At 32.7% G+C, this 72,089-nt stretch overlaps 1 pseudogene; it reads left to right on the top strand.

Moving 5' to 3' along the window:
* The first annotated feature begins 29,452 nt into the window (after window positions 1-29,452).
* LOC113185028 (cytochrome c pseudogene) lies at window positions 29,453-29,769 on the top strand (annotated as a pseudogene).
* Window positions 29,770-72,089: the final 42,320 nt, after the last annotated feature.

A 72,089-nucleotide genomic window follows, 5' to 3' on the forward strand; every position in this document is an offset into this window, starting at 1 on the left:
TGGATATGGAAGGAAATGAGGCAGCAAGGCCCCACGTCCCCGTCAATTTGCTCCTTCCACCTAGGATGTAATTTCCAATTGCTTGCTCTCTTTTCATCTTTTGTCGAAAAAAAACATGCACCCGCCTCTTTATTATGGCATTTCTTTCTTTCCTAGTCTGGGTTAGGAACCTCTACTCCATTTCAATACATATCAAATGATATTATGGTAAAACTGGTTATTTGACTTCTCTCTACTCTTGTTTTGTTTTTTGACCTGTGGATTGAACCCAGGGACACTATACCATTGAGCCACATCTCCAAGCCCTTCTTATTTTTATTTATTTATTTATTTTTTTCGTTTTGAGACAGGGTCTTGCTAAGTTGCTTACTCGCTAAGTTGCTGAAACTGGCCTGGAACTTGCAATCCTCCTGCCTCAGCCTCCTGAGTCACTGGGATTATAGGCGTGCACTACTATGCCTGGCTCATTGCAGTCTTTATTTTACATTACTGACATTCAAAGTCAGGTTAGTATGTAGCCAACAATAATCATATTATCTTGCATTCTGATGACATTATATAACATTTGTTGGAAAAGTCTTTTTTGTACAGATTTTTTTAAACGTAAATAAGTGTATATGTTCTGATTACCTTTTGTAATACTCCTTCCAATCCTACTTATTAGATTGCATGTTAATGATCAAGCTATTATTGTTTTTATTTGAGATAACAGTAAGAAAGCATAAAGAGAAAAACAATGTAACTCTCCTAGACTTAATAAGGTTGATGAAAACATATCAGTCAAAAACTTCACGTTATATCTGAGAAATCCAAAGAACCCTAAGTAAGACTGAGAACCCTACAAACCGTCTTCTGGATTAACATTCAACTTCAATCAAGTTCATCCATAACATAAATATTTTGTTCTTATCAGTTAATGGTCCAAGCATTTCTTCCAGTGAAACTGCACTAACCCCCCATTACTCCAGTGAGCATTGGATTTCTGTATTTCCTTAAATAAATTTCAGTTTAGAATGTAATTTTTGCTTGACAAGTATTCAAAGAAAAAAGAAACCTAATAATCATACATTCAAAAATTTGTGTGAATAAATGAATAATCAATGTGTCAATATTGCATAAGAGTTTAATATATTTGAAACATGAAAAAATGGCCACTTTACATCTAAGTTAAATCATATGTATCCATACTTAGCCAGAGGGAGGAGAGAATTAGACTAATGTCCAACTTAAAATGCTTGTACCAATTTCTAAAATATTAACCTATTGTAAGCTTAGAGAATGCCACTTGAAATATTTTGAACTCCATTGCAGTAAGAATTTGTTACATTGAGGTTTTTTTGTTTTTGTTTTTGTTTTTGTTTTTAGTATTGGAGTTTGAACCAAGAGGCACTTCACTATGGAGTTATACACACTTTATTTTTATTTATTTATTTATTTTAAGACAGGATCTTGCCAAGTTGCTGGGGCCTCACTAAATTGCTGAGGCTAGTCTCAAACAAGTGATCCTCCTGCTTCTGCCTCTGGAGTCAAGAGGATTAGATGTGTACACCATCAACCTGGCTATTGTGCTCTTGCTAATAAAATTTTAATATTTTTAAACATTTAAACTTAATCCAACAGATACAGGTATTTATCTTTTAACATAAAAGGAGAAATAAAGTACAAAACTTATTCAGTAAATTAAACAAAACTAAATTTGTACATAGCAAACTTAAAAAAGAACTGGCAAAACTGCACAAGTAAACCAAAACTCTAAAAAGCCAACAAAAAAAGATTGCCTGCAAAAGTAACTATTAGACTGAACATAAATCAGTAAATTAAAGCAAAAAGAAAACCAATGAAATAATGCCTTCAAAATGTTGAGAAAAAGTAAATATTAGCCTGAAGTTTTAAACTATTTAACCCATTATCAACACAAAGGTGAAAATTAACACAAACTGAGGAATGTTTTCCCTTGAGACTTGTACTTAAGGAACTTGTAAAGGATTATTGTAGGAAGAAATTAAACTCAGAAGAAAGAAATAGCAGCACTGCAGAACAGGATGTGAAAACTGGCTTACCTGAAACTGTCAGGTGCAAGGCATTACATCAGGGGATGTTAGGTACATTGTAGACAGTGAAGCTTGCTTGTCTGTTATATACTTTATTATTAGGTAGCATATGTATATTCTCAAATGAATGTTACTTTCCACAGATGAAAATAAATTGCTTTGATAAAGAAAAAAAGAAATCTAAATTTGTAGAAGAGTAGTATTCTAAGAAGCTCAAGAAACTAGAATAAATGAGTGATTGTGAAAAAAGAATAAAGCAAAGATGGAAAAATATTCCTACTGAATTTTAAATTTATGATAAATCTATCTACTATAATTCTGTAATCAAGACTGTGGTTGAATGGATGAGTGAAGGTATAGAAAGGTAAAAAAATAGTTCAGAAATAGATCTACAAATACAAGACAAAATTATATTTGGCAATGATGCAAAAGTAAAGGAGAAAGAAGTCTTTTCAATAAAAAATTTTAAAGCAATTACATATTTATAAATAAATTAAATAAAATAATTTCAAAGTAAACCTCAAACTGTTAATAAAAACCTCAAAATATTTCATATTTTCTATTTATAATTATCCTAGACCAAAATAAGGCAATGATGTTCAGCAGGTGTGTGTAGAAAAATAATGGTATATCTCAACAATGTAATACTACTCAGAAAATAAAATTAGCAAACTTTTGGTTCACATAACAACTTGGATGAATCTCAAGGGCATTATTCTGAATGTAATAAACCAGTCTTAAAGGGTTGCATGCTGTATGTATGACTCAACTTATGTGACATTTTTTTGGAGGGCCCACTGGGGAGTGAACCCAGGGGTAAATTACAACTGAGATACATCCCTAGTCCTTTATTTTTTGTTTTAAAGACTGATTCTCTTCTAAGTTGCAGAGGCTGCCCTCAAAGTTGTGATCTTCCTACCCTAGCCTCCACAATAACTGGAGTTAAGGGAGTGTGCCAATATGCCTGCCTTACATGACATTTTCTAAAAACAAACAAAAAATAATAATAATAAATAAAGCTATAGGGATGGAGAGCAGATAATCACCAGGGATTAGGGTGGACAGTGGGTGTACCTGTAAAGAGTCAGCTTGAAGTTTTTTGGGGAATGATAAAAATCTTCTCTTTCCTGTTTACAACTGTAGGTCCACAAATCTATACATGCAATAAAGTTCATAGAACTAAATGACAAAAGAAAAACTAAATTTTACTACAAGTTAAGTAAGTAAATAAATAGATAAATAAATATATAAAAGGATACACTAAGGAATCTTAGAAAGCATGAAATTTAATCTCTTGGTTCTACATATGATCAAACCAAGACGCACACAGCATATATCAGTTGCCTGAAATATAATAGTTTAGTAAAAGTAAAACTGTGATTCCCTTTAAATTCTGATGAATAGTTTGTGTTGGAACAAGTGTGAGTCTACCTGCCACAGGATCAAATTGTTTTCCATGTACCATGTTAATTTATGTAATGAAAACTAGTAGTCAATGCTCTATTAAATAATCATTGTAAAATATTTTCATAAATGGTATATTCTCAGAAAACATTCATGTTGTAAGGTAAATTAAAATTACCTTGAGTGACATTTTCTTTTAACTTGCACCACAACTATCACTGAAAAAAATACTGTCAAATTTTTCAGATATTTTCAAAGCAAGGAGTTGCAAAAATATGAGTATTTTTATGAAGTTCTGATTGATCAAAAATGTTAGAACAATGTAGGGAAAACAGAAGAATGATACAGTTGGAAATACCTCAACATCCCTAGAATTTGCCAAATGCTGAGTCAAAGATTCATGAAGGAAGAAATCATTTGCTTCCTGCCCTGCTCCTGATTTGAGTCATCTCCTGCTCACTCAGCCATTTCAAAAAAAGAATTGCAACAACTAGAGCCACAGAGCAGTTGGAAGTCACAGTTTATCTTTGAGTGGTTAAAAATCAATTGTAGTGTAAAAGAAACAAGGACAAACAGCACTGGCCTTAAATGGTTATAACAAATAAGAGTTTTAAAACGTAGTCAAGGAAAGGAAAAAAAAATACAAACAAGACAGAGAGAAAGGACTGTAACAATGCTGAAATCGATCCACAGGAAAAAAAATGAACAATGAAAACATTTATATACTTATAAACTTATTTACACAAGCACACAAATATGCACACAAGGAGAAAGTGTGAGAGAGATTTACATATACACATTCTTTTTTTTTTTGAGAAAGAGAGAGAGAATTTTTTTTTAATTTTTTTAGTTTTCAGTGGAGACAACATCTTTATTTTATTTTTATGTGGTGTTGAGGATCGAACCCAGGGCCCCGTGCATGCCAGGTGAGCAGGCTACCACTTGAGCCACATCCACAGCCCAACATACACACATTCTTACAGAGAAAGAGAGGAAGTGAGAGAGAAAGATCAAATATTCAAACAGGCCTCTCCAGTGAGGAGAAAGGAAAAAAGAGGTACTCTGTATATGAAGAAGAGCTCAAATTTAAGATAATATCAGATTTTAACAGAAAGCATATCTACTCTATTTCACCAAATTATTATTAAAAATTTTTAAAAATCAGCAAGTTAAATTAACCAATTAAGGATTGAAAAAGAGAGTATTAGGGTTCTCTAGAGGAAGAGAACCAACCATATATGTAAGTATGACTCACACTAGCTGGAGAGCCAGGGAAACCAGTAGCTAATCAATCCAAGAAGCTGGAAGCCTCAGAACAAGAGGGACCAATGATGTGGCCCTTGCTCAAGGCTAAAGGCCTGAGATCTCCCTGGAGAGTCACTGGAGTCCAGGTTAAAAGGCTGAGTGAGGAACCTGGAGCTTCATGGCCACAACTGATGGCAGCAGGAGAAAAACTCACTAGCTCAAGAAGAATAGAATGTGTGCCCTTGTGAACAGGAGAACTTCCCCCTTCTTGTTTTTGGTCCATTTGGTCCTTGAGGCTTGGATGATGCAGCCTACATTCAGGGCAGTCTATCCCTCTAGTCACTGACTCACATACCAATCACCTCTGGAAACACCCTTGCAGAGAAACCCTGCAGTGTGCTTTTCTAGTTTTTTTTTTTTTTCTTTTTTCTAGGCGTCTCTTAGTCTCATTGACAACCAAGATTAACCATCACAAAAAACAACTTGGAACTCTAATGCATTTGTCTACTAATCAAACAAAATTCAAGTTAAAAAAAAAAAAAAACAGCAATAGGTAGAAAACCTGTTACTCATTTGTAATTGTCAAAATAGTATTTACTAGCTATGTGTTTGCCCACAGATTAAAGTCTAGAAAACTAGGTGTGTTATTTCAAAGATTTTAGATTAAAAAAAATAGGAAATAAGCTAGAATATAAACTCTGTGAGCTTAGTGACATTTCTTATATTCTTTGATACAACTCACATATTCAAAATACTGCATGGCATATAATCTGTTGAATAAGGTTATATCATACAACAATGGAAAATACTAAATTAGGTATCAATGATCTTTTTGGTAATATATAGCATTAATTTCTCTTTATAAAAATAACGTAAAATAGCAGACAATATTTTTACTATTCCATAAATTATTCAAGAGTATATACTAAAGAGTTATTAAACCAGTGCCTATTTGAAGACAAAAATTTAGAACAATAAGCAGAAAACTGAAATCTATTTTCCTCATAAGCATTCTCAATCCATACAAAGATCTTAAAATTTGATGAAGTTCAGTGGTAGAAAAAGCATTTAAATAAAAGTCAACAGGAGTACAAAGAAATCCCTTCTCAATTATGTTAAATTTCATAGAACTTTCCTGTAAGAGTGAGTTAGTCAACTTGTACTGATCCTGTCATGGGCATACATAACAGCAATCAACACTTTGAAGAAATACACTGAATCTGAAGTAGAATAAAAATGAATGAGGAAGTGGGAGAGAGAAGAAAAAAAGAAAAAAAATAGGAGAGAAAGAAGAAGGTAGGGAGGAAGGAAGGATAAATTAAACTACATTTGACCTGTGATGCCTCCACACTGGAGTCCTTATATAATGAACTTCAACTGAGCGCATGAACTAATTGCAAGTCTAACACTGGAGAACACTTTTGTACTAAATAGATGAGTCTCAGCCAATCACAAAAGCTGAGCTGCAGTCAGTCACAGGCAGCCAACTGATAAGAGCATGTTCAAATGAGGCAAAGGTAGACCTATCATCAATCAAGCTGGTTCTGTACTGCATTCCATTTTCTGTCCATAAATGCTGCCTGACCACCTTATGGAGCAGAGCTCTCTAAACTTTTTCTGGTTCTGAGGGATGCCCAATTGGTGAATTATTCCCTGCTCAATTAAACTTTGCTAAATTTAATTTGTCTTGAGTTTTATTTTAATGAAAGAAAGGAATTCTCACCTTGATACATCACACGCAGATAAACTTCATGAAAGTAAAGGCAAAGAAATGTAGTTAATTTGCCAGAAAATAAAAAATATATATATTTTTTCATGGATTAACATACCGACATTAACAAATTGAGTACCTAGGTATGTAAAAATAATACTATGTTTTTACAAAATTGGAGTTGCAATGTTCAATGGTGAAAAATTGAAATATGATGGATACAAAGATGCCCCAATTTTTTTTTTTTTTTTGGTATCAGGAATTGAACCCAGGGATGATTAACCACTAAGCCACATCCAAAGCCCTTTTTAATATTTTTTTTTTATTTAGAGAAAGGATCTCCCCAAATTGCTCAGGGCCTCCCTAAATTTCTGAGGCTGGCTCTGAACTTGCCATCCTCCTGTCTCAGCCTCCCAAACTGCTGGGATTACCAGCGTGCACCCCTACTCCCAGCAAAGATACCCAATTTTATCATTTATGTGCAATATTTTACTGGACTTACAAGTGAACATATTAGGAAACTAGAAGAAAATAGCAGTGTAAAATTATGAAAACAAACTAAATAAAGCAGTTAAACTTTTGGATGATATTATTAAAACCCTGAAAGCTGAGAATAATATTATAGTTAATATATAATATCATTAATTAATCATTAATATTATTATAATTAATGGGATTATCTAATTTCTAGGTATAAAATAAGTACATCAAAATTTATATATCACCAACTAAAAATTAGGCAATAAAATTCAAAACAAGGTATTATTTGTACTGCTGTGGAAATATAAGTACAAGAAAACATATAGATCATCTACAAAATATATTTAAAATTTTAGTGAAACAGCAGAAAAACTGCTGAGATAAAAGTTTGAATTCAAGACTTAATAGGGATAACATACTCATATAGAAAATATAATCCCAATCCAAATCCCAAATATCATTTCTTCTTGCCTCCTCTCCTCCATCCCATCCTTTGTTCCTTCCTTCTTTCTTTGTGCTCACTCTTATCTCTGTCTTCCTACTTCTCTTTTTTGTAATCCACTAATTCTAAAATTTACTGGTGTGCTATTAAATTATGATAAAAAGCTCCTGATAAGTAAGTTAATGGCATATTTTTGCCCAATAAACAGAGAATAATGCATCATAAATAAAATATGGAAAGAAATAACAGATGTGAACTCCAAAATATTATATATCCACAAGGAAAATATTGTCTGTCCTAGGAATAATACAAGATACTCACATGAAATAATGAAGCTTCATCTCTATCACTACACTAAGACAGCAACACAAGGTCAGATATCTAAAAACTTGGGTTCAGAATCTAATCATGTCCCTAAATATTTATCAATATGTGTACGTGGATAGACATAGATACATATAAACACACAGATATATAAATTATTATAAATCAACAGGAATTACTCAATAGAATATAAACCAATCAATTAAACTATCACTTTACAGAAGTGAACATCCAAATATCTGAATAATAAAAGGAAGAATTGTGTTTTTTTAATCTCATTAATAATTAGTGAAATGCAAATAAAAATAACAGTGGAATACTATGTATGACACACTTAGTAGATTGGAAAAAAAATGTAGTTTGACTATAGCAACTCAAATATGGGACAATTCAGAGAAACGCAAGGGACCAGATAGATATACAATGCTGATCAGAAAATAATTTATTAACATTACCTGGAAGTCAGTGAGGAGGCATGGACGTGATTTGTGCCCAACCTGCAGTAGAGCTCTAGCACTCTGCTACCTTAAGGAGGTGGTCTTATTCCTGACCATTATATGTGGGTCAGTAACATTTACTCCTGGAGTCATTTTAGAAGACTAAATGAATCAATACTAAGTCCTTTGAACACTACCTGACTGATATAACAACCATTAAATAAATAAGCACTGTCCATGGAATCCTTAGTAGCCCTATTTATGACGCTGATTCATCGAGTTTCTAGTTGAAATTCAACCTTAGCCTACATGCTATAATTAGTGAAGAAAAACTACTAGAAACTATTTTATGTTCAAATGCATGACAGAGAATCTCAAGAGTTATCTTAAAAATTAAACTTTCATACCTGTGTTCCCATATGGTTCACAAAATATAATGTTGCTTTGTCATTCATTGTTTTCTACTTTATATTTGTGACTAGTCAAAAAGCTTGTGGATTTTTAAGCCCTTTAATGTTCTAACAATATTCTGGGAAAGATATCTGATCAATCTTGAAACTGCCAACGATTCCTCAAATAATGCCCTAAAAATATTAAGTCTTAAACATAGGGTGATGAACTACCTAAATGAAAAGATTAGGGTGAGTACTGTAAAAAAAAAAAAAAGATAATAAGATTGGGCTTTGAACTGATATTTTAAAGCATTAGCTAGGCCAAAAGAAAACAGGTCTTTCTTGTGTTTCTTTTTATTTTTTCAAAGTGATTATGCCAACATTTTAATGAAATCAACATAGGGGATTTGAATTTCTGCCATGGCAGTTAGACTGTGAACAGGATTCCAGAGAATTTTTAAAATATCTCATCACAGTCTTGTCTTCTAAACTGATATAAATTGGTGTTGTATCTTTATATAGGCTATGATATTATGGCCTATTTTTATCATTAATAGAAGGAAGAAGATACAGTTACAAGGTGTTTTGAATATGGAAGAATAACCGAAGTGGAGACTATCCTCTAGCTTAAATCAAACAGATTGGAGTTCCCTAAGTATTTTCACATTCATTTAAAAAATTCCTAACAGCCGTCTTTAAAGCAGTGTTGCACCTGCTAATGTCACACTGAATACCATATGCATATGCAAGCTCTCTCATTAGGGTTCTCTTCTAAAAATGGTGATATTCCACCCTAGAGATAGAAAATGCTAGGGAAAAAAATACACACCAAGAATAAGACATTTTCCTTATTTAAAAGCAGATGTGCTTTTCAAAGACAATTTCTTTCTCATCATGCCTATGGCTATGCAATTAAATAAGATCTGAGATGTGTTAATGGCAAGAGAGCATACACATTATAGGCATGAAAAATGTTTTAGATAACTAGTTAATCTTAGAGAAGTACAGCAATAGGCTTCCAGAGACTTTCTACAGAAAGCTAGAGAACGATCTCCCAGGACTTACCAATGAAGTCAAATTCTGAGAATACAACTAAAATATCAACCTGTAATGAAAAATTTTGATGATATAGAAGAAACATACACTATAAAACATTTGCACTTTGATACTGAGGATACCTAAGGAATTTTCATATACAATTAAAATAGTTTTACAAGCCACTATAATCAGCAAGCCAAGACAGTTCTTCTTTTGAAGTATCAACTCTTTAAAAACAGAATCAATAATTGATGTAAAAAATGTCAATTTGAAGATCTTATTGTGCACTGAGTAACGTGAACCCATTTCTAAGATCTGGGGTCTACAAGAGAAGCAGAAACTTCTTCAGAGGGGCTTTGCAATCTAGCAACAGAGAAAAAATGACCTAGAAATGGTTGTATTTTAAGGCTCAATCTTGTTAGTAGAAAAAAGTAGAAAAATACATCAGTAGGTAATCAAATTAGTTAAATATTACAAACAAAAGACAGGAAAGGGGAGAGAAAAATTGAAGCAGAGGCTATTTTAAAAAGTTTTTTTTTTTCTGGACCATATTATCCCAGTACCAGATATTTTATTTCCTTCAAAAATAGGCCTTAATTTTTATAGTTTGACACCATCCCTTTATACTGCCACCATTACCACCTTAACCAATTTGGTCTATGTCATTAAAATTATATTATACTTGTTATAATTAATATTTTTCCTATTACATGTTTATGACAATAAAAATGAATGCATTAAAGTTAAAATTTAAACTTAAAAAAACATGAGGGTACAAAGTGACTGTGGATTTGGAAGAAACTTACTAACAGAGAAATAAATAAATACATCAGTAAATTTGGGTGAAATACTAAATCACAATACCGAGTACCATCTCCTAAGTGAGCCAAGATTCCAAAGGATGCTAAAGGACCCACCAAAAAGAAATATGATGTGAAAGTAGGACAAGTGGTGGGTAGAAGAGCTGAAATTTACCTGGAAATAAATGATTCAATGAAAATACTATCACAAAGTCCTGGTCAAATGAAAATACTGAAATGCATCCTTATTATGTTTTCAGGGATTACATGTTATAAATATAGGAAGAACATCTATGCCCCACTTATTTGATATTACATTTTATATTGAATTATAATAATGTATATTAACTTTGAATTTTTTATTTTACTATCATGAAATAAATATTTCTTTATCTTTGACATTTATATAAACAAATTGTTTTATTCACTGTATAAGTTTAGATACCATGGGCATTTGTAAACCACTTGTGCATATTTTTTATTTTTACCAAGATTCAGATATTTAGTCCTCTTATTCATAATATGAATAAATTGTATTTATAGTAATGTAATTAACTTACTACTTTTATATTTTTCTGTCTTTTCTTTTGTCTCTTTAGATCTCTTCATTTTTCATTTTCTTCAAGTGATATAGAAAGCAAAATTTAAAAAGTAATTTTCTTTCTTTTTAGTAATCTCAAAAATTTCTGTAGATACATTACCATTTATATATTCCTAATTTTCATAATCTAGAATCTCCATTTGTGACCACTGAGGAACCCAGCACAACTAACTCACTATTAATTGCTGAAATAAAAACATCACATAAACTGACAAGTCTTCATTAGCTGTATGATGAAAATAATTTGTGTTTGGTATTCTTAATTCTCCTCCTTCCTCTACTTCAACTTCTTCTGTTTTTTTTTTTTGTTTGTCTGTTTGTTTTTTGGTTTATTATATATGGTTCCATAAAAGGCTTAGTCCATTAATTACAGAGTTTACAAAATCATGGCGAAAACACATACAAAAGAGTGAAACACTAAAGAACTCAGAATCTGATGTTCAAACATTGAAGAGTGTGTGGTTCTTCTTCAAAGGAAACAAAATCTTTTTTACACATATTTTAAATCATTTTTAATATAACTCAGAAATAAAATAGTGAACATTCTTTCTGTTTGTTTTTCCTTCTTTGATGATGTATAGCCAAACAGGAGGCCCCTGATAATAGTATTTGCCAATCATCTTTGCTATCCAGCAACTCCACCTCTCAATCTCTCTGCTGTGTTTGATCAAGCACCATTTTACCAGTCAGAACACTTACCTCATTTACTTTGGAACTGAAAGCATGGTTCCAAGTTCCACCCCTTATAGAAATCTTTTGTGTAGATCATTTTAGATTTTTTTACAGATTTATTTTAGGTTTCTGTATGAAACAATAGGAATAATAGATCACCAATTACAGTGCAGGTAGCAGACATGGAGGAAATGTCGTCTATTTCCAGAGAGAGTAGTGGTTTCAGCTCTTGGAGCAGTATTCAATAAAGTGGTAGCTGAAGTGCAGGAGTGGTGAAAGCACTGGACCTATTTTGTAGCAATACAGTAGTTTATCTCCTAGACAAGATGTTCAGTGCCTTTCAAAACACAAGTTAAAACTAACAATGATCAAATGAAAGTTAATTAATTTAGTTAAAATGTGAGAAGATTAACAATACAGAAAATTGTAACAAGTATAAAATACAAATTAAAAAAATATTTCAGGAATGAAATCATTTCAATTCTCCCAATACTATAAGTGAGTTAGTTTATAATATTAAAAGACAGAGATCATGTGATAGGTTAAACTAAATAAAGAAAAGAACAAACATAAGAAATTACTAGTAAATTGGTTTAAAATAGATTTGGAAGAAAGATAGTATCTTACTCCAATTTGTGTTTCTATAACAAAAGTCAACTGACTGGGTCACAGATCTGTCTTAGCAGTTCGGGGGGCTAGTAAGTTCAAGGTCAAGGGACCAGCATCTAGCTTTAGCTAGACATTGTGTCATCACATATTAAAAGGCAGAAATGCAAAAGAGCATGCAAAGGAGACAATCAGAGTGGCCCAAATTCTCTTTCATAAAAAACCCTTGTCAGTCACTCACTGATTGCTGCTGTGATGGCATTGATTCAGGTCCCACTGCTCAGCATGACTGCACTGAGGACTGAGCTCCTATCACATCAAGATTTTGTGAATTTGTTCAAACAATGCCAGATGGAAATACTATTTTTCTTTATAATGAACTTTATTAAGGTGACATTATTTTCAATCATTTTATCTCTCATCTGCCTACATTCATTTGAGTTTTGCAAGAAATACCGGACATGTCTTGCACAATCACTTAGCACTACCATTATCAATATAATGGAAGAGTTTTTATCCTGCTACATAAAAGTTATATCAAGATCTATGTATTCTGAATAGAAATGACACAGACTTTAGTTTAGAAAGTGCATTTTTTTTTGTCATGGGAGAAACAATGTCTCCTTTACTTATCCAGCTGTTTGAAATACAGAGGGGAAAGCCCTTGATAGCTCAAGAATAAAAAATAGATATGAGATACATGCATGTGCACTTGTATGGTGCCAGTAAAGTTATCAGATCTAGCATAGTAATCAAAAGAGCAAATTCAACTGTTTAACTTGTAATTAATCATTATCATTTTTTAAAGATCCATCTTAATTCTAGACTGGTCAGACATATTTTTTTTTCTTGATTTAATGCCTATGTTATTTCAAACTCTTCTCTAAGATATAATTGTTATCATTTAATTCTCACATTTTTCTACAGGTAGTTAATATACATACATATTTTATTTCACAGATAAGAAACTGGAGGCACACACAAAACATCTGTTCAAGAAAGTATACATAATGTAAACTTAAGATTTGAAATTGGATGTCTATGTCTCTTAATTGTCAACCTTACCATGGTTCCTCCAGGTATCATGTGAACCTGCCAAGAAATTCTTGGAGTCCTGAGTGATTGCATTAATATCTTTCTTTTACTCAGAATGTGAGAAAACTTAAATTTGGGAAATGAGAAGATCTCAATTTGAAACTTCTTATAATATCTAGCATTTCATTACTAATAAAAATCAGTGTAATATCATGTCTATCTTCTTCTCTTCCCACTGTATTATAGAAGCTATTTAATAAAAAAAATCAGGCCTCTTAGTTCCTTAAGCCATCTAAATCATTTGAGGGTTTCCTCTTCCAATACAGTGTCCTATCTTTTCAAATCTATGTTCTAATTTTCTCATAAATAACTATCCTGCCTTCCAAAATTTTGAGATTTTAAAAAACCAAGAAGCGAATTTTAAGTTTTATTTTACCTGGTCTATAAAAAATTACAGATTATTTTCACCCAGATTTTTGAACATGTAATGAGCCAAGAATTTTGAGCATTTACTTAACTATGGTGCAATTGGAAGTTTCAAGTTCATCCCTCCATTTTAATAACCATTTGTGCCTGTAGAAACTGGGTTTAGTGCCAGTAGATACTGGGTGCCTTGACAGTTCACTTCCAATGCCAGCTTTATAATTGTCGCTCAAAGGAATTAATTTATTACTGATTTTTTCTGAACATAGTGGGTTGCTTATGTCACATTTTTTCATACTATTAGTTTTTGTACCACTAGCTACAATGTTATTGAAAGATTACCATCTGTTGCTTCAGTGTGACCTCAAATGCTATATCATGTTTCATGTTTGCAAAAATAGAACATATATTAGTATAAGAGTACAAGAAATTTGTGAAAGTTTATCATGCATATATCAGATATGGTCAGAGTTAGACTTAAAATGCTGATCTAGAGAATATACTACTGCTGTTTACAAACAATTGAACTATCAATCCCAAGGACAAATTTGCCTTGCAACTCTGCCTCCAAAAATCCTGTAGCATCAAATCACCAAAAGCTTAAGCCTTTTCAGTGCTGCTTTCTCCATTTATAATTTATGAATTAAAATATTACTGGGCCCATTTGATCAGCAGCTCCTGGGTCACATGTTTCCAATTTTTATAAAGAATGGCGACTGGGAGAGTAAATTTCACCTTCTCCATCAGGAAAAAAAAAAAAAAGTTTATATCATGGGAATTTCTCTAAACCTAGGACGAATGTTCAAATGATTTCTTGTCTAAACAAAAACAATAATATTTTAAAATGTGTAAGTTTTCTCAGTCTTAATTATTTAAGAGAAAACATTAATTTTAATTTCTTATTTGTCTATCTACCTGTTTTCTCCATCCTTACTCTCACAGTTAGCTGATCCATATCTATTGATTCAGCAGGTTCCCTTACTTCTTTCAGTTAGGATATCAGTGGAGAGCCCTAATACGAGGTCACAGGAGACAGAAGAGTTGACATCTGGTCACTTCATCCACTGACAAAGATCACTTTGTGGTGACTGTTTTCCTATTGAAATCACAGCTAACATTGGGCAAGTTTTCTTTCCTCTGAGACCTGATTTAGGAATGGGACAGCTTTCCTGCTGCAAATCCATCTTTAGTGCAGTGCTCTACCTCATGCACATTCCTTCATAATTAGTCTTAGTTCAAGTAATCCTACTTAGTCCCAATTTTTGATATCCTGAGGTGAATCCATGTTCCTTTAGTGACCCTGAGAAATAAATTCTCCATCTTATAATCCCAGAAGTAAATATGACGTGCAGCATGTTTTATATTTATTATGTTCATATATTCAAATGTTTGTAGTATGTTGAGTGGGTTTTTATTTTTTTTTAACTGACAATTTGGAAAATTTCACTTTCACAATTGGAATATGTCATTTCAAAATGGCTCTTATTTTGTTCAATATCCCTAAAGTAATAAAAAAATAACCATGGGGGAAAATTTAAATTATAATGACTTGTAGAGATAGTAAAAGCAGGTGGATAAAGGAGGTTTGAAAGTTGAGTCATTAAACATCAAAAATGGTGACACTTTCTTTCTAGATTATCTTTTATGAGAACAAAATATTTAACATGAAATCTATACTCTTAGTAAATTTTAAGTATATAAGTAGTCATAGAAACAATATTATACATTAGATTTCTAGAGCTTATTCATCTTGAATTACTGAAACTTTATACACATTTATTAGCAAATTTCCATTACATCCTCGTCCAAAAACCTACAAACCACCATTCTGCTTTTTGGTTCTATAAGTCAGACTATTTTAGGTACCTCATTTATGTAGAATCAGGGAGTATTTGTACTTCCATGACTGGCTCATTTCACTTAGAATTAAATCCTCAATCATCATCCATGTCACAAGGTAGGATTTCCTTTTATTTTAAGGCTGATAGTGAGTGTGTGTGTGTGTGTGTGTGTGTGAGTGTTACCATTCAGGCATATTTAAGTTGTTCCCACATCTGCCTTTTGTGAGTGCTATCATGATTGTGAGGATGCTAGTATCTCTGTGGGATCCTTACTTCAGTTCTTTTGAATAAATATCCAGAAATATTATAGGATCATAAAGTAGTTTATATATAATTTCTTAAGAAAATTCCACTGTTTTTCATAGTGGCTGCACCATGTTTCAGTTCCACCAACAATATGCAAGGGTTCCAATTTCTACACATTCCTGCCAACACTTTTCTTTTGTTTTTATTGATTTGTTTTATGATAATAGTGATTTCTAGCAGGTATGAAGTGAGGTCTCATTGGAGATCAGTTTGTATTTATTACTAATGTTGAGAAATTTTTATTATACTAGCTCATTATTTAAAGGTTTCTTTTGGGAAATATCAATTAAAGGCCTTACTTCTTTTCAATCAGACTATTTTATCTGTTTCTTATTGATGTACATGAATTCTTCACATATTTTGGAAATTAACTCCTTGTCCAATACATGATTTGAAATATGTTGTCCTGTTCCCTATACTGCTTTTCAATTTGCTGTTTCCTTTGGTCAGCAGATACTTTTTAGTCTGATGTAGTCAACTTTCATATTTTTCCTTTTTTTCTAATTTTGCCTTTGGCCTTATACATGTCAATTCATTGTCAAGATCAATGCCATAAAAAATTTCATTCCAGTACATTTTAGATGTTACAGTTAAGTCCTATTCATTTTGAGTTTATTTTTGTAAATGGTATTGTTAGATAAGGGTTAAGTCTCATTCTTTTTCAAGTGAGCAATCAGTTTTCCCAGCTCCACTTACTGAATAGACTATTCTTTCCTTTTTGTATATTGTTTTGCACTCTTATCAATATGGCATTTGAGATGCAAGGTTGTTCCAATTTCAGAAAATCAATTAATGGGATGTACCACATTAAGAATGATCTTTTATTTAAAGATAAAAATCACATGACCACCTCAACAGATAAAATGCAACATCTTGTATGATAAAAACTCTCAACCAACCAGAAAACGAGGACAACAAAATAGAACTCACATATGAAAAGCCCATAGCTAACATCACACTTAACAGTGAAAATACAAACATTTTCTTTGGTGATCAGGAAAAAACCATTACAAAAAGACAAGTTATAAAATGTGCTGGTGAGAAAGTATACAAAAGGAAACATTTTACAGTTGGTGGGAATTTTAATTAGTACAAACCTTATAGAAAACTGTCCTGAGGTTTTTCAAAAAATAAAAATAGGTAAATAAAATTAACATATGACCCAATGACCTCACTTCTGGGTATTTACTCAAAGATTTGAGATCGTTTTGTCAAAAAAATGTCTGCACTTTCATGCTCATTAAAGCATTGTTCACAGTAGCCAAATTATGGAACAACCTAAGTATTCACTGATAGATAAATGAATAAAGAAAACCTCTCTCTCTCTCTCTCTCTCTCTCTCACACACACACACACACACACACACACACACACAGACACAGATTCTATTTATCCTGAAAAGAGAAATTTTTTCACTTGAAACAACATGGATGGAATTGGAGAACATTATACTACATGGAATTTACCAAGCACAGAAACACAAATATTGTGTGTGTTCTCACTATTATGTAGTATGTGAAACAAACTTAGGGAAACAGAAAGTAAAGTGGTCATAGAGGCTGAGTGAATGGGGGCTGGGGTAGGGAGATGATGGTCAAAGGATACAAAGCTTCAATTAGACAATAGGGATGCTCTCTTTAACTTTAAAATATCTCGCACAACATGAAACTAATAAAAAGCATACATTTTAAATTGCTAAGAGGGTAAATTTCAAAATGTTTTCATCACAAAAAAATGATAAATTTTGAGATGATAGATTTGGTAATCATCTTGATTTAATTATCTACATTGGATTCATAAATCATGACATCACTTTGTGTTCCATAAATATATCCAAGTAAAATCTGTGTATTTATGATTGTAAAAAGTAATAATTAAAATGCATTGTTGTGAAGAAGGAATGATGTAATAAACAACTTTACACCAGTAAATATGAATATGTCAATGAAATAGATCAATTCATCAAGAAGTACACTTCGGAAACATTTCTGAAACTAAACAAAAAAAAGAAAATAAAAATCGAAATTTTCTTTCATTCATTTAAAAATATATTAAGAAAAGTAATTCTTACAAAAGAAGTTCCAGCCCCTCCCACAAACCTAAAATTTGAATTTTACTAAATATTTAAGAAAAATAATTCACATTTTTCTAAACTCCTTCAAAGAATACAAAAAGGAAGGGTTTCACCTCACAAGATAAAAATAATCCTCATATTACCTGAAAAGATAATTACAAAACAATAAACTTATAGACAACTTCTAGAAGACATATTTGACATACACCTAATTTAGACTAGTAGTTCTTTTTTCTTGAAACCAGATTTTACTGAAAGCCATGTTTATATAATTCTACCAGCAATATCTTATTTTATAGAGTATTAATTAGCTCTGCCACATTAATTATAAATTCAGATTTAGAAGAGGAAAAGTGTTAATATATTTCTAGTCTTAGACCTAAAACAAATTTTATCAAGTATGTATTTTAGTTAATTCAAGATAATATGATGGAAAAAGCAATAATTGTTAAAAAATTGTTATTTTTTAAATAATAGACGGGTGAAACATTCTTTGAAATCTTCCAAAATGTAGAATAAAAATAAAATGTCATCTGCTAAGTCTACAAGAAAGTAAAGATTAAACTACCTGGTTTATTTAATCTATCATTGTCTCTGTTGGTTCTGGTTCATTCACCTTCTACTTCCTTCAAAAATTAAGAAAATATACTAATTTCTTGAAAGAATATTACTTATCCAGAATTCTTTCAGAATAGTCACTTTAACTGATGGCCATTATAGAAAACCCATCCATGCAATGTACTCACTAGAGTTTTAGAAGTTTAATCACATTTTTTTAAAGAAATAGTTTCTTGGGTATAAAACGAAATTAGATATTTATGTTGAACCATGACATACTTTTATTAAGCTAATTATGCTCTCTAATGAGAGCAATCTCTTTGAAACCATGATCTGAGAAACTTAGTGCTAGAGACTTACACAGAATAAAAGTTTTGCTAAGGCAAAAACTATGCATATGTAAAAATCATGTTTTAAATTTAGGATTAGTTTTGGTGAATCCAAGAAATGCTTTTCACCTTTTTTTTAATAATTTGTTCCCACAGATAAGATATATAATGCCATGAAGTTTTGTTGTTTTTTAATCTGCTAGAAAATATCTGACTTATTTTTTCAATCACAAAAATAGCAGTCTGCTACATCATCAGCGGTTAAACAAAGACACTGTGTTTTCATGACTGATCTTTACTCTTTATGTCAATTATTATCACATTATCATATTTACACGGCCATTAACTACAAAATGCTGAAATGCTAATAAAAGAGATAAACGTGAAAATTAAATGATGATAAAATAACTCATGTTGAATTTTTTTTTTACATTCAGTAACTGAACTATCTTTGGTAAATATCATCTTTTGCTTTTAATTATGTCTTAACAAGTAGTGATTATGATGTGTAACTCCTTTTGGAAAATAAATGACTTAAATTGACCTACTTTAATTTTATTCATTATCTCTAAGTGTTATTAAAACCTGTATTTGACATATGTGAATATTATTTGATCTTTTCAAACATATTCATTCTCAGTAAGAAAGCCCCAAGACATTTTCTTCCAGAATATTTTTTAAATATTCTGAGATTTTACTAGTTATGTGAAATGTGACAGCACTTTCAAGTCCTTTATTATGGTTTTCTTTTACAGCAAGAATCAATTATTCCACACATATTAGTGCCTGGTTTTTAACTCAATATTTAAGTAATTAGTATCTGTATCTATAAATTAATATATTTATATTCCTAATGTAGCTTTAATCATACAAAATGAGTAGAAACTGTCTTTGGGGTGCATCAATGTTAAAGGTAAAGACTGTTTATTTGATGTTAGAGCTCAATTGAACTTCAGTTTTGGAAAAGTGAAGGTAAATTTTTGACACTCTCCTAGCTGATTCTAATTTCTAGTTTTTCATAAAGAGGGTAACTAAAGAAACATTCATATTACCTTTCAAAGGAAAAATGTCTATTTTAGACAAATTGTACTTGTTTTCATATTTTTATACCCCGTAATTGCTGACAAAGATGTTCACATAATGACACCTAATCCACTAAAATTATTTGAACTTTAGTATAAGCCCTTTAACTTTGAATTAAATAATGTATTTGGCTGTGAACAATGTTTAAAGCACTGACAATTATTTTTATATCTCTCAGTATAGACAGATTCATGCACTTCTGATTATGTTATGATTGATATAGAGGTTAACATTTTTAAAAGAGTTTGATCTCTTAGCAAGATGAGGGAAGCATTTTTGCTATGCCTTGAGCTATCTATACTAGTTGAAAATCAAATGCTTTCCAATTTCAGGTCTATGAAACAGCTTTAGTGGAAATTAAAACTAATTGACATTGTGTTCTCTGTGATTGGCTTAATTGAGTATTACAACTGTGTTTCATAAGTCTAATTTATTTATTCCTGCGTTTTATTTTGTACCAATTTGATAGATTCTCCTACAAGTCTTATGTAAAAGAAAGTGTATATACTGATAATAGGAATCTCATGTCCAGACAAAATGAATGAGCATGGAAGAGAATGATTATTATGGTTGATATGTTAGATGTTCCCTCAAAGTTCATGTGAGACAATGCAAGAAGTTTTAGAGGTTAAACAATTGAATTATGAGAGTCTTAACCCAATGAGTATGCTAAATGAGTGACTATAGGCCAGTAGGGTGTGGCTGGAGGAGGTAGGTAATTGGGGTGTGCCTTTGAGATATATATTTTATCCCTGGTTCCAGGAGTCTGTTGCTTTTGCTTTCTCCCCCCCCCTCTATCTCTATCTCTATCTCTATCTCTATCTCTATCTCTATCTCTATCTCTATCTCTATCTCTATCTCATCTCTATCTCTCTCTCATTCTCTCTCTCTTTCCTGATGTGATTTCCTCAGCTTCTTTCCTAGGCCAACTCTTCCTCCTACCTTACCTCTAGCTCCAAGTGCTAGGAGTTCTACTTTATCTTCAGCCCCAAACAATAGAGCCAGACTTTTATGGATGGAGACCTCTGAAACTATGAGCCCCCAATCAACTTTTCCTCCTTAAAATTGTTCTTGCCAGCTCTTCTAGACACAGCAAGATAAAAACTGACTGAAACAGAAATTGCTATTGAGAAGTGAGTCATTGCTGCGACTAGCATGACCCTGTGTTTCAGAAGCTTTTGGAGCTTTTTTTTTTCTTTTTTTTATTGATTGTTCTAAATATTACAGAGCTCTTGATAAATCATCTTTCATACATTTGACTCTATTGGGTTTTTAACTCCCATTTCTACCCCAAATATAGATAGCAGAATCACATCTGTTACATACTCACATTTTTACATAATGGCATATTAGTGATTGTCTTAATCTGCTACCTTTCCTAACCCCTACTATCCCCCCTCCCCTCCCCTCCCACCTTCCCTCTCTGCCTCCTCAGCTGTTGTTCAATTCTCTCCCTTTTTTCCCCCCCTTCCCCTTGCCCATCATAACCTCTTATACTTTTGTGTATCATTGAAGGTCTCCTACCATTTGCAAATCCTTTCAGTTCTCTCTCCCTTTCTCTTTCCCCATTCGTCTTTGTTTACAGTTAGTCTTTTCCTCATGCTCTTCCGTCCTGTTTTGTTCTTAGTTGCTCTCTTTATATCAAAGGAGACATTTGGCATTTGTTTTTTAGGGCTTGGCTAGCTTCACTTAGCATAATCTGCTCTAATGCCATCCATTTCCCTGCAAATTCTATGATTTTGTCGTTTCTTATTGCTGCATAATACTCCATTGTATATAGATGCCACATTTTTTTTATCCATTCATCTATTGAAGGGCATCTGGGTTGGTTCCACAGTCTAGCTATTGTGAATTGTGCCGCTGTAATCATTGATGTGGCGGTATCCCTATAGTGCGCACTTTTAAGGTCCTCAGGGAATAGTCCGAGAAGGGCTATAGCTGGGTCAAATGGTGGATCCATTCCCAGCTTTCCCAGGAATCTCCATACTGCTTTCCAAATTGGCCTCACTATTTTGCAGTCCCTCCAACAGTGTACAAGTGTACCCTTTTCCCCACATCCTCGCCAACACTTATTGTTGTTTGACTTCATAATGGCTGCCAATCTTACTGGAGTGAGATGGTATCTTAGGGTGGTTTTGATTTGCATTTCTCTGATTGCTAATGATGGTGAGCATTTTTTCATGTACTTGTTGATTGATTGTATGTCCTCCTCTGAGAAATGTCTGTTCAGGTCCTTGGCCCATTTGTTGATTGGATTATTTGTTATCTTATTATTTAATTTTTTGAGTTCTTTGTACATTCTGGAAATTAGGGCTCTATCTGATGTGTGGGGGGTAAAAATTTGTTCCCAGGATGTAGGCTCTCTATTTACCTCTTTTATTGTTTCTCTTGCTGAGAAAAAACTTTTTAGTTTAAGTAAGTCCCATTTGTTTATTCTTGTTGTTAACTCATGGGCTATGGGAGTCCTATTAAGGAATTTGGAGCCCGACCCCACAATATGTAGATAGTAGCCAACTTTTTCTTCTATCAGACGCAGTGTCTCTGGTTTGATATCTAGCTCCTTGATCCATTTTGAGTTAACTTTTGTGGCTGGTGAGAGAAAGGGATTCAATTTCATTTTGTTGCATATGGATTTCCAATTTTCCCAGCACCATTTGTTGAAGATTCTATCCTTCCTCCATTGCATGATTTTAGCCCCTTTATCAAATATAAGATAGTTGTAACTTTGTGGATTAGTCTCTGTATCCTCTATTCTGTACCATTGGTCCACCCGCCTGTTTTGGTACCAGTACCATGCTGTTTTTGTTACTATTGCTTTGTAATACAGTTTGAACTCTGGTATCGCTATACCTCCAGATTCACACTTCCTGCTTAGAATTGCTTTTGCTATTCTGGGTCTTTTGTTTTTCCATATGAATTTCATGATTGCTTTATCTATTTCTACAAGAAATGCCCTTGGGATTTTGATTGGCATCCCATTAAACCTGTAGAGAACTTTGGGTAATATCGCCATTTTGATGATGTTAGTTTTGCCTATCCATGAACAGGGTACATTTTTCCATCTTCTGAGATCTTCTTCTATTTCTCTCTTTAGGGTTCTGTAGTTTTCATTGTATAAATCTTTCACCTCTTTTGTTAGGTTGATTCCCAAGTATCTTATTTTCTTTGGGGATATTGTGAATGGAGTGGTTTTCCTTATTTCCATTTCAGAGGTTTTGTTGCTGATATACAGGAATGCCTTTGATTTATGCATGTTGATTTTATAACCTGCCACTTTGCTGAATTCATTTATTAACTCTAGCAGCTTCTTTGTAGACCCTTTTGGGTCTGTTAAGTATATTATCATGTCATCCGCAAATAGCGATAATTTAACTTCTTGTTTTCCTATTTTTATGCCTTTAATTTCTTTTGTCTGTCTAATTGCTCTGGCGAGAACTTTGAGAACTAAATTGAATAGAAGTGGTGATAGAGGGCACCCCTGTCTTGTTCCAGATTTTAGGGGGAATGCCTTCAATTTTTCTCCATTTAGGATGATGCTAGCCTGAGGTTTAGCATATATAGCTTTTACAATGTTGAGGTAAGTTCCTGTTATCCCTAGTTTTTCTAGTGTTTTGAACATAAAGGGATGCTGTACTTTGTCAAATGCTTTTTCTGCATCTATCGAGATGATCATATGGTTCTTGTCTTTAAGTCTATTGATGTGGTGAATAGCATTTATTGATTTCCGTATATTGAACCATCCTTGCATCCCTGGGATGAATCCTACTTGGTCATGGTGCACAAGTTTTCTGATATGTTTTTGTATTCGATTCGCCAGAATTTTATTGAGAATTTTTGCATCCAAGTTCATTAGAGATATTGGTCTGTAGTTTTCTTTCCTTGAAGTATCTTTGTCTGGTTTTGGGATCAGAGTGATGTTGGCCTCATAGAATGAATTTGGAAGAGCTCCTTCTTTTTCTATTTCTTGAAATAGCTTGAAAAGTATTGGTATTAATTCTTCTTTGAAGGTTTTGTAGAACTCCGCTGTATACCCATCCAGTCCAGGGCTTTTCTTGGTTGGTAGTCTTTTGATGGCTTCTTCAATTTCTTCCTTTGTTATTGGTCTGTTTAAATTTTGTGTGTCTTCCTGTCTCAATCTGGGCAAATCATATGCCTTAAGAAATTTATCAATATCTTCACTATCTTCTATTTTATTGGAATATAGGGTTTCAAAATACTTTCTAATTATCTTCTGTATTTCTGTAGTGTCTGTTGTGATATTGCCTTTTTCATCCCGTATGCTAGTAATTTGAGTTCTCTCTCTTCTTCTTTTCGTTAGTATGGCTAAGGGCTTGTCTATCTTATTTATTTTTTCAAAGAACCAACTTTTAGTTTTATCTATTTTTTCAATGGTTGTTTTTGTTTCAATTTCGTTGATTTCTGCTCTAATTTTAATTATTTCTTGTCTTCTACTACATTTGCTGTTGTTTTGCTCTTCCTTTTCTAGGTTTTTGAGGCGTAGTGTGAGTTCATTTATTTGTTGGTTTTTTCTTTTTTTGAGAAAAGAACTCCAAGAAATGAATTTCCCTCTTAAAACTGCTTTCATTGTGTCCCATAGATTACGGTATGTTGTGTCTGTATTATCATTTGACTCTAAGAATTTTTTCATCTCCTCCTTTATGTCTTCTGTAACCCATTGATCATTCAATAACATATTGTTCATTTTCCATGTGATGTAGGGTTTTTCCTTCCTTCTTTTATCATTGATTTCCAATTTCATTCCATTATGGTCAGATATGGTGCATGGTATAATCTCCACACCTTTATATTTACTAAGAGTTGTCTTATGGCATAATATATGGTCTATCTTTGAGTAGGATCCATGTGCTTCTGAGAAGAACATGTATCCACTTGATGTTGGTTGATATATTCTATATATGTCGGTTAAGTCTAGGTTGTTGATTGTGCTGTTGAGTTCTATAGTTTCTTTATTCAATTTTTGTCTAGAGGATCTGTCTAATGGCGAGAGCAGTGTATTGAAATCACCCATAATTATTGTGTTGTGGTCTATTTGACTCTTGAACTTGAGGAGGGTTTGTTTTATGAACGTTGCAGCTCCATTGTTTGGTGCATACACATTGATAATTATTATGTCTTGTTGGTGGATGGTTCCTTTTAACAGTATATAGTGCCCTTCTTTATCTTTCTTGATTAACTTAGGTTTGAAGTTGATTTTATTCTATATGAGTATGGCCACTCCTGCTTGTTTCCGAGGGCCATGTGAGTGGTATGATTTATCCCAACCTTTTACCTTCAGCCTGTGTATGTCTTTTCCTATCATATGAGTCTCCTGAAGGCAGCATATTGTTGGATTTATTTTTTTGATCCAGGTTACTAGCCTATGTCTCTTGATTGGTGAGTTTAGGCCATTAACATTTAAGGTTACAATTGAGATATGATTTGTACTTCCAGTCATGCTTCTTTATTTATTTATTTTAGTTTGACTAATTTTACTTTTTGGTTATTTTCCTCCCCCTTTACTGAGCTACTTCCTGCTATTGGTTTTGTGCACTATTTTTCAACTCCTCTTCTTGTAGTATTTTGCTCAAAATACTTTGCAGTGCTGGTTTTCTTGCTGCAAATTCTTTTAGCTTTTGTTTATCATGAAAGATTTTAATTTCGTTGTCAAATCTGAAGCTCAATTTTGCTGGATACAGTATTCTTGGTTGGAATCCATTATTTTTCAGTGTTTGAAATACATTGTTCCAGGATCTTCTCGCTTTCAAAGTCTGTGATGAGAAATCCGTCTTTAACCTAATTGGTTTACCCCTGAATGTGATCTGCCTCTTTTCTCTCGTAGCTTTTAATATTCTCTCCTTGTTCTGTATGTTGGCTATCTTCATTATTATGTGTCTTGGAGTTGGTCTATTATGGTTTTGAATGCTTGGGGTCCTGTAGGCTTCCAGGATTTGGCAATCCATTCTATCTTTCATCTCTGGGAAGTTTTCTACAATTATTTCATTTAATATGCTGTCCATTCCTTTGGTTTGAATCTCTGTTCCGTCTTCTATCCCAATGACTCTCAAATTTGTTTTTTTTATGACGTCCCATATCTCTTGAATAGATTGCTCGTGGGTTTTAAGCATCTTTTCTGTGTTGACTATACTCTTTTCAAGTTGATAAACCTTGTCTTCATTATCTGATGTTCTGATTTCTACTTGATCAAGTCTATTTGTAATATTCTCATTTGAATTTTTAATTTGGTTTATAGTTTCCTGCAATTCTAGGATTATTGTTTGATTTTTTTTTTAAGATCTCTATCTCCTGGTAGAGCTCGTTCTTTGCCATTTGAATTTGTTTGTTTAATTCATTTTCAAAATATACTTTTATTTCTTGGACTTGCTGTCTCATGTCTTCTCTAATATTCCTTTCCATTTGAGTTAGGTATGCCTTGAGTTCTTTCCCTATCCCTGCTTCTGATGTTTCTATGTCCTCCTGTAGCATTAAGTTGTCTTGCATTGTTTGTACTCCTTTTTTCCCTTGTTTTCTCATGTTGTCCACGTTACTTCCCAGCTCTTTTTGATTGTCGGGTTTCTGCTCTCTTCTATAGCTTTGTTTTGGTTCTGTATTACTCTGATGTCTCTCCTTTGTGTTGTTAAACTATGCCTGCTAACTTGGATTCCACTGGGAAGGGTATTCTGACGTCCGAGTTCCAGTGATAACACTGCTCTGCTATGGCGGGCCCCAGGCTCCTTGCTAGGGTGTCCTAAAGGGGGGTGTGACTGGACTGCCTCTGTTTGATTTCGGTTCCCAGTCACAGCAGGCAGGCAGTCTCCAGCCGCCCAGTATCACAGGCCGCTGGCAGGTGATCGGTCATCTGCGGGCGGCGTTCTCCTACCGCCCAGTTACGCAGGCAGTGGGTGAACTGTCGCCAGCGGGCCTGCGGTTTCCAGCTGCCCACTGGCCAGGGTCTTGCCTCTAGTCTCCTGGTTTCTCCTGTTAGTCTTGATTTCTCCTGTTTTGTTGTTGCAATCTGTCAGAGAGTGGTGGTGGATACTTCAGCTTTCCCAGATGGTGGCCGCTGACTGCCTCGGTGGAGTGTCCGCTGTGGGGGATGGGACTGTACCGCTTCCTTCCCCTTCTGAAATCCCGTACTCAGCCCAAGGCTCACTGTGGGCTTGGCTGGTGGGATTCCACCTATTTGCAGTCCCTAATCTCCCTGCTTGCTAATGAATGGCTTCTCTGCAGCGCCACGCCTTCTGTAGCTGCGGGGCAGGCCGCACAAGTCAGTTGGCCTGGATCTCCAGGGTCCTGCTGCTGGCTGTTGGGATCCCCAGCACTCTATCACTTTGATTTTTTCTGCTTGCTCCTCCCCTAGCGCTGGCTAGCCAGGTTTCCTTTTGGCTGCTACTGGGAGGAGGGGTTGGAGGTCAGGTGTCTCTAGTTTCCCCCTAGTCTTTATGGAGGCTCAGCTTGATACTCCCTCTCCCGGCAAACCTAGGAGAGATTTTATGCAAATTCCCGATGTCTGGGGGGTGAGCTGATTGACACAAACCTGTTTTGATGTTGCACTCTGTGGGAGAGTGGCGGTGTATCCTGGCCAAAGGACAATGATATACATCAGAAACTTAGCTCTTCATGAAAATTGTAAGAGCATAATATAAAAAAATAAAAGAAGGCAAAATAACTGCTTTAACTGAGCTAAAATAAAACAATTGAAACAAATATAGTAACAATAGTTTGGGTTATCACTACAGAGAAGTATGAGAGGGATATCTGAGGAAAAGAATGAACATACTGGAAATACTCTAAAAGCAGGTACTCTATATGAACTTGTACAATCTCACCAACAACCTGAGCTGACAAGATGAACTGGGTTCAAAGGAGCTGATTGCAACATTAAACAAGAAAACAGTGAAGAAATCACAACACATGGCGAAGAGTTTCTCAGATGGAGGCAGGACTGCTCTGTGACCCCAAGGGTTCTCTTCCACTCTGGAAGGCAAGAGAGCGTCCACCCAGAATAACTTTATTTTTACAGGGGGACACACAAAGAAGCTTTGATGGAATGTTTTTCACCAAATAAGGCAGGGGATAAGGTTTCAAAGGGGGGTTGTCCATTACCATTGGGTAACGCCAAAGTCCAGGGCTAGAGCAAACTTCTCTGCCAAGAGAAGGTGGAGACCACTTGCTTCTCACAGCGCGTGGCATGAGATGTCACACCAAACACCTCCTGACTCAAGGTTGAGGGAGGATGCTCAGCTCATGGGCAGGGCAGTCTCCCACAGTGCAGTATGACTTGAAAATAGATCATTTTTATTTTAAAATGTATACTACCAACACTAGAGTAAATTCAAAACACTAAATGAATGTGTTGAGGTGACATAAAATAAAAAATATATCTTAAACAAGGAATGTTTATTTACTACTAGCAAGGACAGAAAATGAGGGCAGAATGAAATGCATTAATATGAAAAACAAAAAAGGTCACAAATATGGTAGGTATTAATTAAACAATATTAGTAATCATGTTAAATGTGAAAGTTCTGCATATGCCAGTTAAAAAGGCAAGGAGGATTAAGAAAGTGCATGCAATGATATGTTGTCAACAAGAAGTTCACTTTAAATTTAAAGACATGGATAGGTTAAAATGAAGCCTGGAAAAATAGAACATACAAACACTAATCAAAATGAAACTGAAATATCTGTATTTATCTTCCACAAACCAGACTTTAAGATAAGAAGGTTGACTGGGGATACAGAGGAGAGTTAAACAGAAAAAAAAAGATTGACAATTTTCCAAGAAAACATAAAAATTCTAAATGTATGCATCCAATAACAAAATGTCAAAATACATAAGAACTGAGCACCAAATCCATTATTATATTTCAAGATTTGAAAACCATTCTCTCAATAGTTTATAGACAAACAGGCAAAAACTGAAATGAAAACACCGTAAATCAAATGGATATAATTGCCATTTGATAATATATTCTTTAATAGCCATTTATAGAATACTCTAGCCAATATCAACAGAATGCACATTGGTTTCAAGATAAGACAAAGCATTTACCAAGCTAGACCACATTCTGAGCCATGAAACATGTCGTGTACAACTGTATGCTCATATATTTAGAAAATTGCATTAAATGAAACAGTTGGTTGAAAGACAAATTAACAAAGATTACATATGTAGAAAGGGATAATCGGAACAACCTTATGCCTATTAATAAAATTGAACTAACAGTTTTCCAACATAGAATGCACCAAGTCCAAATGCTTTCATTAATGAATTATATGAAATATCTAGGGAAGAAACAATACCAATTCTCCACACTATCTTCCAGAAAATAAATGTGCATGAAACACACAGCAACTTCACTTAAAAACAAAACTAAATAAAGGTATTATGAGAAAAATAACAGACCAACATCTATTATAAACAGCAATTCAAAAATTCTCAACAAAATATTAGCAAATCAAATCCAGCAATGTATAAAAAAAATTAGACTCAACAGAAATGGGACATCCGGCTTCTGAGCGGGAATCATCTTTGCGCTAGTGACGAAAGAACAAAAAGAATGGTGAGCACAAGGCATAGAAACTGCAGCAGAATTAAAAATGGGTAATGGTGAAAAAGGCAAGAAGATTTTTGTTCAGAAGTGTGCCCAGTGCCACACTGTGGAAAAGGGAGGCAAGCACAAGACTGGGCCAAGTCTCCATGGACTGTTTGGGCCCAAGACAGGACAGGTTGTTGGATTCTCTTATACAGATGCCAACAAGAACAAAGGCACCACCTGGGGAGAGGATACACTGATGGAGTACTTAGAGAGTCCCCAAAAGTACTTTCTGGCACAAAAATGATCTTCGCTGGCATTAAGAAGATGGGATAAAGGACAGACTTTCTAGCTTACCTCAAAAAAAGCACTAATGAGTAATAGGTACTGCCTTATTTATTACCAAACAGAAATGTCTCATGGCTTTTGTATGTGCACCATAATTTAGTTGATGTGATACAACAGAAATCAGATGATGAATGACTGACAAAATTATTTTTGTTGGACAATCCTGATTTAAGTAAAACTGACTTGTAGTTCATTTAATATTTTGGTTAGTACTCCCACTTCATTAAATTCTATCACTGTTTCCTCCTTTTCAAGTTATGGTTGGGCTTATTTAGTAAAGTTCAATATTTCACAAAAATGGTGAAGGACATCTCAAAACTGGTTTTATATTTAGATTTATATAACTGATTATGTGAGTATGTTTAGTTATGGGGGAAATACCTTCACTCTCTCATAACCGAGCATGATCCACATGTATTTTAATTTGTGGTCATTAGCCTACTAAAGGCAATGGTTACAGATAAGGAAGCAGTGTCTATATTTTTGTTGATCATGCCAATTTAATTAGAATTCCCTGTATCTAAACTACTGTTGTTTCGTTATGGAAAGGCCTTTTAATGTGGTTTCTGTATAATATTAAAGAATATATAAATCTTCTCACATTTTATAGTTGATCTATAAGTTCAGATGCTTTTAAATCAGCATAATACAATAATAAGTTGGACTTTTAATCTTTTTAATCTTTACTTTCTCAGACTAAGTTATAATTCAGGATTCTCTTTAAACAACTATTCAGAAATAATACTATGGAACATCTAGGTGGCTGGTAATGGTGCTTTTTGCCAACTTATTAAATGGAAATATTAAGGTAAAAGAGATATACCCATCAGTACAAATTTATAAAATATGTTACCAAAAGATATAAGATAATTAAAAACAAAGATCATGAAAAAAATTATACTCAAGAGTGGCATTTATTAAAGATACATAGAAAATTAAACATTCAACATAAGACAACAGGCTTAGGAAGAAAAAAAACATATGATCATTAATTAATGCAAAAAAGAACATTTGACAAAATATAACATTATTTGTGATTTTAAAATAAAGTCTCTCAATAAATTAATAACAGTGAGAAACGTTCTCGACTAGAAAAAGAAACATCCACACAAAAACCCTACTGCTATTTGTATTTCTTTATCCTAAGATCATGAACATGGCAAGCATGTACTTTCACCAGTATTTCACAACAAGTGGAATTCCTAGATAGCACATTAAAATAAGAAAAAATGTCTATAAAATGAGAAAAGAGAAATAATTATATATGGTAGTCTTTTTTTTAAAAAATCCTAGAAAGTGCACAAGAACTTTAGAATAACCAAATATAGTTCTCAGGATAGCAAGTAAAAGATACAAAGTTAATATCCAAAGCTCATTCCTCTCCTCTGTAAGTAATAATTATAATTTTAATTTGAAGCTTTTTTTAAAAAAAATCATAATAGCATAAAATAGCCAATATTTAGGTATGTGAAACAAAATATGTATAGAACTATGGCAGAAATCTATAAAACATTCAAAAGAAATCAAAGTAAACCTAAATATGTAGAAAGAGATTTCATGGTCATAGGTTGGAACACTTAATATTTTTAAGATATCAATTAATTCCTCCATGATCTTTAAATTCCCAGCCAAGATTCTAACAGGGAAGTTTGTATGTATCAACACTCTGATAAAAAATTTATATGAAAAGACAACAGATATAAAACAGACATATAATACCATGGAAGAAAAAATACAGTTAGAAGACTGCTACTCCAAATTCAAGAAATACTAAAGTTAACAATAATCTAGATAGAGTACTATACATGAAAAAATAGATACATATATGAACTAAATAGAATAAACACCTAGAAGGAAAGACCCATAAAAATAGAGCCACCTGACAAAGGAGCACAGGAAACACAATACAGAAAGGAAAGTCATTTCATCAAATGACTCTGGAATGATTACATATTTGTATGAGAGAGAAAGAGAGAGAGAGAGGGAAGGAAGGAAGAAAGAAAGAAAGGAGGGAAGGAAGAGGCAGAGAGAATGAGAACACTGAAGAAGACCTCACACCTTTTACAAAAAGTAAACTAAAGAAATAAACTCAAAGTTGTTCATAGACTTAAATGTAAAACTATAAAATTCTAGGAAAAAAAATCACAGTAGAAAATTTTCACGAACTTACTTTTGTTGATGATATGTGACAACAAAAGTATAATCTGTGAAATTAGGCATCATAAAATTGGGCTTCAGTAGAATTAATATTAAAATAAGAAGATTAAATATTTATCCTTTGTAGAGTACATGGAAAAGAAAAGGCAAGGCATTCTGAAAAAAAAATTTCAAACATCACTTTGTTTTCTGAGATCATTGTTGCAATTTACCACAAATGTGGTAAAACAAAAACAAAAACAAAAACAAAACCTAGAACATTATTGCACAGAACTCTAAAACACAAATAGTAAATATCAGTGCCTGGAATTCAAGAATTATATCACGTTTATATGAAGCAATCTTCTGAAGGAGGTGGAAACATGATGCTGACTGAAGTAATTGGAATTAAGTGAAGTTGGTGAGACTAAGGGAAAAGGAATTATACAGAAGCACTGCACTCTAGTGGATTATTTTTCTCTCCATGGGAATGCAAGTCTAAAATTGTACATGAATAGTAAATTTGAACTATTAAGTAAATGGATGGCAGACTGTGGGAGCTACATTTTTCACTCTTGAATTCAAAGGTTGCATACAAGTAAAGGGATAAAGCTTGAATAATCCATGTGGTAATGGGTTAGAGTTGGAGGCACTAATCTAAAGCTACATTTAGCCTATTTGGCTCAAATGGTTATATCTAGATAGATGATAGATAGATAGATAGATAGATGAGTTGGCATATATATGTATGATATATACATATATATATATTCATATATATATATATATATATATATATATATATATATATATATATATATATATCACATTGCTTTGTCAGGTGATAGGACATAGAAGCAATGACACCTTAGTAGCAATGAAACTAACATACATTTCACTTTCTACCAGCACTATATTAGGGTTGCAGTTTTTCATATCTTTACTAAAACATATTCTTTTCCATTAAAAACATGCTAACATGGCAGTGCTACACTCTGTGTTTAATTTTCTTTTGCCTAATAATCAATAATATTGCTACTCTTTGCAAGTGCTGTCTGCCATGAGTATATCTTTGGGAAAAATGTCTATTCTAATCCTTTGCCACTTTTGAAATTGAGCTATTTTTCTTTTCATTGATAAGGTGTAAGAGCACTTTATATACTCCGAATATTAGTTCCTTATCATATTTGTAATTTTTACATATTTTCTTATAATATATAGATTTTTTGCTTCCTTAATAATATTCTTTGATGCTTAAAAGTTTTCAATTATGATAATGTTCAATTTATTAAATTTTTCTCTTGTTGGTCATTTTTCTTGGTGTCATTTCAAGAAACGATTTCAAAGTCAAGTTTCATGATGATTAATTTCTGTATTTTCCCCCTAAGAATTTTATGGTATAAATTTTTAATTGAAATTATTGGATGGCTTTGAGTATATTTATCTATTTATTTATTTAGTGCAACTGGGGATTAAATCCAAAAGTTCTCTACCACTGCACTGCATCCCAAGCCCTTTTTATTTGTCATTTTGAGTCAGGGTGTCACTAAATTTTCCAGGCCAGCTTGAATTTATGATCCTCCTGCCTCAGCCTCCTGAACAGCTGAGATTGCAGGCACGTTCCATACTCATGGTTTGAGTTAATGTTCACAGGTGCTATAAACTGTGGGTCCGGCTTCATTTCATGTAGCTATTTGTTCCAGAAGCATTTGATGAAGGGACTATTCCATCATGTTGAAAATTAGATCATGGGTTGATTTCTGAACTCAAAATTATATTTCATTAGTCCATATTTCTATGTATAAATATGAGGTATCCTCCAAAAGCTCATGTATGAGACAATGTAAGAAAATTTAGAGGTGAAAGGATTGTATTATAAGATCCTTAATCCAAACAGATAATGAATCCACTGATATGGATTAACTGCGTAGTAACTGAAGGCAGGCAGAGCGTGGCTGGAGGAAGTAGGTCATTAGGGGATTGCCTTTGTGGCACATATATAATTATTATTATTTTGTAGTAAGCTTTAAAATTTAAAAAAAAATGTGAGTTACCCTAACACTTTATTCTTTTTTTTTCTCTCCAGGTATAATAGTTCCCTGGTAAACTCATGTGAATTTTAGAATCAGGCTGTGAATTTCTACACAGAAGTAAACTGATATTGTATTGGGAATTATGATGAATCCATAGATCAGTTTACAAAATGTTACCATTTCAACAACGTAATTCCTCACGTAAATAAACATGTTTTTCCATTTATTTTAATCTTTATTTTATGTTTTTCAAACATACTTGTAGTTTGCAAGTGTGAGGTGCTGCACATCGTTTGTCCTATTTCTTCAAAAAAATATATTCTTTTGACTTCATTTGAATGTAATTGTGGCCTTAGTTTTATCTTTGAATAGTTAGTGTACTGTGAGTATATAGACATACAATTTGACTATTGTGCTAAAATTATATTCTTCAACTTTGTTGAATTCATTTGTTATGATATTTTTAGGGGATGATATAAACCCATTTTTTAAACAAGAACTTGAACATATCACTTACATATAGAGAAAATACTAAATTTCCCTTTGTAATCTTGATATTTTTAACCATTCTTGCCAAATTGTCCTAGCTAGAACATCCAGTAGAATGTTGAATAGAAATTATAATAACACACATCATATGTGCTTTTTTCCTAGTTTTGGGGAAAACATTTAATCGTTCATCATTAAGCACAACCTAATTAATGAAATGAAATGTTACATTTAAAAGTATTGATTCAATACAAAAATAAATAAAGGAATATGAAAGGAACAAAACTCCATGAGGCATAGGGAAAAGAAAAATAACAGACCTAAATTCAAGTATATAAACAATAACATTGAATGTGAATAGATTAAATAATCCAATTCCATCAAAAGACAGAGCTACTTTGGGCTTAAACAACAAAATTCAATAATATGCTGTCCACAGGAGATACAACTTAGATTAAGCATACAAAAATACTGAAAGTAAAACAATAAAAAATATACCATGCAAACAGTGATAACACGAAAGCTGGAAGTGTTTATATAATTATCAGACAAAATAGACTTTGAAAGTATTACTAGAGATAAAGAGAGACATTTTATAAAAACAAAGAGATTAATAAATTAGGGAGACCTAGAAATTATGAACATTTATGTGCTTAATGTAAGAATACCGAATGCATGAAGGAAATACACCAGATTAATAATATAGATGGTGAAAATTAAACAATTATCTCCAAATGTGCAATAAAAGTATTTGAAAAAAATCACACATCTTTTCAAGAGCAAAACATGCAAAAAACTATGAGTATAAAGCAACTTATCCAACCTTGTGAAAGTTCCATATGATACACCTATAGCTAAAATCATACTTAATAAACTGGAGCATCCTGTAGTGCCTGAAAGTAAAGAAATGCTGAAACAACAACAACAAAAACACTATTATTTGGTTATGTAAAAAAAATGAGTAGTCAAGTAAAAGAACTCCCAATAATACCTCCGAAATAGGAACAATTTAAGAAAACAATAAATAAAATGATACTGAATTTTAACTGAAAACATAAACTGATTATTCCTTATCTGAAATGATTCTTGGGGACAGGAAATGTTTTGGATATCAAACATTTTTTAATTTTGAAATATTTTCATATACATAATGAGATATTTTGGGCATCAGACACAAAATTTATTTATGTTTTAAATATACCTTATATACTCTGAGGAAAGAAAAAGTAAAATGACAGACCTAAATACAAGTATATTAATAAATAATGTTGAATATAATTAGAAAAAAAATTCCAAGCCAATCAAAAGGGAAGATTCTTTATCCTTGTTGAAAATGATAATATTAATGATCCAACAATATGCCATCCACAGAGGATAGCATATCCACAGGGATTGAAGGGAATTTAATACAAGGTTCTTAGTGTGCTTGAATTTTGACTGAGACTGGTTACATGAGATCAGGTGAGGAAATTTTCCATCATGAAATTAAATAGGTATGCAAAACATTTTGAATTTTTGGATTAGGTGTGCATAACGCACACACACACACACACACACACACACACACATAGACATAGTTAGATTTACATGTTTAATATGTAAAATGTTATGAGAATGACATTGTATTACCTCTCTTGTCATTTTCCTCTCTAGAACACACAACTCAATCTAATCACCATAAAAACCATAAAATAAACACCAACTGACATTTTACCAAAATCCTGATCAATACTCAAAATTTTCAAGATCACAAATAATAAAATGATGTTTGAAAAATTGTCAGAGCCTAGCAGAGCCTGAGAAGGCATTACAATGGAAGGTAATGTAGTACTGTGAGTGAGATTCTGGAAAACAACATAAAAACTAAGGAAATCTTTTGTAAATAATTATGGATTAATATAGTTTCATTGAGTTGTGACTAATGTAGGAAATTAATTTTCCAATGATAACAATTTAATTGTGACTAATGTAATATATTAATAATAGGGTAATTATACTTGGAGGATAATGGAACTCTGCACTATATTCACTTTCTTTGCTAAAATTTAAAATATTCTAAATTTTTAAAAAAGATATTAAAAATAAAGTTGCTAACCACTTTGAGAAACAGAGATGGTGGGGATAGATGATGAGGAATATCAGCAGTATCTTGCAAGGCAAATACTTTTTGGAAAATTATTACCATTTCTTTAGGTAAAGAAGAATTAAACTTTTTAGGCAGGGATAGTTTGATGGTTTTTCCTGTCAAAGAAGACATAGTTAGATTTACATGTTTAATATTCCTGGCTTCATCTGAATCTGACCATATATCCTCAGTCTAATTTTAAAATCATATAGGTCCTTCCCTGTGCCATTTTCCTTTCCCCCTTATTTTTAGGACTTTTAACCAATCAAATAATTCACCACAGCCCAGCTGTATCTTGATACCTCTGGTCACTTCTCTTTCCTAATGAAGTAAAAAAAAAAAAAAAGTACTACTTATTGCTTGATCTACTGTGTGAATTTCTTCTCACAAATGTTCTTAATAGTACTCTAGAAAGTCCATCATATTGTAATAGTCCACTTCCAATTGTTAAAATATCTTTTACCTTTTAGCTTGTGTATCTCATTAGAATATGTAAGAGATGTTCCATGTCTTGATTATTGGACATAACTAGCATCATGCCACAAATAAAATGGACCAGTATGGCACTCTGTGGAATTTAATTAATAAATGGTCTTGTGGAACAGAGTTTGGCAGAGAGCAAGAAAGTTAATATAGCCTTGAAAGTATAATACATTCATTCAATCTAATTGATGAATAGTTTAAATGATAAGTTTATTGCACCATTGGCTGCATATCATGTGTCAACCTGCTCAGGGAAGCAGGAACATGGGGAAAGAAAAATGAATTGGGAAGGAAAGAGGGAGCCAAAGATGTGATGTTATTACAAAAATGTCATCCACAATTGTATGACAAGCTGATTTCTTGGTCTCACAAGGAGACTACAATTGCATTACATTTCTAAATGAAATAAAATTGGAGGAGAGAGCAACTTATCTGTGTGATTTTTGTTTTCAAATGGTCAAAATTTGCCTTTGAAGAACCACAGTCCTATATTTCTGAGTTTGGCATGTGTTTTAAATGGCTTATGCCTCTGGGGCTATAGGAAAAGAGGCCAACGTTTATCTTGGTCAAGAGTGAGTCAATGTACTTTCAGCTTAACCCACAAGGACTCTAAGGGACTAGGAGAAGCAGCTACTATGAATCTCTTGAAATTCTTTGTGTCTTGTGATAAGTTAGCAGCAGTGACTTTTCTCCATAACTGCAAGAGAATGGAGCTATTTCTAAGGCTGATCTGGCCAAAGACCAAGACAAGGATGTTCAGCTCTTGTGGGTCTTTAAATTAATATTGTACACCAATAAGTTTACTGATAGATTTTGGCTTCAAATTGCAAGATGAGAAATTAGCCTCCCATTTTTTTTCTCATGAGGTTTTTTCTGGTTTGATGAGAATAAATAACAACATCTCCACTTTTTTCAGGTCAGAAAACTGTAGGTCTTCTTGACTTGGACTACATGCCTAACTCAACACCAAGTCCTATGAATGTTTCTTAATGATTTCCAAAATGAATCTATTTTCCTCTACCTTCACTGTCATTACTCTAGACTGACTTCCATCATCACCAAGAACCTCCTGGCGGATCTATCCACTTTGATACTTTAACACACCATGTATGCTTTGTAAAAAAGGGAAAATCAATGGGTAATATTTAAGCATTCAAAACTTTATACCTCATCAGTAACTACTTACTTACAGATGTAATATTGTTTTATTTCAAAAGATATTAGTTGAAAAGATGGGTAAGGCTAGAGAATGTAATTTTATAAAGGAATGTAGGTAAAACATATCAAAAACATTTAACAATTTTACTTTCAATACTAGCCAATATTTTCATTACTAACCAATTGTGTCTGTTTCTTTAAAAGGACATGTCACTTTTTTTTACTTCAATATATTAAGAGCTTTGTTTTAATAATTTTTTTTAGGATTATGATATAAATGTCTGTGTATACCTGAAATTCAGATGTTGAAATGCGAATCCTCAAGGTGATGGTTTTAGGAGGAAGCACAATAGGGAGGTCCCAGTGGCAGAGCCCTCATTAATGGTATTAGTGCCCTTGTAAAAGCAGCCCAGGGGAGTGCCCTTGCCCTTTCCCATGTGAGCTTACAATGAGATGACTGCTATAGAAGAGGAAGCAAAATCTCATCAGTCATTTAATTTGTTGACACTTTGATCTTGGACTTTTTATCCTCCAGAACTGTGAAAAATAAATTTGTGGGGTTTTGTTTTGTTTTGTTTTGTTTTTTCGATATAGCAGCCCAGACTAACTAGGACCGATAATGTCTAATCTTAATGACCAAGTTTAGGTGGCACTCAGTTGTGAATGTAACATGTAACAATAGCAATTCATGTTAGTTAAAAAAAAGAATAAAAAAAAGTAAAAAGATGAGTGATAAAACGATAAAAATGAAACTGAAACAACAATAACAACAATTATTTGGAAGAAAATTCTATCTCCCAACCCAAAGGGCAGCCTTATAGGCAGAAAAATTATAACAAAAATAAGTTGGTTTATGTACATCCAATGGCTAAATACATTTTTAATTAAAGTGATAATTTTCTCCAAATACATGACAAATATTTTATCTGAAAGCATACTTGGTAACATTTAAAAAAGAAGGAAATGTATCTTATATGACAATATGGAATTGAAAATATTATTTTAGCTAGAATTTAATGCAGAACTAACATGGCAAGCATAAAGCACAATTGAAGCCAAATTCAAAAACCACAGAGCTATAGATTCAGTCACTGGGGGATTTGTGCTTGTGAACCTCTAAACAGAAATCCTTTATTATTCTGTTAAGGATTTCTATAAAATTCACATAGTGGTTCCTAAGATGGAGCAAAACTTTTTCCTATTTTGAATCTTCACTTTGCTTTTCCTCTTCAAGTTCTTTTTTTTTAAAAATTCCTTTATTTTCTTTTTAGAATTTACTAAGGAATTTATATAGCTGACCACTTGCATGTCTTTCTAAGGTATAATATTTTCTTCTAAATAATCTTTTGCCATTAGTACACATCAAAGATATGTTTACATTTTCTATTTCTCAGTTTCCTGTTTCTTTTTTTGACAAGGAGATTTTTTCTCTACCCCTCAATCCCCAAATAAATAGCCTACAATACTGGTTCATGGGGGGAAAATAATCTATGATATTTTATAGTAATTTAAAATTTCTTCAAATAGATTCTAAAGGTTTCCTCATCATTTTCAAAAAAAAATTTCAATTAGCAAAAATAATTTTTTATATTTTATATTGTAGCCTACAATATACAATATCATTCAATGTTTCATTTTTATTCCTCATAATACATCATTATTTACTGAATTTATTAATGAAGTTATTAATATACCCACAAGGAAGTGTGTTTTTTGTTTGTTTGTTTGTTTTTCTTGACTTTATGCCCAATAAAGCTACTTACTGGGTAACCTCTGGAATATAATAATCTGAACTAAGACACCTGATTTTTTTCTTATTTACCCTGTTGATGCTATTCTCTGGGACATCACTTATCTGCCATCTCAACCTGTTCAAACATAAAAATAATGATGATAACAATAAAAAGTACCAATACTGACATCTACTAAGTATAAGGACCATGTATGAGGAAAACTTGATATACATCATAAGTAGTTATTATTTTTAGTCTCCTTCTAGATCTTAGATTTATCCTCTTTTATCTAGGTTACCTCAGCCTGACCCACAAATAGAAAGTAGCATAAAGTAATAAAAGATAAATGATTCTCAGCTTCTCAACTCACCAGTAAGCAGATGGCAATTGTATTCAAATAAAATATGATTTTACACCTACAGTACACATGTCACCTACCTGAATAGTTGTCAGATGACAATGTAAAACATGCAATTTGTGTTTCATTATTTAAATTCAAAGTTTTTCTTTTTACTTCCATTTGTACTTTTTGACATAAATTGCACTAAATGCTATACTTATAAATGTACAATGTTTATTAGATTTTCATTTAATTTTTTACTAAAAACTAACTGATGAGCCAAACAAAACTGATTTTCATGGAGTCTTAAAATTCAGTCCTATTAGCAAGAGTTCAACTTTCTATTCAATGTTAGTAATGTACTTAAAATTTTCATATAGAACATACATGATCCAATGAATCAAACTGTTCATTTGCCAAAGGACATTTTGGGCTGTTGCAAATAAAGCTATCATATAATGTACAGGTTTTTGTATAAACATATTTTCATCTATTCAGGATAAATATCTTAAAGTATAATTTCTGAATTATGTGGTAAATGATTTTATGTTCAGTTTATTAAAAAGCTGTCAAATTGTTTTTGAGAATGACTGTGCCATTTTATATTACAACCAGAACTATGAGTAATTCCATTTATCCACACTATTACCAGCATTTAATATTATTATTATATTTTAAATTGAGTCACAGTAGTGGATTGGCAGTGATATTTCAGTGTAGCTTTAATTTACATTTATTTAATAGCTATATTGTTGAATATCTTTTTATGTGACCATTTTTTTGTGGGTAGGGGGTACCAGGAATTAAACCCAGGGGTACTTTACCATTGAGTCACATCCCAGTCCTTTTTAAAAAAAATATTTTTATTTTGAGACAGGTTCTCACTCAGTTGCATATGGTCTCACTAAATTACTGAGGCTGGCTTTGAACTTGCGATCCTCCTGCATTATGCTCTAAGCTGCTTGGATTCCAGGAATGTACCAGCACACCCAGCCCATTCTTACTATCTTTTACTGTGAAATGTTTATTTTACTCATTTTCTAATTAACCTATTTGCTCTTTTATCATTGAGTTATGAGAACTCTTTACATATTCCAGATACTAATTTGGTCAAATATTTGGTTTTCAAACATTTTTTCCTAGTCTTGCTATGGGGCAAGTCACTCAGAAAACATACCAAGTCCCAGTTTTGTCCAAATTGAAGAGACTTTAGTTAGCTGGCCTGCCAGCAACTGCCCATCACAGGACCCATAACTGTCTCTGCAAGGAACAGCCCTGAGCCTGAGCATTTTAGTATATTTAAAGGCAAAAAACACAGCAAGCAAGCAGGTGCAGAAGCTGAATTGGGCAGTTATCAAGACAATGCATTGGGTACATTGGTATTTCCCACCGGACATTCCAGGTTGGCATAGCAGCAAGCAAACAGAAGGGAAGTGCATCAAAATGACCCTAGTTCAGTGCAAGTTAGAGAATGGTTACTAATGTCTAGACAATCAATCTCTGATATTGCCCACGAAAAATGGAAACCAAAGAGAACAATTTTACATTATATAAGAATTGCTAAGTTTTTGTTGTTATTTTGTGTTGCCAAGTATGTTATGCTAGGTAACTATTAATGAGTATAGAGGTGGGTCTTTCCCCTGAGAGAAGCATTTCTTACATGATACAGAGTCTGTTTGGTCATTGCCCATATAACCTGGTTCATAACAATCAATAGTTTAATTTTACTACTGAATAGGATCTTTTGCAGAGCAAAAGTTTTAAATTTTATTTATGCTTGCATTTATTTATTTTTAATTGGCAAAATTATATATATTTATGTTATACAACATAATGTTTATATGCACTCACACACACATTGTGAAATGGCTAAATCAAGTAAATCAACATATGTGCTATCTCACAAACATCCTTTTTTCATGGTACATAAAATCTACTTTTAGCACGTTTTAAGTATGCAATATATTATGATTAACTATATTCAACATTCTTTACCAACCACCTCCACAATCTCCCCATGCTTCAGCCTCTAGTAAATGCTATTCTATTCTCTGCCTCTCTGAGTTCAACTTTTTTAAAAAATATTTTTTTAGTTGTCAATGGGTTTTTATTTTTACTTATGTATTTATGTATTTATTTATTTATTTATTTATTTATTTATTTATTTATATGAGGTGCTAGAATTAAACTCAATGCCTCACACATTCTAGGCAAGTGCTCAACCACTGTGCTACAACCACAGCCCTATGAGTTCAACTTTTATGGATTGGACACATAAATGAGATCATGCATTTTATGTTTTTGTGTGCCTGGCTTATGTCATATAACAAAGTCTTCTAGGTCTATCGATATTGCTGAAAACATCAGGATTTCTTTCTTGAACACTGTAAAATTTTCTGTTGTGTATATATATGATTTTTTTCATTAACCATGCATCCATTCATGGGTACTGAGATTAATTTGGGGGTACTGGGAATAACACTGTGATGCCTTCAAAGCCTATTAATATTGATTATATTGATCAATATTTGGATATTGAACCAGCTTTCATTATGGAATAAGCCCCAGCTGGTCATGCTAGGTAATTATTTTCATGTATTGCTGTCATCTTGATATTGACATCTAATTATTGTTTTCCTCATTTGGTTAAAAGACTTCCTGGTTCTTGACGTAATGAGTGATTCTCTAGTAAACTCCAGACATTTTCAAATTATGCTATTAGATACTAGATTTTTTAAAAATAAAATACTGTTTTACCAGGTTTTCTCTGCTCTAGTAGGGGAAGTGTTAGAGGATATAATCTTATTACTGCCAGGTGGAGGTAGCCTTCCAGGTTCCCTAGGTCTCTGTTGGCATAATCTTGGTGCAGAGTCCTTTCCATGCAGAGCTGGCATAAGAGATCTAACTTTTCAGAAGAACTCTACTGATAATGTATTGGGGCAAGGATTTTTATAGCTGGGTGATGGTTTAGACTCTGCACTAGGCTACTCAGGACTCCATCAAAGCTGAAAGTCGGGGAACCTCATTCCTACCTGTTTGCATGGAAGAACCAGGATCTCCCTACTTGTTCTCTGACAGCAACACAGTGGGAGCTTGTGGGTTCCTTGAAAGGTCATCTTGAGGAAGAAGATCTTGGACAGCATGGTTGTGGATGGGGTTATCGTTTATATTCTGTTGTGGTTGGCTGGAGCAGAGAAGTTGCTGTCTGAAATTTTTCTTTTTTTGCCGTGCTTTCCTGCTTCTTGTTCTTTGGTTAGAAAAATCAGTTTTTGTTGTTATTCTTTTTTGTGTGTGTGTAAGAAAACTTCTTCTGCTCCAAAACTAGGATATATGACACAACAAGGGAAACACCCAGACAACATCATGTTGTTCCCTTGTTCAGAAGTGTCCAGCTCATCTATCTTCTTCTATCTTCAGAGATTCTTCATGTTTGCTTTAAATACGGTTTTTGATTATAATCTGAGTTAAAAATGCAGAAAGTTATATGGCACTTTCTGTGATAATATCATTTTTAAAGTTTGTGTTTGGAAAGATGATCATAATTTAACCAGTGAAAATTTTCACAATTTTCTCTCTACTGATTTTCAGTTTTGATCTTTGATTCCAGCTATTCTCCCAAGGGCTTTCTTTCCTTTATTGAGTGAGACTATATGTGCCTCATAAGGTAGAATCAAGCACAAATGTTAATTTCATCCTCGGGGCAAGTTTATCACATTACCTAAACCCACTAAGGTTTTTTGACCTCTCAGAAACTCTTTAATTCCTTGGTAGCAGGATCACCATGAAGTTTGAAAGACCAAGTTAGAGAGAAACTTACTACTTTCCCAATTCGAAACATGCTTTCTTGTCAAACTAGCTCTCACAAACAGTGTGGCAAGAGGGAAAAATTATAGATGGTGACAGAGGTGACATATATTGGCACCAACTGGCTGAGAAGAAATCTTTTCCCCTAGCTTGCTTAAATTTATAGCTATATCAAAGTTAAATGCCTCCTTTGCATTTTAATTTGAAATTCTAGCAAGGGCTTGCTGTTTTCTGGGAATAAATATTTAAAATTTTAGTTAAGAAATTTATATGCAATAATTTTAAATATACCCATTTAGAATTCTTAAACCATATTTATAACCTGTTATTTTGAATAAACAGTTGGAGTTAAAATACACCCATTTAAGATAAAGTAATATAAAGACTTTATGAACTACATGTGAACCATTTTCAAAATGGATGGTTTGATTTGCGGGAAGAAAAAAAAACTAGGTTTAACTATGTCTTGTTAAATATTTTCTGTCTTTTTAATTTTTTTTTCTTAATTTTCCCTTTTTAATTTTTTTCTAAATATTTTCCTCACCTATTTCTCATTTTAATTCTCTTATTTAAAGTCCATTCCCTTTATTTTGAGAGCCTATAATGTAATGCAATGAGTAGAACTGTTTGAAAACTTACGAGGGTGCTCACTCTGAATTGGCTGGAAACTGGTCCAGCTGAATCAGGCAGAGGGTGTTAAAGATGTGTTAGGGATGATGGAAGTCCTTAGGTCAAGCATCAGAGACAGAAGGAAAGGATCCTTTCGCTCTCTTCTCTCACAGTATGGGCCTGTGAAAGGAACATACCTCTTGCTATTTTTAAAGTCTAAAGATGAAATTAAGGGCAAAAAAACTGAAATGTGTATATTGGATATAGCAAAAGAAATCTTTAGGGAGCCTGGTGAGAGTATTTTAAATTGAATGATGAGGGAGGAAGCCAGAATACAGGGTCAGTGAGTGTGCCATCTCTTTCTCTGTGAAATAATCTCTTCATTTATCTTGAAATACCACCCTTCTTCTCTTTATTCCCCACCTCACCTGGTGTAATACTAATATATCCTGAATCCTGGTGTTAGACAAAGAATTTTTCTTCCACCATTCAGGTTCCTGTATATTTATTTATCTATTTTTTTTTACATTTTTTTTTATGTTGACATCTTTCAGGGATCTGTCCTAGTCTAATTTTTTGACTCTACTTTTACTCCTCCTAAGAGTTCACTTTGGGGTAGTTTAAGTGAGTTGTCAACTATTTACATAAAAATTATTTATATTAAAAGAGATATTTAGACACTTCTAGGAAACATATGTCATGGTATTCACTCCTTAACCAAAAGAGTTTAGATCTAAGTTCCAAGAACTATACTTGGTACACTTCAATAAATGTATTGGAATAAAATGAATACCCAGAAAAGGAGACGGAAAAACTCTTCTGGAAGTGGGAGAAAATGTCCTTCTATAGAGCTTTTCATTAGGGCAGTTATTTCCTTTCTTAGAAAACCTGGATGGTAAATTCTTATTTACTCCAAGACCTCTAAGTGACAGAGAGCTAGTAATTGAAGACAAACTGTAAACAAGTGTTATCCCAAGTCAAAAAGACTGGAATATCCCCCTTATAATCCTCACCTTATCATCTTGCCTTAAGAAATAGAGCAAGAAGAAAATTCCTTTCATACAAATAATGTGAATTAAGAGAATCAAAGTATCCTTGTTCATTTACTCTGACTTATTATTTCTTTACTTAGTTCATTAAATAAATGCTCAACTATTTCCTCTAAGTTTCTTTGAAACAATCTATTTTCCTCATTATAGGAACTATCATTTTCTTAGTATACATAACATGATTTTATAAATAGATTATTTTTAGAGCAGTTTTAGGATCACAACAAAATTGAACAGAAAGAGCAAAAAGTTCACATCTATCCCTTGCTTCTGTACATGGACAGTCTCCCCAGATTGTCATTCCCCAATAAGTGGTGTATTTATTACAACTGATGAATCTACATTGACGTATCATTGCCATAGTTTACAGTAGCATTCATTCTTGATGTTGCCCAGTACATAGGTTTTGACAAATGTAAATAGCATGCATCTATCATTGCAGTATCAAACAGGAAAACCTGACTTCCCTAAAAATCTTCTGTGTTCTTCCTATTCAGCCATCTTTCCCTCCTAAGTTCTGGAAGCTACTGATTCTTTACTGTCTCCATAATTTTGGCTTTTCCACAATTACATATAGTTGGGATTAATAGTAAGTAAGTTTTATTCTGATTGTCCGCTTTCACTCAGAACTAAGATTTTAAATTCCTCCAGGTCTTTTTATGCCATGATAGTTCATTGTTTTTTCAGCACAGATTTATATTCTATTGTCTGTGTCCTACTATTTATCTCTTAACCTACTGAAAGACATCTTGGTTGCTCCAAATTTTGGCAATTACAGATAAAAATGTTATAAATACCCAAGTACAAGTTTTGTGTGGGTAACAGATTTTAACTATGGAGTCAGAATTTTCACTGTTATTGTATTATCATGGTGTTTCTAGTGTTGCTTTCTTGGTTTCACTCACCAACCATCAGCCAGGTATCTCTAAAATGTGAAATTTTATCATATGATGAACTGTATCTTTTCCTCAGGACAGAAATGAAGTCTCTCTGCATGGTTCAAATTATCTCCTAGTTCTGGTTACTGAATTTCTCTCTATTCTTATTTTTACCCAATTGTTTTATGCATGTTTGACTGAACTACTCACTCTGTGTCATCCCTGCTGTCTTCTGGCCAATTGTAAAATTTGTTTTAATTGTCTGTATTACTCTCATGATTATTATTAATTGCCACTTGCCTTTCAGGAATCAATATTGACAGCCATTTATCCAAAAAGACTTCCATAAATCTCTTTAAATAAGGGTTAAATGTTATTTATATATGTTTTAAAGCCTCATTCTTCCCCTAGCATAGTTTATATTATTCCATATTAAGTTTTCCCATTTCTATGGGTCTCCTTATTATGCTGTAAAATCTTTGAGTAAAGGAACAATTCTACCTTGTTCACTTAGTGCTTGGTATACAGTAGGCACTCAGTAAATATTTGTTGAAGAAAGTTTCCTGCTTCTCCCACAATTCAGTGAAAATAGATATTGGTGGTTGCCTGATAGTTTCCATTTCCATCAGTAAGGTCCTGCTCAATCTTCACACTACAATACTTCAATGTGCTTCAAAGGTTGACTAGATTCATCAGTGCTAGTACAATATATTTTCAACCTCTACAACTAAATTAACTTCCAAATATTTCTAGAATACTATATATTTTTTTTAAGATATATAGGTAGAATCGAAAGATGAATTTTAGACTCATTACAACTGCTTCTCTTCTTTAGTCTCATCTTCAGAATTAAGAGATCTTTAGATTAAAGCCATTTTCACATTCTGAAGGCAAACTCAGAAAGAATGTGTCTTTTCAAGGTAGTTTGGGAACATTTAATTCCACTGTTTACTGGTTTTAATAATAAAATGTTTACACCCACCAAATCATGATATTCCTACATCATGTCTTTCTTAATAAACAGAGTTTTTGGTCATCCTTAATTAATTACTCTTTATTTTTCAATTTCCAGCATTAAGCTAATGTATTAGTCTTGATTTGTTTAGTTGCAAGAGCAGAAATCCTACTAATAATCTTAAGCAAACATGGAATTTGTTGGTTAATGTAACAGGAAAATCAAGTGATAGCACTGATTCTACAAATGACAAAATAACAGTGGTTCCTTTCTTAGCCCCCCTCCCCCACTCCCCCCTCCCGTCAACTTGATTGCCTACTTTGACTTTTATCTTTTAAACTGTTTTTCAATATTTGGCTTTGTTTTTAGACATTTACACACATAAAACACCAAAATGAATTACAGGTCTTGCTGTTTTCTTACACCAGAAATAAGGGTCTTCTCTCTTTGCATCATTAAAGTAAATTATATAAAGGAATTCCTGTGCTTTATTGGTATTGCTAAGTGAACAGTCAGACAGAATTCTCAAGCTTTTCTCAGTGATTCAAGTAAAGTATTCTAACAGCTATATATTGTGTTTCATTAGGTATATATAATTAACATGAAAAATTTTCCAAATGGAAAAAATAAAATATGCTGAAAATAAGAAAAAAGTGAATTGAATGCTGCATTTACTTTCACCAAATACATATCTCACTAAATTTGGTGAAGGATTTTATGTTTAAATAAGGCACCTTTCTACTTCTTAAATAAACGTATTATATATCTATGCACTGAATTAATAAAAAATTAATTGCAGAATATTTACAGAATACTTGAGCAGATGCACCTAAAAACTGGTATTACAGAAATAATTTTATATTTCATGTATATCCATATGTAATGGCCATATTTACTCTTGTATTATTATTTTTTTTATATTTTGGTGATAACAACAACTAGTAGAACATAATAAAGCAGATTTGCATTGTAGTTTTCAAGATTCTCAACTAGGAAACATATTTTTAGAAAAAAAAATTTAAACAAATAGTTTGATTTTAATTGCTTTGAAAAGTTTTAGCTAAGCATTTCAATAATACCATTTCTGTCCTCATACATTCAGATTAGGAAGGATTCACCCTAGGTAGTTCTAAGAAGATGACACCTGAAAAATATTTCCATCCATTCTACCAGTCATTTCTCCCCCAAATCATCATACCAATGAATCAATAACTTCATAATAGAAAATATTCTTCGTTGTTTATTCATTTAATTTAAAAATCATCTCTAGAATTTCACATGGAGTAGAAAATATGCTGTAAACATACATTCTTCTATCTGTATTAATATCACAGCCTGCATAAAATACTCATTTTTATGCCTTTAATATTGATTAATTTATGCAATATATATTTCTCATCAGTCATTTCTAGGTTAGGAAACTGCAAAAGATGCCAGTTAAATACATGTCAGATTATTCTATTTCAATAACTCAGAGAGGCAAACTAAAGACATTCAATATTTTCAAAATGTTTTTGAATCTAGTCAACATATTATTCAATTCCATACCAACCAGGAAAAATGATGGGGCTTGCTTTCAATTCACTTCCTCCATTAAGTCAATCATTCAGACAACACAATATCATTAAAAGTGAGAAAACCCCAAACCCAAGCCATAAACCCAGGAAAAGCCTCAGGTGCTGACAGATTTTATATCAATTCTTATAAAACCTGATTGTGGCAATTATCTCTAACATCAAAGAGTCTTTTCAGAATTTTTTAAGACCAGAATTATGTCTCAAGACATGAAAACTCCCTTGATCCCATAATCCTTAAAAAGATGACAAGGTAAGGAACAATTGGGGGATTTTCATCCTCTATTACTCTCCTGAATAGAGAGTACAAGATTGCTTCCCAGGTTTTAGCTACGCACCTCGATGATATCATTCCTGCCCTCATACTCTAAGATTAGGAAGGATTCACCCTAGGTAGTTCTAAGAAGATAATACCTGAAAAATATTTCCGTTTATTCTACCAGTCACATCTCCCCAAAAATCATCATTCTAATGAATCAGTAACTTTTTAAAAGGAAATAAATAAAATGAATAAAAAGTCATTGGGTGATCTTGTCCACCCCATTAGGTTGATCTGCTTGTAGAAAATATTTAAATCTCTAATTTGCTCATTATGCTTCAATGCTCGTCTTACTTCCAGCCAAATTACCACAGCTCTCCTGCCATCTGGTCATCATTCAACTGTTGTTTTTCTGGTGTCAGGAAAATTTTAAACACGTCAAAAAAAAAAAAAAAGACCCTAAGGGATTTTGGAATGGCTAGTGTTTATGCTAAACTCATATTTCTTAGTAAAAAATAAATGAAATAAAGAAAGATTTGGAATGCTGACCACTATGATCCTTTTTGTCATGAAGATCTTTATAATTTTCATTTGCATTTTATTTAAGGATTATTTAAAAAATAATACCTATATTATGGATGTAGTTTCCTGAGTTAAAGCACTGGTAAAATACCCAATATTCAGTTATTTAATTATTCTTTTACTTAGTAACCCACTAAGTACTGCTTAACATGTTACAGAGTAAGGCAGCAGATATAAATATAGAGGAAAATAAATAAAGTTCTGCTTAAGAACTAGTGATGAACCTAGCACTGATTATGCCATTATGACAAAGTTATAGTAATAATACAGTGATAATTAAAGTCATCATGTCATAAGGAGAATACTTTTCATCTTTCCAAACTCAAAAGTGAATGTGCAGAAGAGCCCTGCTGACCTGTGCCTGTGCATGAACCCAGGCAGTTGCAAGACAGGCCTGCAACACCCCACCCCCCCCCCTTAAACCCAGGTGGAAACAGGACAGCCCCACCAACCTGCACAGAGTTTCTGTTGAGGCTCCCCATTTACCAATGCAAGCCCCTGCCACATCTGAACATTTGGAACAACATCTTGGAACATTGCAGCCATCACCATAGCCCTCCCCAAGGTAGTAACTCCCCCCCCCCGCCCCCGGACAAAGGACAGGGCCTAGAGGTGGCTCCTGCCACAGTACCACACACTACAGCACTGCATCTCTGAACAGGTTGCCTAAGGCCATCTCACAGCCAACCCTTTCAACCCCATCTCTGAAAGTGGTCGCCTTTATTTGGAACACCTCCATTGCCATTTGGGGTTACTTTGGCCACTGCCACCAGGGTCTTTAGTTGAGGCAGCTTCCCTCTTGAGACTCCAGAAGGGAGTCTCTGAAAGCTCAACACCAAGGTGAGACATCTGAAACCTGCAAGGAGACTATTAGATTATAGGTTAAAAACTGTAACATATTGAATCCACACCGCTAGAGGTGAAGACACACTAAACACATGAAAAGACAAGGGAAGAAAGTGCCTCAAACAAACCAAGATGTTACTATAATAGAATCCTTTTCAGCACAGTAGAAGAAATGTCAGAGAAGGAGTTCACAACATACATAATTAAAATGATCTGCAAATCAAAGAATGACATAGACAGCAAATACAGACAACAATTGATCACTCCAACAAAGAGATAAGAGAACAAATAGAGGTAGCAAAAGATTACCTCAAGAAAGAGATAGAGATTCTGAAAAATAAAAATAAAAACCCCAGAAATCCTTGAAATGAAGGAAACAGTAAACCAAATTAAAAATTCAATAGAAAGCATCACTACCAGACTAGATCACTTGGAAGACAGAACCTCAGACAATGAAGACACAAATATATAATCTTGAAAATAAAGTTGACCACACAGAAAAGATGGTAAGAAACCATGAACAGAACCTCAAAAAATTATGGGATAGCATGAAAAGATCAAATTTCAGACTTATTGGGATAGAGGAAGTAACAGAGATTCTAACCAAAGGAATGCACAATCTTTTTAAAGAAATGATATCAGAAATTTCCAAAACCTGAAGACTGGATTAGAAAGTCAAATACAAGAAAGAGACTTACAGGACACCAAATATACACAATTACAACCAATTCACACCAAGGCAAATATGATCAATAATTTAGACTTAACAGACATATATAGAATATTTCATCAATCAACAAGCAAACACACATTTTTTTCTCAGCAGCACATGGATCCTTATCTAAAATATTCCATATGTTATGCCACAAATCACCTTTTGCAGCTACAAAAAATAGAGTACTACCTTCATTCTATCAAATCATAAGGGAATGAAAGTAGAAATCAATGATAAAGTAAAAAAAAAAATAGAAGCTTCTCCAACACCTGGAGACTAAATAATACACTATTGAATGAAGCATGGATAACCGAAGACATCAGAGAGAAGATAAAAAAAAAAATTCTTAGAGGTAAATGAGAACTCGGATACAACATATCAAGATCTCTGAGACACTATGAAAGCAGTGCTAAAAGGAAAGTTAATTGCATTGAGCCTATTCTTTAAAAGAATAAAAAATTCAACCAATAAATGACCTGACATTACATCTCAAAGCACTAGAAAAAGAAGAACAAATCAACACCAAAAGTGAGAGAAAACAAGAAATAATTAAAATCAGTGCTGTAATTAATGAAATGGAAACAAACGAACGAAAAAAACAATTCAAAATATTGACAAAACAAAAAGCTGTTTTTTGAAAAAATAAATAAAATTGATAAACTCTTAGCCACCCTAATGAAAAGGAGAGAAAACTCAAATTATTAAATTCATGATGAAAAGGAAATATCATGACAGATACTATTGAAATACAGAAGATAATAAGAAATTATTTTGAAAATTTATACTCCAATAAAATAGTAAGTCTTGATGACCCCAACAAATTTCTACAGATGTATGATCTGCTCAAACTGAATCGGGAGGACATAAACAATTTAAACAGACCAATTTTAAGCAATGAAATAGAAGACACCATCAAAAGCCTGCCAACCAAGAAAAACCCTGGACCAGAGGGATTCTTAGCAGAGTTCTTCGAGGAAGAATTAATACCAATATTCCTCAAATTATTCCAAGAAATATAAAAGGAGAGAACCATTCCAAACTCATTCTATGAGGCTAGTATCACTCTAATACCTAAGCCAGACAAAGACACATTAAGGAAAGAAAACTTCTGACCAATATCCCTGATGAACACATATACAAAAATTTTCAATAAAATTCTGGCTAATTGCATGCAAAAATATATTAAAAAGATAGTGCACCATGATCAAGTAGGGTTTATCCCAGGTTCAAAATTGTTAGGGTCTGTAAACAAGTCAGGATGGCGCCTGGCATTTTGCCAGAGGAAGTGGTTTGTGAAGTAACGCCAGCGAGCCATTAAGTGTGGAGATTCCTTATTGGTTGACTGCTGTATCTAGTTTATGTTAATTAGATAAGCTGTGTGGAATATATAAATATCCCTCCTGTCCTACAATAAATGGCTCCCACTCCTGCTGTATCAATGTACACAAGTTGTTCGTCACCCCCCGGTTATTTTGCTGTAGCCAGACTGCGGCACAAAATACGTAAATCAATAAACATGATTCATTATACCAATAGACTTAAAAATCATATGATCATTTCAATAGAGACAGGAAAAGCATTTGACAAAATATAACACCCTTTTATGTTCAAAAACACTAGGAAAACTGGGGATAGTCAGAACATACCTCAACATTATGAAATGCTAAACCAAGGCCAACATCATTCTAAATGGAGAAACATTGGATGCATTCCCTCTAGGAACTGGAAGAAGACAGGGATGCCCTCTTTTACCACTCCTAATCAACATATTCCATGAAACTCTAGTCAGAGTAATTAGACAGATGAAAGAAATTAAAGGGAAATGAATAGGAAAAGAAAAACTCAAATTATCACTATTTGCTTTCAACATGATTGCATATTTAGGGGATCCAAAAAACCCCACCAGAAAACTTCTAGAATTAATAAATGAATTCAGTAATGTAGCATGATATAAAAATCAATACTAATACGTAAATGTATTTCTATACCTCAGTGCTAAAACTTCTGAGAGAGAAATTAGGAAAACTATTCCTTCACAATAGCCTCAAACAAACAAACAAAACAAAACAATACAACAAGAAACCTAGGGAATCGTCTAAAGAGATGAAAAAACCTATACAATGAAAACTACAGAACACTAAAGAAAAAAATTGAAGAAGGTCTTAGAAGATAAATAAAAAACCCTTTCATGTTCTTGGATAGGAAGAATTAATATTGTCAGAATGGACATACTACCAAAAGTATTATACAGATCTAATGCAATTCCAATTAAAATCTTAACAACATTCATAATAGAAATAGAAAAAGCAATAATAAAATTCATTTGGAAAAATAAGAGACCCAGAATAATAAAAGCAATCCTTAGCAAGAAAAGTTAAGCTAAAGGCATCACAATACCAGACATAAACTATACTACAAAACTATAGTAATAAAAATGGCATGCTATTGGCACCAAAATAGACTGTAGATCAATGGTATAGAATAGAAGATACAGAGACAAACCCACATACATACAGTTATCTCATATTAGACAAAGGTGCCAAACACATACATTGGAGAAAAAATAGCCCATTCAACAAATGGTGCTGGAAAAACTGGAAGTCCATATGCAGCAAAGTGAAATTAAATCACTATCTCTCACCATGCACAAAACTCAACTCAAAGTGAATCAAGGGCCTAGGAAGAAGGCCTAATAGAAGTAAGTATTCTGTGCATAACAGAAGTGGAAGTAAGCCTAAATATTCATCATATCAGCTTAGGTCCTGACTTTCTTAACCAGACACTTAAAGCAAAAGAAATAAAATCAAGAATGAATAAATGGAATGCATTCAAAATAAAAAGCTTCTTCTCAGTAAAAGAAACAATCTATGAGGTGAAGAGAGAGCCCACAGAGTGGGAGAACATCTTTACTATACACACATCAGAGAGAGCACTAATTTTCAGGATATATAAAGAACTCAAGAAACTTAAAACAAAACAAAGCAAAAAACCTCAATCAATAAATAGACTAAAAAACTGAACTAACACTTCTTCAAAGAAGATATACAATAGATCACCAAATATATGAAAAAATTTTCATTATTTCTAGTAATTAGAGAAATGCAAATTAAAACTACACTAAGATTTCATCTTACTGCAGTCAGAATGGCAATTATCATGAATACAAGCAATGATACTTGTTGGCCAGGATGCGGGAGGAAAAGGTACACTAATACATTACTGGTGGCACTGCAAATTGGGGCAACAACTCTGGAAGGGAGGGAGATTCCTTAGAAAACTTGGAATAGACCCAGCTATCCCATTCCTTGGTCTATACCCAAAGGACTTAAAAACTACATACTATAGTTTTGACTTGCATTCCCCTAATTACAAGAGATGATGAACATTTTTTTCATGTATTTGGTGATCAATTGTATATCTTCTTCCAAAAAGTGTCTGTTTAGTTCCTTAGTCCATTTATTGATTGGATATACTATAGTGATTCAGCCACATCAATATTTATTGCAGCTTAATTCACAATAACTGAACTGTGGAACCAAACCAGATGCCCTTCGACAGATGAATGGATAAACAAAATGTGGTGTATATACACAATGAAATATTACTGAGCATTAAAAGAGAATAAAATTATGGAATTTGCAGGTAAAGGGAGTTGGAGAATATCATACTAATTGGAGTAAACCAGTCACAAAAAAAAAAACAACAAAGGCTGAATATTGTCTCTGATAAGTGGATGCTGATCCCTATTGGGGGGAGGGGCATGGGAAGAATGGAGAAACTTGAATTGGGCAAATGGGAGGGGAGGATTGGAGGGGCATGGGATAATTAAGATAGTGGATTGAGATGGACATCATTATCCTAGGTACATTTTACCCTAGATTGCACAATTGATGCAACTCTACATTGTGTACAACCAGTGAAATGAAAAGTTGTACTCCATTTGTGTAAAATGAAATGAAATGCATTCTGCTGTCATGTATAACTAATTAGAAAAACTTTTAAACAATGTTAATATAAAAAAAAGTGAATGTGCTGGACCCCAGTCATCTAACATATGGGAACTCTGATTGAGACAAATTCAGTAATACAATATGGCTGATGGAGCTGACATTTCTGTATCCTGAAGATAGGGTCAATGATCTCAGTTGGGTCTTGCTTTCTACAAAGTGCCTACCTCTCTCCTAGCTTAGCTTTGCTTTATATAACACTGACTTAGCTGTGCCCTACAAAACTTCACATACCTGAATTATATGTACATATGGTTTTATAACCATTCCCTTCCTACCCTATGCCTGCTCTAAATTAATGAACTTTATTCAAGATCCACAGGGAAGATGAGATTTCCAATAAAAGCAAATAACTGGATGAAATTCTCAGAGTACTTTGAGTGTGAGCTGCAGGATGTAGATATGATTATGGAAGTACAATAGAAGTTAGCTGACAGATAAATATAAGGAATATAAATCTAAATAGACCCAGTGACCTGTATAAGAGCATGTATTTGACCAATAATACAGTAATGACGGGAAGTTTTTATTCAATGACTATCCTAACCTGTGTGATGGTTGACCAGCCTGTGGTCTCAATGCCTGTAATTTGATTTGCTATGCATAAGAAGAAATTATTGTTCCTACAATCTGTACCCTGCACCCAAATGGCATAGTATATGATACTATGTTTTCTGTTTAGTTATTCTTGTTCTACTTTTTTTTCTAAATTTTCCTATTATAATTTTTCTCTCTCTATCAACTTAGTAGCTCATAATTTATAGCCCAGAATGGGTATAATCTGTCTTCTATTTTTTTGGTTCAGTCATATCTATTGCTTCTTACCTCAAATACTCTAACTTTACCAAACTGCTTAGAATATATATATTTTTTTCTCTGAGATACTCTAATATATGTGTTTTGTGGACATAAAGCTCAAGGAATTAAGCTATTTTACTAATGTATAACTAAGAAGTGGAAGATGGGATAATTAAGATGGTGGATTATAAATAACCCTTGGAGACAGTAACATCTGAATAGTTTAGGAAAGACAAACTAGTAATCAAAAAGCAGCACAATCAGTAAAAGAGGTAAAAAATAGCCACAAGTGATATATTTTTTAAAAATATGTATTTAAAGATGTTGTAGTTTAAGTGATTGTTATGGTTGTCCCCCAAAAGCTCATGTGTAAAACAATGCAAGATTGGATTAAGGGAGCTTTAATACAATCAGTGAATTAATTCCCTTGTAAGGACTTCCTGAGTGGTGAGTGAAGGCAGATAGGGTGTGACTATAGAAGGTGGTTCTTTGGGGGTGTGCCTTTGGGGTATATATTCTGTATCTGATGAGTGGAGTCTCTCTCTCTCTGCTTTCTGATCATCATGTGAGCTGCTTCCCTCCTCTATAATCTTTTGCCATGATGTTCTGCCTCACCTTCAACCTGAGGGTTGGAACTAGCTGTCTATGGAATAAGACCTCTGAAACTATAAGCCCCCAAATGAAACTTCTCTTCCTTTAAAATTGTTCTTGTTAGGACTTTTGGTCACATCAGTGAAAAAGCTGATTAAAACAGTGACTAAAAATTGAATTGAACAAAAGTTAAAAATTACATAATGAAATTTACATTTAAATTGTTTTTATCATAAGCAAAGCAGTTTTAATTCAATGGCCATGGTAGAAATCACAAGGTAAATGGGTTAGAGAGAGAAGATAGTGATAATTTATTTTCTTTATGTAATCAAAGGAAATTTGTCTATTGGGTGGTAACAAAAAAAATCACATAAATGAACAATAGATGTATAATTTTAAGTGGAAATTCTTTAATATATTTATAAAGTGAAGAAAAAAATGGAAGAAATGGATAAATTGTATAGAAAGAGTAATAATGATCCTATAGTGTAGGTGTGTTAAGAATTAATATGCCTGGGGTTTACATATGCTATAATCACAGCTACTAGGGAGGCTGAGGGAGGAGCATCACAGGTTCAAAGCCAGTCTCAGAATTTAGGAAGGCCCTAAGCAACTTATAGACACCCTATTTCAAAATTTAAAAAAAAAAAAAACAAAAGAAAGAAGAAGAAGGGCTGGGGATTTGGCTCAATAATTAAGTGACGCTGGGTTCAATCCCAGTTAACAACAAAAACAATAACAACAAAAAAAAGGATTAATACAAAGGCTATTTGTCCTGACTATGTTACTCATGTGAGAATGCTGGGAAAAAACTGATATTTGCAAACAATAAAAGTTTATTAAAAATAGCAAATGCAGCCAAACTTCTTTTGTTATTGAATGCTGTTGATTAAGCAATTATAAGAACATAAGAGAATATATATTCTCTCATACCATGAAAAGTCATCTCAACCTGTGGCTGGCAAAGATATATTAATTGGCAGGAATTCAAGCAGGATATAACCTGAGTTAAGTCCCTAAAATATCTGTTCTATGGAAAACTCCCATAAATACCCAGTAAAAGGAATAAAGTATATATCTTTCTAGAAATTGAATCAGAGGACACTTTAGGCATTTTAACAAATATTTAAGTCTTATGTAACAATAGTTTTCAGACTACCTGTCCCTTCTTTCTTGCTCACTGATAGAATATACATTCTTCACATTAATTCCATAACTATGTTTTTAAAAATGCATATTTTACCATGTCATGTATTTCAGTTAAAAAAACACTACAAAATAACTTTTCTTTTATTCCCATTACTTCACATTAAAATTTAAGCTTCTTGGAATAGCATAAAAGATAACCTTCTTTTCTAATAACCTTATTCTAATAACATCTCTCATCAGAGCCCTGTAAGATCTACATGATGTTCAGTCATGCTAAAATGCTAACAGTTTCCAAAATACTATTACTCTTTCTTGATCTATCTATAATCACACTTTCCACAATGTTACCTAAAAATTCTAATTTTGTCTTCAGTATTCTCTTGCCCATGTCCTGCACCCCGTAGTGGAATTTGGGTTTCTTCTGTGTGAAGAGCGCTGCCTGTGAAATAAATGCTAAGAAAAAGAAAAAGGCATAGAAACCATAGGACACAGGAAGTAATTTTTGAAAAGGAGTGGGGTCGGGATGGCTCTTTGATTTTAAGGATCAAGCTTCCACATTGGAAAGAGTGAGAGAGCCTGTGTTTGCTTTATTTATATGGCGGAAAGAAGCATCAAAAATTTTCCATAAAATGTTCTTTGCCAAATAAGGTTGAAGGTGGGCTGTGCAGTTTCCCATGCATTATGCCCAACTTTGGAGCTATGAAAGCGGTCTCTCTAGCAGAGCAAGGACAGAGGTCATGTGCATTGAGCAATCCATTGAGTGGGAAGAGTCACAAAATAGTTTGCTGAATTTAAATCTCCCTGGCTCAATGTGAAGTGAAGATGCTCAAATAAGTTCAAACGATTCATGAATGGCAACCCACAGTATTCTGCTACAGTACATTACCTTCTAGGAAGATTTCTATTACCCAAAATGAACCTCTTAGATGCTGCAAGAATATGTTGTGCATACTTACAACATGGTTCGCTCATACTGTATTTCCATATTTGACAGTTTAACACTACAATAAGTTTGTTAATATATGAAGGAAAGTCTTCATAACAGCATTTAACAACTGTTAAATAAGTAGTTGAATTCAGAAAAAAATGTTGACAACAGATATTATACATGAGTATAAACTTGAGTAGATGATACTAGAGCTCCTAGTATTCCAAGACCAGGGGACTTTTGTGTGTGTGTGTCCTCATCATCTGGATTCTATCTTATTACATCGTAAGTTACATTAACTTAATCATGATACTCATGGTTTCTTCCATCTTATAAAACATAGGGAATAATTGTAAATATATATGTTTACCACATTACATGGAAAATTTGTGGTTATGTTTATAATCATTGTTTTAACATATCTTGTAATTCTTTTATCTTTGATACTTTTGGGTCTATTACTAATAATGATTATTTTTCCTATATTACATTTTATATTTTCCTGGGTTTTTTTGATAAACTTTGGTTAGATGCTAGGAACTGTCATTATTATCTTTCTGAATACTAAATTTCATTGAATCCAAAATTTATTTAAATACTTTAATGTTTATTATCAGACAGCTGAATTGTTGAACAGTTTGTTTTTTCTTTTGGGATGTAGCTTTAAACTTTTTGTATTGCTGTATGGATTTTCCTTTTTTTCTAATTTTTTTTAAATTTGTTCTTTTTAGTTATACATGAAAATAGATTTTGACATATCATACATACTTGGATAACTTGTGCTTGTACATGTGGTGGAGTTACACTTGTTGTGTATTCCTATATGAACTTAAAAAAGTTATGTCTGATTCATTCTACTGTCTTTCCCATTTTCATCTCCCCTCACTCTCCTCATTCCTTCCTGTCCAATCTAGTAAACTTCCACTCCTCCCTCCTCTCACTTCACCTATTGTGAGTCAGTATCTGCATATCAGAGAGAACATTCAGCATTTGCTTTCTTGGGATTGGCTTATTTCAGCTAGCATGATAACCTCCAGCTCCATCAATTTACCAATAAATGACATAATTTTATTCTGCTTTATGGCTGAGTAATACTTCATTGTGTATGAGTGCCAGGGACCAAAAGGGAGTTCTCCTTCAAAGAATAGCCTGACAGTGCCAGGGACCAAAAGGGAGTTCTCCTTCAAAGAATAGCCTGACAGTTACAAGAAACAGCCCCCTAGGAGACATCTCACCTGGGAGACACCCTGCAGCCATCCATCTCCCTGAGACATCCTGCGGCCATCTGTCTTCCTGAAACATCCTGCGCTATCTCACCTTGTGAAGACTTCTAGCAACTGCCGATAAGAGAGCTCCCCCCATCCCCAGCCCATAAATACCCCTGTGTGAACAATAAAAGTTTGCAGCTTGATCAGAACTTTTGTCTTGCTGTCACCCTTCATGTCTCTTGTCCCTTCATTCCTCCCCATCTAGGTTCGCTGCCCACGTTGATGTGTCCTGCCGGTCGGGACATATGAGTACCACGTTTTCTTTATTCATTCATCTATTGAAGGGCACCTAGGTTTGTTCCATAGCTTAGCTATTATGAATTGAGCTGCTATGAACATTGATGTGACCGTGTTCCTATAGTATTCTGATTTTAAGTATATGCTTAGAAGTGGGATAACCTGCTCGAATGGCGGTTCCACTTAAAGTTTTCTGAGGAATCTGCATACTGATTGGTTCCACCAATTTGTAGTCCCACCAGCAATGTATGAGTGTACCTTTTTCCCTACATCCTCACCAACATTTATTGTTACTTGTATTCTTGATGTAGTGAGATAAAATATCAGTGTAGCTTTAATTTGCATTTCTCTAATTGCTAGTGATGTGAACATTTTTTTTTTTTGTATATTTGTTGACCATCCTTATTTCTTCTTCTGTGAAATATCTGTTCAGTTTCTTTGCCTATTTATTGATTGGGTGGTGGTGGTGGTTGTTGTTGTTGTTGTTATTATTATTATTATTATTATTATTATTATTTGGTGTTAAGTTATTTGAGATCTTTATATATCTTGGAGATTAATGCTGTATCTGAGATTCAGGTGACAAAGATTTTTCTTCTATTCTGTATGCTCTCTCTTCATGTTATATTGTGTCCTTTGCTGAGAAGAAGCTTTTTAGTTTGATACAATCTCATTATTAATTCTTGATTTTACTCCTTGTACTTTAGGAGTCTCATTGAGGAATTTAGTTCCTAATCTGATATGATGGAGATTTGGACCTACTTTTTTTTTCTTATTAGGTGTAGGGTCTCTGGTCTAATGCCTCAGTCATGATCCATTTAGAGTTGAGTTTTTGCATGGTGAGACATAAGGTTTCAATACCAATCGACTACATATGGATTTCTAGTTTTCCCAGCACCACCAAAGAGGCCATCTTTTCACCAATGGATATTTTAGGCACCTTTTTCTAGAATACAATAACTGTATTTATGTGGGTTTGTCTCTGTGTCATCTATTATGTGCCACTGATGTTCATGTCTGTTTTGGTGCCAATACTATGCCATTTTTGTATTATAATATAATTTAAGGTCTGGTATTCTATTGCCTCCTGTTTCACTTTCTTTATAAGGATTGCTTTGGTTACTATGAGTCTCTTATTTTTCCATATGAATTTCAGGACTGCTTTGTCTATTTCTATGAAGAATGTCATCAGAATATTTCTAGGAATTGCATTAAATCTGTATAGTTCATTTGGTAGTATAGCCACTTTGGTAATATTAATTCTGCCTAGTCAAGGACATGGGATATCTTTCCATCATCTGAGATCTTCTTCAGTTTCTTTCTTCACTATGTGTAGCTTATATTATAGAAGTCTTTTACTTATAAGTCTTTTACTTCTTTTAGACTTATACCCAAATATTTTCTTTTCTTTGAGGCAATTGTGAATGGGATAGTTTTCCTAATTTCTTTTTCAGTTGATTTATCACTGATGTATAGGAGCACAATTGATTTGTTGGTTTTAATTTTATATCCTGCTACTTTCCTTAATTCATTTATGAGTTCTAAAAGTTTTAGATCCTGTGGAGTTTTTTGGATCCTGTAATTATAGAATCATATCATCAGCACATAGTGATAGTTTGAGTTCTTCTTTTTTTATTTGTATCTCTTTCTTTCTCCAACCTGTCAGTCTGTCTTTTAACTGATGAGTTTAGACCTTTTACATTCAAAGTTATCATTAAGATATGAATTTTATTCTCTGTCATTTTGGTTTATTTTTGGTTTGCAATTTGAATTAGTTTCTCCTTTGATTGACTATTTCTTTAGTGTAGTTCCTCCCTTTGCTGGTTTTCACTTTTATTTTTTATTTGTTCTTCATAAAATATTGAATATGTTTTATAGTACAAGATTACTAGTTCTAAATTCTTTTAACTTTTCTTTATCATGAGAGGATTTTATTTCATTTCAGTTCTGAAACTTAATTTTGCTAGCTGTACTATTCTTGGATGGCATCTATTTTCTTTCAGAGCTTGGTATATATTATTCCAAGACCTCCTAGCTTTTAGGGTATTGGTTAAGAAATCAGCTGTCATCCGGATGGGTTTCCCCTTAAATATTATGTGTTGGTTTTCAATGGAAGGCTTTAAAATTCTATCATTATTCTGTATGCTAGCCATTTTCATAATTATGTGCCTTGGTGTGGGTTTGTTGTAATTTTGTAAATTTGGGGGTCATGTAATCCTCCTGTATTTGATTTTTCATTTTATTCTTTAGGCTTGAAAATGTTGTGGTATTGTTTCATTGAAAAGATTGTGCATTGGTTTGTTTGTATATCCAAGCCTTCATCTATCCCAATAAATCTTAAACTTGGTCTTTTCAGGTTATCTCATATTTCTTGGAAGTTCTGTTCATGGCTTTTAACATCTTTTCTCCAAGGTCAACTTTGTTTTCAACATTATGTATCTTGTCTTCATTGCCTAAAACCATCTATTCCAAGTGATCTAGTCCATTGGTGATGCTTTCAATTAAATTTTTAATTTGGTTTATTGATTTCTTCATTTTGAGAATGTCTGCTTGTTTATTTTTCAGAACCTCTAACTCTTATTAAAGTGATCTTTTGCTGCCTGAATTTTCACTCTGATTTCACTACTTCTACTATTTTTTACTTTGCGGATCAGTTTAACAATGTAAGTTCTAAACTCTTTCTCTGATATTTCTTTCACTGTGGTGTTAATAAATTATCTTATCAGAGTATCTTGGTTTGTTTGAAAGAGATTTGTTCCCTTGCTTTTTTTTATGTTTTTTTTTTTTTGTCTACCTATCAATCATTATGCATCTGAGGCCATAGAGTTTCTGTGGACATATACTGTCCATGAAGGTTTTTAGTACCTCACTTGCTGAGACGCTTTCTTTCCACTTTCTTAGTTTCATGCTACACAGCAGCCAGGAAAGCGACCTTCTCTATTCCTCTATCTTGAAAAACTGCTCAATTTTAAACCTTATTAATATGATTTGTAAAAAATTTTAATATGATCTTCACTGGGCACTCTGCATTTTAGAATGTTTTTATGCTCTCAATTATAAGAACATAAAAATATTTCTGGCCTGGGATGAACAAGATTTTTCCACCTAGTTTTTGTAAATCCTTCCCTGATCTCAGTAGCATCAGAATAATAAAGAAGATCATTTTGGTATTCTTTGCACTCACTTTGGCTTGCAATATCTTTCAGGCTGTAAACTTGGACAGTAATAGAACATTCCTCATATGTTTATTCCTTCTAGTGATCACTGTTCTGTGGTGCTTGCATCCCAATGGCTGTACATTATTGTGGCAATGAAAGATATCAAAACAAATTTAGAAAGTTCTGTAGTCTGCAAACAACTTGACAAACTACCATTCCTCAAGTCAAAATTCTTAAGATAATCCAGCAAAAAGGATGCATTATATTCAAAGTGGCAAAAGTAACATTGACAACTTGCTTTTAATAACAATAATAGAAGCCAGAGTTGATGGAAAATAATATATTCAATGTATTTAAAGATAAGCACCACAAAATGGCATTTCAAGTGAAAACGTATTTAATAGTAATAGGGAAACAAAAGATATATTGAGATGAGAGAGAGAAAGAGAGAGAGAGAAAGCTCAGATCAAGAGAAAAGCTAAAAGATCTTTTAGTCAGAGATAAAGGAATCTAAAAAAATTCTGTAAATACAACAAATAATGAAAATCAACTGGAAGTGTAACCGCATGGGTAAATATCAAGGACTATTAAATATACTAAAGAAAAATAATTAAAACACAGAGAGGATTAAAGTAAATATAAAATTGGAAGATAATTTAAAGGCATGGATAAATTAATTTAGAGTATAAAAGTTCCAGAAATTTCTAAAATATAATACAAACAGAATTGCATTAAATGTTAAAAGCCTAAAGAAACATAATATCTAGAATAATAGTAAAATATGATAAAAAATGACAAATGTCATGGCAACAGAAAGAGAATGATAAAACTCAAAATGCTAAAATTAAAGAAAGCCAGAAAGAAATTAAAATAAAAGTCAGAAGAGTTGCAACAAATAAAAAAATTATAGGAAGATGATAAATTTCAAGTAAAATAAAATAGAATAAGGCAATTTAAGAAAAAAAAATCTTACTAAATATAAAGATCAAATGCTACTAGGTTTTTTATAATTATTTTATTACCATTGTAAAATGAAAGACAAAAAATATTGAAAAAGAAAATGATAAGAAATGTTCATACAATTACATACCAAGTAAAGGAATATAACATAAACACATTTGACAAAACGTTAGGTTGACTTTAAAGATAAAAGCATTACTACCAATTAAGAGGAAAATGCATTATGGAAAAAACTGCTAATCCACCAAAAAAATATAAAAATTTTTGAAAAATCTTAGAATTTTTATAGTATAGCCTCAGTTTATAAAGTTAATTCCTAAAAGAGAAAATAGGCTAATTTATAATTAAATATAGCTGTACAACAATATATTTCTGTCAGCAAATAGTTAAAAATATTAATGATTTCAGTACCTCAATTTAAAAAGTTGGTGTATGGGGAAACTATCAAATTAAAAGGCAAATATATATCTTATGAAATATAAGACAAATATTTGCCAAATATTTTATTTGCAGAATGCAAGCACAACATTTTAAAGACTAAAATCCTCAAAATCAAATATGACTTTATTAATATTTACTGCTTGCATTAAATTTAAACTAGAAGTTAACAAGTAAAAAAAAGAAAAATGTCCTAAATACCTAGATGTTAAAGAAATAAACTAAATAATTTATACATCAAAGAGAAATTAAAATGGAACTCAAGATATTTTGAACTAAATATGGAAACATGATGGTGTATAAACATTTATCAGGTAAAACAATGATACTGCTTTAAAAATTCATAGCTTCAAAAACTTTAGAAAATGTTTTAAGAAATTAAAAAACAAATTTAAAATTGTATTCAAAATAAAATTAAGTATCTTCCCAAAGTTTAGAAATGGAATAACATTCTAAACAAAAAAAGAGGATGGAAATAACAAGTATATTCTACTAAGGAATTATGAAAGATATAACAGATAAAATCAATAGAAATACTTCTTAAAGCTAATAAACCTGAGCAAATTCTTCTCAAAGAAAAAGAGATAAAGAAATATGAGGGAGGGCTGGGGATGTGGCTCAAGCGGTAATGCCCTCGCCTAGCATGCGCAGGGCAGGGCGCTGGGTTTGATCCTCAGCACCACATAAAAAAAAATAAATAAATAAAGATATTGTGTCCACCTAAAACTAAAAAATAAATATTTTAAAAAAATAGAGAAACAAATACAAATCCTAGACATTGAAAGTAATAAAAAAAATCATGAATATTTGATGAATTTGAAAATTTAGATAGCATTTAAAAAATTCTGGGTAAAACAACTAAGAATTCTAACAAAAGAAGATATGTACATTTTCCTATAAAAGAATATTAAAGAAAATTAATGATAAAAGTATAATTTTTATTTCTGTAATTTGCAGACCCAATCAACTCTTAAATACGTAATGAAGAAATTACACCAATATAAGATAAATTCTTCTAGAGAATAGACAAAGAAGAAACACTTGGAAACTCATTTATAAAAGCATGATGATCTTGATACCAAAACCTGGTAAAGACATTAGGGAAAAAAAATTTAATATAACCACAATATTAGCACATCCATCTAATAACTTACAAAATAGATAACATACTATGACCAAGTTGAGTTTATTTCAGGAATGCAAGTTTGACTTAACAATTGAGAAACAGTATAATTTTCCACATTAACTATAAAGACAAATTAATATGTCCAGATTATCTAATGTGCTACTGAAAATACAATTAAAATATTATCATCTTTAATAAATATTTATAGCAAAAGAGAGATTAAAATCTCATTAATCAGATCTATTTTATCTATAAAGTTCTGTAACATTGTACTTAATGGTAAAATATAAATTTTTATATGAAGTCAAGAAAGTTCATGTATGCTAATTGTAACTATTTCAACACTTTTTGGAGGACCCCTTGGATTATTAGCCAACATAAAATGAATAAATAAACAAAGAAAAATTAGATAAAGGATAGATAGGCAGGTAGATAGATAAATGATAAAAGAGTTTTAAGAAGAAAATTTTGAAAAAGATATCAGAGTGTAACAAAGTACATATATCCAAGTATTATAACCATTTACATACTCAAATATTTAAACATTTATAAGGGAAAAATTTTAAATTAGAAAAGTGTGAACATCTCAAGTCTTACTTAATCATTTATAAATGGGTGGAATAATTGCCTCACCTTGTAATAAAAAGGAAAATAAATATCAGATATTCAATTAAATAAAAATGAGATATTTAATTTAAAAAGATAACATAAATGATATGTGGAAATTTTAATTAAATATTTTCAAGTGGCTATTTTTGTAAAGAGGTAATGACTTCTGCCTTACCAATGACAATGAGAAGTATAAATAGCCTAAACCCAAAAGAAGTGAACCTATTTGTGTACAATACTTGTGATATCTAAAAAAATGATTTTATTAAATGATAATTAGAGATATTATAAACAAAATTTAGAAATATGTATACACATTATAGATGTGGACATAAATAAGTCTTAAAATATCCACCAGCAGTGCTATTTTTTATTTTTCATTAACTCCTATATCAACTTCTGCATTTTCCAGCTGTTCTTTAATGAATGTATATTACTTCTACATGATTAAAAGTAATCTAAGCAGTCTGTTCATGAATTCTGAAAATTCAACTCTTTCTAAACACTTGTGACCAAACACCATTCCTTCTAAGACACATCCAAGCCACAGCCACTCCCAGAAACAGTACTCTTCAATCTTTTGTTTTTATTCTGTAAGTTTATTTTTGCATGTATAAATAACACAGCTATGCTCCTTGAAACTTTGTAATCTTGGATGTTTTGAAATAATACCCAATGAATACAGAATCAAATGACATTACTACATCTCTATATATAAAGTACATGCATAGTTTATCTGTGTCTTCTCAATATTAAAAAAGTCACTATTTTTATCAATATGTAGAATTTACCTAGACCATTAACTATTTTTTTTTTCAGACACAGGGTATTATCACATATGTATTGAGTTTTTCTGAAATCAAAAATCAGCCTTGAATTTTTCATGTATTTCCTAAGTGTCTCTGATTAAATTCTTGCTAATATGCTTAGAGAATTATAGAACCAAACTTAATACTCTATCACATCAGGTAATTTATCCCTTTCCTTTTATTTTTCTCTTTCTTTTTGTTTTCCCTACCTCCCTACCATCATTGTTGCCATTTATTTCACCTGGTGGTCTCAAATCTCCTGTTTTTTTTTTTTTTTCAGAAAAACAAATATCCCTTCCTTTGTTTAAATTTTCAAAGGGTAATTGCCTGGCTGCATAAGACAAGAAAGGGACATTTGTGATTTTCATGTCCATCTAAGATTGCCATGTTTTCAGTGTTTTTCATCCTGTGCTTCATGCTTACCAAGGGAGACAGTGTGCATTGACTACTTAATCTCATCACAGTCTCCTGCCAGGCTTCTCTGTTAATGAATCTACACAAACTAGATAAGTGTGGCTTAGAAAAAATGAAGAGATATAGAGACCATTTTTCTGCCCCCCCCTTTTTTTTAGCAATTTCTATTAACAAGTTAAGTTATGGAAAAGGAAGAGTTCTGTGAAGCAACATTTCATTATCTACTCTCCAAATTCTTAAGAAGCAGGATAGCACTTTTCTTCTACAAGAGGAAGCAGGGTAGCAGGGTTATAAATACCAAATATGGGTACATTCTTTAACCCCTAACTCCTGAGCCACTGTTCAGGTAATTTGCTAAGGGTTTCTTTTCTGTATTTCTCTGATAGTCTTTCTAGAAGGTTGATCCAGAATCTGATCTACCAGTCCATCTAGTAATTGTGTAAGAAATTAATTTTCTGTACTAAGTCCTTTCTTGCATAAAATGCCTCATTCTCTGAGTGGATCCTTACTTGTTCTACTTACCTATCTACCTTCAAGAGAATTTTAAACCTCCAGTCTTTAACTGTTTAGAGATCCATGAAATAAATCTTCATTATACACCTTCATAGCTTCTGTTGGTTTCTTAATTCTTGTCCATTCTTCAGTTTGAGTTGTATTGGCTTTTATTTTTCTTTCTATTTTATAAAAATTTGCTGAAATCTGTCATATGCTGACTTTTTCTACCCAGTTTTCTTTTGTCTATTCGGTTTATACCATTCTTATTACTTAAATATTTTTGAGAGAGAGAGAAGTTTGAGGAAGAATTGGAAATATACATTTTATCTAGTCTACAATTTAAATAAAATTTAAATTACATTTTGATAAGAAACCAGTAAATTAATGGGAGATGTCTGTAACAAAATGAGTAGCTTCTTTATACATAGAAAGTACATACTATTGAATTCTTGTTTTTTGTACAGTATTCCCTTTATAGGAAAAAAAAAGGATCCAAAGTGAAAGAGGAGGAGAACACAACAGAGTATTTAATGAAAACAGGGAGTGGGATTTGAACCTGGTACAGGAAAGACCAAAATATACAGCAACTTTAATATACAAAATTTAGTTCTCTCTTTATGTAGACACTGTTGTAATTTCTTTCCTTGACATTTCATGGAATAAATCAGAAAGCATAAGTGCATAAGTTGGATGAAGGCGATCACTGTTGTGAAAGCAGAGCTGCCATGAGAGAGTGTGGGCATTTTTGAGATGGGAGGGTGTGGACATTTTTGAGGTGGTAGTGACAGGAAGGAAATTTATTCTTAAGGAAACAAAGAATGTCACAGACAGAACTGAGTTCCCTGAGTACTTGGGATGGTGATTTAAGCTATTCTATTATTATATTTCAAAGACGTTCAAGTGAACCTTAAAATTTTAAAACCAGTATCATTCAATGAAATAACAAATCCTGGCATAAATATTTAATCTCCAGGTAAGAGACCTACACTAGACATCATCCTATCCATTTACCTTTTTTAAGGAAGATGAATTTCTAAAGCATTCAAGTGTTCTATTCTTAACAGTTCAACTACCATCTTTAAAAAACAAGTTTTTTTTTTTTTATCACTATGAGTCAAGAAGTTAACCTAGGGGGCTGGAGGTATAGCTTAGTGGAAGAGTGCATGCTTAACATGTACAAGGCCATGAACTCAAGCCCCAGAACAATAACAACATCAAAATATATTTTAATTTAAAACAAAAGGGTATTTGAGGTATTAGAAAAGAGTGTTGTATAGTAAAAAAGGTTGTGCGAATTAGATTCAATATAGCTGTTTCAAATATCATCTATTTATTGCTTGAGGTCCTCTGAAAATTTAGATAAACCTCCGTTAATCTCACCATACATCAATAAATGGGCCATAGTATCACTTAACTTTTATATATGCTGTTAGCAATAATTTACTTTAATGATAAATTTCAGAATGTGACATATAGCAAGGTTTGATCAATGGGTGCTGTAACATTTAGTAATAATGTTATTAAAGATATAGTTGAAAGTGTCTCAGTGTGCCACTTGATAATAAAGGTGATAACCTTAATGTGTCTACTCACAACAAAGTGAATTAAGAAGTAAAAGATGTTTATGTGTTTAAAAGTACAACTTTGTGCTCTTGTACACATAAGTTACCTGGTAGGGTAGCAGCTACCTAGTCTGAGCAACAATGAAACAAGCAAACAAAAGCAAGGAGAGGATTAGAGATTGGAGACCATTAAGATCCCTCTGATCTATAGCACTAATTTTACTTATTATTTTTAAGGGCTGATGTCATAACAAATAGCAAGGTTTTAGAGACAGCAATCTAAAATTTTGAGACTCCTTCTTCCTATGAATGCAGTAAAGTATATATTTTCTAAGAGTAAAGATGACTCTGGGAACATAAATGTCTGAGTAAGTGTATTGAATTTTCTTTCACTCTGCTTCCAAATAGCAGAGGTCCCAGTTTAACAGTTGTATAGGTGTTTTAAAACAATTCATCTCTATCTCATTTTAATTAAACATGCACTCTCTCCAGTCCCCACACTTATAAAAATGTAGTTTGCAATTTGACAGGATGATATTATAGTATTGAGCAATATGTGAATTGGTTTCAAAGTAACCAGAGTTGAAGCATACATCAATCACCACAAGTGCAAATGCAGGTCACTAAAGTTGTCAATTTCAATCAGCTCTGTAATTAAATACATCACCAATATGGATTTTGTGTAAGAATGTCACTTGTTCTTCAGATGTCTGCTATGAGGACAAATCACACTTCACTGTCTCTGCATAGGCATTCTAAATATAGTATTTTAAAAAGCAGAACATCTTCATCCATCTTTCTCTGATTTGTTAAATAGAAATCCATTTACTAATGTGTAGTCTAAAAGCTATGTTGTTAAATATATATTTGAACTGCTTTCTATTTAATTAAAATGTTGCAAAATCTCAGTTGGCATTTTAAACTCATCTTTAACACCTTTCGTGGCATTTGTTATGAAATAAATAGATAATGAATAATAATCACCTTTTAAAAGGCTGAACAATTTGTAATTATGGAAAATTTGTAATTAGAGATCCTTTATTATATTTTCAAAAAGCAGAAGATGCTCTTGGTTATGAAGAAATAAATTATTCATTTCAATTTCAGCATGAGTACAAAACTATTTCACATTTAGAAAAATCTTTTATTTTTTTTAAACAGCTATAAAGTGTCATCACCTTCTATTACACTTACACTACATGGGAAAAGACTGCAACAAAGCCGTATTACCAAATATATATTGCCTGCCATTTGATTTAATCTTCAAATAAGCTCCAGGAAGCAGGTCCCTGGACAGTTAATCTTTAGTTTTGTAGCCCATGCACATTTTCAATAAGGTTACAGGGGAATTAGGCCCAGTAGGGAGAGGAAAAGCATATTGTCTTATTCCACAGGCAGCTGTTGTGAGTCCTGCTAGCAAATTATAACTCCCTTAATTATGAAGTACTTGATTAGTTGAATATCATCATGTTAGTGCTTGTCAGAGAAAGTCATTCTAACTCTTTAGTGTAAAGTTTTAACCATTGTTTTAAAAATTCCTTTGGCCAATCACGTATTTCATATTCCTATTCACAAGCATTATCACAAAATAAAACCATTATACAACTTGAAATAGTAAAAAGGAAAACAAAACCAAATAAGCAAAGCAACCAGACAGAATAGTTAAGACCTTAAAAAGATTCAATCAAAACAAAATATTTGGGAAAGGTGTTACATAAACAAAAAGTGATAGCAACTATAAATTTTAGATTGTGGTGTTGTCCCCATTCATAATGCATATACACAGACTTTCTCAAGCATCTTTTAATTTCTTGTTTAAACAATAATGTCAAAAACAACAAGTTGATAAACTGAATACATGAATCATCTGGGAAAAAAGTCATAAAACCTTAATATCACTCTGAGTGCCATCCAGGAAAAAAAAATTAAATAGTTAGAGAACATAAAGCAAGGGGACATTAACTGCAAGTTGCTGACTTGAAGGTTTTGGGGGTTTTTGTTTTGTTTTCCTTTGTGGTCAGCAGGAGCATGCAATA

The sequence above is a fragment of the Urocitellus parryii genome, chromosome 5, assembly GCF_045843805.1.
Source record: "Urocitellus parryii isolate mUroPar1 chromosome 5, mUroPar1.hap1, whole genome shotgun sequence".
NCBI lineage: Eukaryota > Metazoa > Chordata > Mammalia > Rodentia > Sciuridae > Urocitellus > Urocitellus parryii.